At 45.2% G+C, this 72089-nt stretch overlaps 1 protein-coding gene across 3 annotated transcripts; it reads left to right on the top strand.

Annotated features, from left to right (window-relative positions):
• Window positions 1-25174: 25174 nt before the first annotated feature.
• LOC121837914 lies at window positions 25175-38331 on the top strand. Of its 3 annotated transcripts, XM_042293781.1 has the most exons (9): window positions 25197-25301; window positions 26476-26599; window positions 26666-27020; window positions 29869-29954; window positions 31183-31254; window positions 34272-34319; window positions 34700-34747; window positions 37459-37516; window positions 38160-38328. In XM_042293781.1, exons 4-9 carry the CDS (start codon window positions 29872-29874, stop codon window positions 38178-38180), a joined length of 330 nt encoding a protein of 109 aa, XP_042149715.1. In that variant the 5' UTR covers window positions 25197-25301; window positions 26476-26599; window positions 26666-27020; window positions 29869-29871; the 3' UTR covers window positions 38181-38328. The 3 variants fall into 3 exon arrangements, with proteins under 3 accessions (XP_042149716.1, XP_042149715.1, XP_042149717.1); XM_042293782.1 differs by lacking the exon at window positions 34700-34747 and having other exon boundaries at window positions 25175-25301; window positions 26476-27020; window positions 38160-38202; window positions 38278-38331; XM_042293783.1 differs by lacking the exons at window positions 25197-25301; window positions 34700-34747 and having other exon boundaries at window positions 25631-26599; window positions 38160-38202; window positions 38278-38331.
• Window positions 38332-72089: the final 33758 nt, after the last annotated feature.

The raw sequence follows: 72089 nt of genomic DNA, 5'->3' as shown, positions 1-72089 counted from the left end.
CGGGTTATATTCACAAGGTCAAAGTCAGAACCACGGTACCACCTGTCGCATCGAAGCTCCGGCGTCTTCCGCTGTCCCTCCGCCCTCAAGTGTCTGCAGAGCTCTGTCGCCTGGAAAACTTGGATGTGATAAAGCGCGTCAACGCCTCCGAGTGGGTGTCTCCCATTGTTATCGTGAAAAAGAAGGATGGCCACATTCGACTCTGCGTTAACCTTCGCCAGCCCAACAAAGCCGTCGTCACGGACAGTTTCTTTCTTCCACATGCAGAAGAGTTGCTGAACAGTTTAGCAGGCGCCACCCACTTCTCGATGTGGGACCTCGAGTCGGCCTACCACCAGGTGCTACTTCATTCCGACAGCCGTGACCTCACTGCTTTCGTCACGCACGATGGACTTTTTCGTTTCAAGCTTATATGCTTTGGCCTGGCATCGGCTCCAGCCGCTTTCCAACAGATGATGTCAAGGATCCTTCAGGGATGCCCCGGCGTTCTTTTCTACATCGACGACATCATAGTGTTCAGCAAAAGTGAGCAAGAGCACCTGGCCAACTTGACCACTGTTCTTCACCGCATCAAGGATGCGGGTCTCAAGCTCAACGCCAAGTGTGTGTTCACCGTCAAAAAACTCTCATTTTTAGGACATAAGGTGACTGCAGAAGGCATCTCGCCATTGCCACAGAAGGTAGATTCCATTCTGAACACACCTGCCCCAACCGACGCTGCGCAGTTACGCTCGTTCCTCGGCTTGGTCGAGTACTATGCCAAGTTCGTCCCCTGCCTTGCTGACGTGTTAGAGCCAATGCGAGTTCTGCTTCGCAAGAACCAGCTCTTCATTTGGAGCGACACCGTCGACGCCAGTTTTTGCAAGATCAAGTTCGTGTTGGCCTCCAGCAACGTGCTTCAGATGTTCGAGGCCAGTCTCCCCGTGGTCGTGTCCACGGATAGTTCAGACGTCGGACTTGGCGCTGTTCTTCAGCAGCTGGATGGTCACAGGCTGCGCACAATCGCTTTTGCGTCCCGCACGCTTTCGCCAGCAGAAAGGAAATACGCAGTCGGGGAACGTGAAGCACTCGCATGCGTCTGGGCTTGCGAGCATTGGCACACCTACCTCTGGGGTCGTCCTTTTACACTGCGTACAGACCATCAAGCACTGGTTTCCCTTCTGTCGTCTCAAGGCTCTGGGAAACGCCCCCTTCGCATCGAAAGGTGGTCTCAGCGACTTCTTCGCTACAACTACACTGTAGAGTATCGCAAGGGCTCAGAAAACCAAGGGCCGGACGCCCTCTCCCGCCTTCCATTCTCTGCTCTTCAGGAAGATGTCTCATTCGACAAAGAAGTCGTGGCTCTCGTTGCACCGCTCTGCTTGACCAAGGAGCAATTCGAGCAGTCGCTGTGCGAAGACGTTACCTTGGAGGAAGTCAGAGGTTACGTTACGTCATCCTGGCCTCCCCAGAAGTCTCTCTCGGGTGAACTCAAGCCGTTGTTCACTGTTCGCAAAGAACTGTCCGTTGTCGACAATTTGCTTCTGCGTGGGGAACGACTCGTTGTTCATCGGGCCCTCACTCCGCAGGTCATCGCCACTGCACACGAGGCCCACCCTGGGATAGTTCGGACCAAAGCGCGTCTCAGGGAACGTTTTTGGTGGCCAGGTATGGACAAGCAAGTAGAAGCAGCCATCCACAACTGCAGGATCTGCCAGTCTGCAGACAAGACGGCCAAGACTGCAGCTACTCCGTTGCAACCGGTTCCTCTGCCAGAGCGTCCATGGCAGAAAATCGACATCGACATCGTTGGCCCTATGGAAAGGGCCCCACAAGACTGCAAGTACGCCATCACTTTAGTCGACTATTTCTCCAAGTGCCCTGAAGTGCAGTTCTGCAGAGAAGTTTCCACAAGCACGGTTACCAGTTTCCTGCATTCTGTCTTCGCCCGCGAGGGTTACCCGGACGATGTTGTTTGCGACAACGGGCCCCAGTTTTCGTCACAAGAGTTCATCTAGTTCTTAAAGGACCGCGCCATTCGCCTTGCCCATTCTTGAGTCTACTACCCTCAAGCGAATGGGCTCGTAGAACGGTTCAACCGCGTCTTCAAGAATTTCGTCCAAGTAACGATGCTGGAGCATCGACCGCTTCGGCCAGCGGTGCTTGACTGTTTAGGCGTCTACCGCTGCACGCCGCACGCTACGACGGGAGTTGCCCCGGCTCTGTCGCTTCATGGAAGGTTACCCAGAATCCGCCTGGACGTTGTAGGGCACCCGTCACCATCCTTCTTCAAGGATCCGGCAGGGGAACTCCGCCGTCTGCGCCAGCGCGTGAAGCGCAAGCAAGACAGTAGCCGAAGCTATACAGACCATCGCCGTGCTGCCCGCAAGACCAAGGTCTCAGTCGGCGACTTCGTTCGTGTAAAGAAGACTTCCGTTGCCTGGAAAGGGGATCTCTCCTTCAGCCGTCCCCGGAAAGTGGTGGGGCAGCGAGGACCATCATCCTTCCGCCTAGATGACGGAAGAACGTGGAACGCTTCGAAGCTGGCCAAGGTTCCTGGGGATTCAAGCACTCTACCGCCAGGTGGAACCTGGGACCCGTCAGCAAGGAGCTATGGCTCCTCAACTGCTCATTGGGCGCCTGAACTCCTTCCAGCTTCGGCTGCTTCAGAGACCCCTCCCCCTGAGCACCCAGCTTCCGTCCACCCGGTGCCTGACGCCGAGCCTCCTTTTGGGGAGGATCTAGATGCCATCCGCCCAGACCCCGATTCCGAGCCTGCGCCATTGGTGGTTCCGACTGTCCCGGCAGCCGAGCAGCAGGGGGTTCCTTCTCGACGTGTTCAGCCACCAAGAGAGAGGCGGGCTCCAGATCGCTACGGCGATCACGTTTAAAACCTTTCGAAAATTAATTTTCCTACATACCAAACTGTTGACTTGAAATTTGTTCCTAAATGTGTAAAATATTGATTGTTTTCCATTTCAGTCGTTTTCATGTTGTACATAGCCAACTTACAGCACTAACATACTAACCATTTACTAACCTACTTACTATTTTTTTTCTAAGGAGGGGAATATGTTGTGTCGTAGTTTCGGTTTCTGTATTACGTCTGTAAACTTTGTATTGTGTGTGTCGCTAGTGTTGTAGTGTATATAAACATGTGTTCATATAATAAAATTATTATTCAACTTCTCGTCACTTCAGCCTCGGTCGCAACACTACAGTGACAACAGGCACTTTCAACGTTTTGTGGCACCAGTAACGGCATCTTGTCCGTCCACAACTTTCCACTTTTGGCTGTTTCACTAAGGTGCCAAATCTATCCTCGAAAAATCATGAGCCGGTCGAGCAATCAAGACATCAGTCAAATAAAGTGCAGTGATGCTGTTTGAAGAGCCCCTTTGCCTGAGCGCTACGGTTGCGCTTGCAGGCTGTAGGCCCGAGTTGAAGGTCGACAAAGCAGGAATAAAAACTGATCCAATTCTATTCCCACTCCATTTCGAGCAAAGGCAACTAAGTCCATTACCATTCAATTCCGGAGCCGAGGAAGTTTGCAATGATTCCTGAATCATTCTTGATACAAAATAACAACTCCGTTTTTTTTTTGTTATTTTTGTAATGGAAATGATTGGCTGAGACGACGACAGCCGTACATACTTGGTTCCAAGAAAAAAAAAAAAAACTTGCGCCTGAGCGTTAGATTGCTGCGGATCGGCAAATGGCAGAACAATTAAACGTCTCCGTTTCCCCAGTTATCCTTCGTTTCACCTTGTCATTCTTGACAATATAAATTTCATCTAAATTGCCTTTGAAATGTTGATTAAACACAGATTATGCTTGACTCGCCAGACCTGCGCGAGTATTTCTGATAAATACCTGCTGTCCTGAGCTAGGGTAAAATTATGCCTCAAGCGGCAATATTTAATATCGTAAACCAAAACACGAGTGCATACCACTCAATCTAATTTCTTAAATAAATATTAAAACTAAACACTGGGTGAGAGCAGGTTTGTTTTGTTTGTTTTGTTTGTTTTTGTTTTTCTCCCGCGTACTGTTGGTGCTCGCTTGGACATTAGTGATATTTTCGAATTCCCTTGATAACATTAGTTCGTTAGAATGTCAAAAATCTTTCAAAATTTGATTTGTGGCATCACAGCGTTTTTTGTGTGTGTGTGTTTGTAGTACGTATAGAGAATAACACATATACTGTATTTCTCATTATGGCTAGTAATGGCGATTTTACAAAGATCGCATGACTATTGCCATTTGAGCAACCTCGCCGCTGTCCACGATAGCAGCACATTGCACAAGCTCATGTGTACCGGCGAAGTCGATGTCTTAATGTGCTAAAATTGTCATCTCAATATTATCTAGGCAAAGTGTCTAGGAGCAGAATATTTCAGGCAACTTATGTCTTGTGCGAGCGAAAGTTCCAGAAGTCGAGACAGTTCAATAGGTTTAGATACCTATCTATGTATTTCATGGAAAAACCAAGCTGCGTTAGAGAAGTTGAAAAAAATCGTCTGTTAGGCCTGTAGTTGTTTCCTGGTTGTCGCTAAGAAGATTTAAATTCCACCTATACTGTGCCGTACTGTAAACCAAGCGGGGTTTTCATACTGGCCCCAGACACAAATGAATACAAGCATTCCATTTCGATTACCCGCGTGCTACTGACAGACGCTGTTGAGACCTTTATGACTGCCTCATGCAACCTAAATATTAACGAACGAACGATGCATCTTAGGAGCCTGCTTCGCGAGCGCAGTCGCCCGAGCGCAGATAGGAAGTGGGCTTTTATTATAGATGAGCATACGACTGCTCTAACGGCTCAGAAAAAACGCCGCCTTCGTCCTTTAAGCAGCGACGAAGGCCGCCGTTTTGCTCTTGGTGTGGCGTGAACGACCTGCATTAATCATTTTATCTATATCCCATGATGACTAATGGAGCTCGCCTAATCTGTTTTATGTGTTTCTTTGCAAATCTGCACGCTGGCTGTGTTTCCGTTGCGTTTCTATCCAACGTACTGGGTTAGGGCTTCTTAATTACCACGCATTCAAAAACTCTGTGACTATTCGTTTTTCGGTTGTGATTATACGCACACATGTAGTCTGAGGAAATTCTAGATAGACGTTTCAATTGGTTGACATGTGTGAGAACAAAATTTATTGGAGAATGCTTATCGTTCTTCTGATGCCCATGTGGACTTGATGTTCATGTGAACCAGACAAAATCACTTTTAGTTGATAAAAGATCATGCTTCGTCTTTTTTGTTAGAATCACATTGATCATCTTACTCTTATTACTCCAGACTCTGTTTTGATAAGTTGAACAAACAGTATGACTTTGTTTATCAGACGCCCGATCGCTCTAAACTAGAACATATACGCAAATGTATCTTGGCGACAGATATTTTGTATTTTTATTTCTAATATTTATCAACCCGTATACAACCGACAAATCCGCACGCTCTTACTTCCTGATGAATTTAGGCATGGCGCTCCAAAGTGCAACAGAAGACGTATTGCACAGCACACTCATAGTCACTGTAAGCTCAAACGATCAATGGCTTTGCCACGAAGTGAAAACTTGAACTATGGCTAGGAATGCGTAGAAAGAGTGTGCGGGGTACTCGATATAATGATTAAAGTCAGCGAGCTACGTGAGGAAATTGTACAAAAATACAGGAGACAGGTTAGGCGCTGAACTCAAAACTCCACATTTTATCCATGAGAGAACAAATACGACACAAAACCAACAGGCACGCGCTCATTGCACGAAAACTCTAGGGCACGGGGCGATGACTTCAGCGCTTCGAAGCGTTTAAGAACAAAACTTTTTTCTTTCAAATAAGGTGACAAAGATGGCTCACGTAGTGATATATTGAGTTGTGAGTTGAGTGTCTATACTGTCTCCCGTATTATTTTAAAGTTTCCTCACGTTGCTCGCTGACTTTAACTATGTATGATGCTTACCCACAAACCCAACTTACCACCCTTCTACGGGGTACTCGTTACACGAGTAAGCCCCTTCATGCCAACAACGCTTATGTTTACTCTGCTATTACGTGCACAGATGTAATCAAGCTAGCACCATAAACGAAAGTACGGCAGCGAAAAATTGAAGCGGCAGTTTGCATCGCTGTTTCCATGCACGCGAAAATAACGCATGCTGAGATGCAGTGTCGCTGCAGTCTTGCCCATAAACTACTCATCGTGCCAGTTCAACTTCCTGTCTCGGGTATACACCAACTCAACTCCGACGTCACACCACTGTGACGGTGCTGTTGTCAGCACTGCGCATGCAAGGACGCTTTCTCTCAGCCGAATATGGTTTCTGCGCAAGCGCACTGCACACATCTGGTGTGGGCGCAGGGGGGCCTTGTTTGTATACAGCATGCTGGTCTACACGGCCACCGGCATGTCTAGGTCGGTGCTCGATAGTTTCAATTCACATTCTTCATGACTGCAATCTGTAACAAGACAAGCAGTTCAGAATCTGAAATAGCGAATCACCCATTTTTTTCTTAACGTATATGCTTCTTTATCTTGCCATAACGCTGATCGACTTGAACAAGAAGGTTGGGGGTTGTTGAAGGTTCTTCGATTACTTAAATGTATTCAGTCTGCTATTTGTGAAATATGTTGATCTGCGTTTCGTAGTCGAGATCTTCTGTTATATTAACCGAGTGTATATCGTGTTTGAATCTTAAAATCGATTGCCTTCCCCATTAATATGTTTGTTTAAATATACAAGCAACGGCTTTACGAGTTGTTTGGTTTCAGGAAAAACGAAATCTAACACAGTGTGAATTGGTTGGATATTTCCGGTGTACATTATTTCACGGCACGTCTTCCTTTTGTCGTTAACGTCACGCAACCCCCATTCCACTAAAAATAAGGTCCACTAAAGTCGCGCAACAATAAACCCAAAAATATATTGTGAAAAACAAAAGAAGAAAAAAACATACACAACACGTTTGCCATGTGTGGAAAGCGGAATTTAGAAAAAAAATACTGGCGAGCTCATTTAACAAAAACGTTGTAACACTAGAAAGTGGAGAGGGTTTGGACAAACTCAAAGACGAAGCTGCAGAAATAAGCTTTGTGCTTGCTTTGATCTCGTTCCTACCGATGATCCGGGTTTCCATTGTTCGGGCAAAATATATCTGATATGAAATAGCTCCTTTTCAAAAGAACCCCACAATAGCGCTGAGTCCTCTCCGCTACACGATACTGATACTCCAATTGTATTTCTAGAAATGGCTTTGTGCAGAAGCTCACATGTTTTTATAAAGTAAACCGCCATCCTTGATGCTCTGAATTCGTATCAAAGACTTATTTTGAGTCAACATAAATGTACGAAACAATACCACACAAGTTTGAGATGGAGCCTACCTTTATGAAAACGAAATAAGAGCTGAATATGTTAGAATAACGCGAAAACGCTAAATTTAATTTATACACAATTTTTGTTGTTGTTTTTCTCTTGATTTTTGTTTGAGAGAGGGGAATGTTTTTCTTCTTTTTTGAGGGGGATTTTTATTTTACATTTTACATTTTCGACTGTAGAGCTCGGCTGGTGGCCATGGGAGCAACTAAAAATGGAAGAAAAAAAATGTTAATGACATTTTTGGGACATAATATGCTTTAGCAATGGACCCTGCTCATTGTAGTGAAATTTTGATCAAAATCTTTATAGTGGGAGCTACAAAGCGATAAATTTAATACCTCCACACGGCTTCAACAGGAAACTCGGCGTACGTGTTTTTATTTCAGTTTTCCGATGCTAAATTGCCGTTCTCGGAATTCCTTCTATACGTTTAGACCTGGCGTGATAACTGAAAATTTTATACGCTAACAACGAAAAATCAAACAGCATGGAACACACAAAGCTGTATCAGCATCAACATAACCTCCACAGCCCCAGTTCTTTGGACCTAATGACCGACACAAAGCACAACCTTTGTCAATCAATGGCATGCAAGTCCGTTCGGCGTCAATCACCTCAACCAGCACACGCGGCTGCTCTCCGTCAAGCCATAATTTTTCTTATGAATGTTGATAATATTCATAATTCAGATAGGCGTCAGTTTTTTTCTATCTTTCGTAGAACAAATAATAAGAACAAAGGATTGAGCAGTCCTGCGTTACTCTACAGCGCAGTCATAGCGATAGCTGCGACAAATCACGGTGAAGCCGTTAGGAATTGCACGCGACGCAAGCAGCCTGTAAAAAGTGATTTTCCGCACTGGTTCAGCGAGGGGACGTAGGATCCCTTGCGGCTTCTTTGGAGTTTGTGGACCGCGGGTTTAGGAAGAAAGAGAATTCGTGAGGCGGAACTGAGGAGAGCGAGAATAAAAGAAAAGAAAAGAAAATATGGGTGACAGGTTTTGAATTCCCTGTGGAATCGGAAGGTCGCAAAAATGTGCTACGTTACGGGGAAAAGCTTGGACCTGGCGTGTTCTGAGTGTATTTTATTTTTATTTCTTGATTTTCTGTGGTTAGTTCTCGCATATTGCGAAGCAGAGTTCTAAAAACAAAGATATGGAACATTATGCAGTCATGTTATTTTGTTTCCTTAACTGGTGGTCGTGAAATTCTTTCTGAGAAAAGTTTATTAGGTTAACCTCTTTTGCTTAAAGGAACTGTTAGCTTTAAGCAATCGGCTAGACAATGGCCAGAGTTCCAACATAACATTTGGCGCTCACTTGCCAAACGTTTGCTGCTGCAACTTTTCTATAGCCTAAAAGTTCACAGGATCTCTTAGGTTACCTCTAAGAGGAGTTGAAGGCGAGAGCCCAAGGGCTGATGATTTAAAGATAGACAAATAATCTAATTTGTTTTACGTTCCTTTTTTTTTTGCAAAGCCCCTTTAATTAGTCAGCTTTATTCACTGAGCCATTCCAGCTAATCTGCTAAGTCATCGTTCTTAATGTGCACAGCCATCCTTCTCAATGTGCTGAGTCATCATCTTAAATGGCATAGTCACCCACTTAATTTGCTTTAATTCCTCTCAATTTATTTGAATTCCTCGTAATTCACTTAAATTCTTCTTAATTAGCTTCGTCGTTCTTCTTAATTCCCACTGTCTACTCTTACTTCTCTTTAAATACTCTTAATTCCCTTTATTTCTCTCAATTCAATTTAATTTCTCTTTACTCGCTTTGTCATCCTTCTCGATTTCATTGCCTCTAATTCGCCTGAGTGTTCACGTCAACGTTTTAATACCTTTATTGTCGCCGACGTGTTTTTACCCAAGAACTTTGAAGGTCGACTAAACGAGGAGTCATATTGGGCTTTCGGCTTAATAAGTTGGATAATAAATGAATTGCTATTAGGTTGTTTTATGGAACCCAGCATTAGCTGGCGGATTTCTGCGGACACAAAAGACCGCATCGGGTGGAGAACATACATGGGTGAATTACTTTCAAAATGCAATTTAATTACAATTACAATTACTTAGCTCCCAAAGTAGTTTAACTACAATTACAATTACTACTGCGCGAAAGTAGTTCATTGCAATTACAAATTACTTTTCAAAAGTAATGCAATTACTTTACAATTACTTATTTCTGAGAGTTACCCACCTTGGGCCATATAACTGTATACGAGTTATATGGCCGTATGGTATAAATGGTGTATAAATGTCACGCATTGTACTTTCCTTTTATGAAATTTGTTAAATGGATTATAGAACTTAATAGTTTGGAGTAATGAACTCTTGCGTTCTTATATTCTCAAAAAACAAAAATAAATGGCGACAAAATTCACAGGTGCGAGGTGAATCTCCTTAGAACTTATGCAAATGGTATTCAAGTCAAAGCAACAAAAAAATAAGCTTAAAAATAATACAAGGAACAAATATGCGACAGTATTGGTACCATAAAACTCACGTAAAAATGACTAACAAGAGAAACTTGTAGATGACGTCAAACATTTAAAGAATACGACAACTTACGAAAACATTTCAGCCACGATGATTCGCTGCCTCTCCCTGTCTGTGGACTTGTAACAGGGTAACCGTAGCACGCGATTTGTGGTCGCTTCCACGAAACTAGTGTCACAATAGCAGCAACTCTATTGCCAGGGATTCTGGGTTAATTCAGTGCACGATAACACCCAAAAAGCTCCTGATATAGATAATAAATTTAGGATCGTCATGTAGCTAATCATTAGGATAGCAATGAGTGTATCGATTTTATGTGTCTCATAAAGAAGACCGATTTGAATTTAGCATGGCAAGAATAACCTCGAAAAATTCATGATACACTGCAAACGACTTTATTTTCGATTTCGCGAATCGCCTACAATTCGCGAAAAATAAGCCCCGCGAGTAATTCCGGTAAAATGTCAACACATTGGAATCTATATTGCGACCCCACCGCGTCGCGAAAATTAGAATCCGCGAATTATTGCAAAACTGCGGCCTCTTGGACGCCTCGATTTCATGATTTACTTAACCGTGTTTCAGCTGGAAGATTGATATATTCATCACGTTCTTTATTGCTACGGAACGGGCAGGACCGGTATGGCGCCCAGATCAGTTCCCAGTGGCTCGCTGCCTCGCGCATGCCCTTGCTCGAGAGCATGGCTCGCGCTGCCCGGTTTGTGTGGGCGACAGCTTGGTTGCTAGGTACGCAACACATCTTCCCCCTTAGATGGAGTGTCCATATCTTGAAGGTGGGCGCCTAGCCCGAGAGCTGGTGCGCCGATCAACTTGGACGGGAACATCCGGTGCAGCTCCTTCTGGAGACTGTACTGGTAGAAACGGAGACAGCTCTTCAGCAGCAACGGTTGGGTGCTGTGCCGGTAGTCTGGCAGGCGGCTCCTCAGCAGCAACAGTCGGAGTGGCAGGACTGGCCTCAGCTGCTGCTGCTGTGAACCAGGGTGCTGGCGGCATCGTTTCGCATAAGCCTCTTGCCAAGAGACTATGGGGCCCGGATGTTGGAGGCGTAACTCCAGATAGTCGTCTTCGAATGTGGTCGACGTGTCTGCGGATTGCTCCAAACGGCGTTTGGAGAAGCCAAGATCGAAGACCGAGCTGCTTGAGTAGTGTTCCTTCTAGCCACCTCGGTTTTCCGCGAAAATTGATAGCAAACACAGGTTGCCCTTCAACAAAGCGGCGTGAAGGGGTCGTCACCTCTCTCCCTTCCTCGCCGTCTCCTTTGTTGCATGTTTCTGGTTCTGGTGTAACTCGGCTTATGTTTGATGCCAGTTCACGGCCGAACATTAGCAACGCGGGTGTTTTCCCGGTGGAGGATGTGACAGTGGTGTGTTTCTTGTAGAGGAATCTTGCCAGTCTCACTAACAAGCTGCCGACTTTGTCTTTTTGAAGCGCTTGCTTCAATTCAAAGACCATCCGCTCCGCCTGGCCGTTGGTAGCCGGATGATATGGTGCGCTTGTCACAGGCTCCACACTGTTTCGTTGGTAGAAATCGAGTACCTCCCTTGACACAAACACGCTCCCATTGTCCGACACCACCTTCCGTGGCAATCCGAATGTCGCGAAGATAGCACGCAGTTCTCTAATAACAGCTGTGGACGGGGCTGAGGTCATCGCTCTCACCTCCAGCCATTTTGTGTATGAGTCCACAACTACGAGGAACATGTGTCCTTCCATCGGGCCGGCAAAATCAAGGTGTATGGTGTGCCATGGTTGAGATGCATGTTCCCAGTTTGGCAGAGCGGCTCTCATCGGAATACGCCTGGATTCATGGCAGATTCGGCATCCTTCGACTGCATGTTCAATGTCCCTATCGATAGCTGGCCACCATAAGTAGCTCCTGGCTGACGTCTTCATCGAAACGATGCCCTTGTGTCCAGCATGGAGCAAATCCATTGCTTCGGTACGTGCCTGTGTGGGAATGACCACCCTCGAGCCCCAAATAACGCATCCTCGTTGAGTGGACAGCTCTGTCACTTTCTTCTTGTAGGGTGCAAACTCTTCACCCCTGAGGCGGTCAAGCGTTCCTTGTTGCAACGCCTTGAAGATATGCGACAAGGTGGGGTCTTGAAGTGTCATTTTTGCGATTCTTTTCGCCGTGAGCGGCGAGACCGGCAGCGCCTCGATCATCAGCACGTCTCCGGGCGGGCAGTGTTCGTCCTCCCTATCATCTAAGGGAAGGCGACTTAACGCGTCGGCGTTCTGGTGTCTCCTTCCCGGCCGATACACTAGCTCATAGTCGTAGGCAGCCAGCTTGACACACCATCGCATCATGCGTGGAGACAGCACTTGAGGTACTGGCTTCTGTGGTCCCAGGATGCCGAGGAGTGGTTGATGATCCGTGGCGATGATTATGTGTCGTCCGGCAATGTACTGATGAAAATGGATTGCCCCGTATATAATGGCGAGGCCCTCCTTATCCAGCTGCGAGTAGTTCCTCTCAGCGTCTCCCAAAGTCCTTGAAGCAAACGCTATTGGAGCTTCTCGCCCTGCGCTATCAAGCTGTGCCAAAACGGCACCAACGCCGTACGGTGAGGCATCACAGGAGAGTAGAAGAGGTCTAGACTCATCATAATGGACCAAGGTGGTCCGCTGCAAGATGAGTTCCTTGAGCTTTCTGAATGCTGTCTTGTGAGGAACCTCCCAGCTCCATGGCCTGTTCTTCTCTAGAAGGGTATACAGGTCTTTCGCTACTGTTGCTCGGTTTTCCAGAAACCTGTCATAGAAGGCGAGCATCCCGAGAAAAGACTGGAGCGTCGTCTTTGAAGTCGGTTCTGGCAGATCACGAATCGCCTTCAACTTGTCATCCGTTGGATGGATGCCTGCTGAGTTGATCTTGAAACCGAGGAAGGTTACTTCCGGGACTCCAAAGAAACATTTTTTTCTGTTGGCACGAAGATCAATATTTTCAAGTCTTGAGAGCACGATGTCTAGTCGATGATTGTGCTCCTCCTGTGTGGACCCAGCGACGATGATATCATCCAGGTATGCACTGATACCTGATATCCCCGCAAGAGTCGTGTCCATGCACCTTTGGAATATTGCTGGAGCGGCGGAAACACCGAAGGGCAGTCGGTTGACACGGTAAAGCCCCTTGACTGTGTTAATAGTCAGAGTCTTGGCTGTATCGTCAGTGACCTTGAGCTGTTGATATGCTTGTGTCAGGTCTATTGTTGAAAAAATTCTTCCGCCGCGTAGTTTCGCCAAGACCTCCGTGACAGTCGGCAACGGGTAAGATGCTGCTTGGGCTACAGCGTTCACAGTGCTGCGGTAATCGCCACAGAGTCGAATACTACCGTCTTTTTTGCGCACGACGACGACCGGAGTGGCCCATTCCGAATGTTGAGCGGGCTCAATCACCCCCTGGTCCGTCAGACGTTGTAGTTCAGCTTCAACGGCTGGCCGGAGTGCGAATGGCACCGTTCGTGATTTTAGGGACTTAGGTGGTGCTCCTTCGTGCAACTCTAGTGTAACCGCTGGTCCCTTGAAGCCATTTAGGTTGCCATCAAACACTGCTGAGTGACGTTCAAGTATGACTACCAGGCTCTGTTCGTGAAGTACTTGGTGAATGCCGCTGAGGCTAATGCCTAGTGGGGCGAACCAATTACGACCAAGGAGGTTGCATCCTGGGCCGCTCATTATCAATAGAGGAAGTTTTTCACTGCGCTGCTTGAAGCGCACGCTGACATTAATTGTCCCCAGCGGCTGCAACCCTTCTCCTGACCATGTTCGCAGCGCGATGCCGGCGGGGTGAAGCGGTGGCAGATCACGGGGCCATGATTCCCGATACGTGTCTTCATTGATGATAGAATAGGCTGCCCCTGAATCCACCTCGAATAGCAGTGGCACGCCTTGTACGTCCAACGATACCATATGTTTCTGGGGTGCTCTCCTCACCCCTGTCATTGCATTTAGGTCATGCAAAATGCTCTCTTCCGTAATCGCGACATCGCGTGGCTCTTCTGAGGAGTCAAAAACGTGCAATCGTCTAGTTGCCTTCGATAAGCTGTTGCTGTTTTTCTTCTTGAAGCAGGCTTTTTCAACGTGACCGACTTTCTTGCAAAACCTGCACCTCGAGGTGCGTGACTCGCACGTTTCGGGATTGTGGAGTTCTTCGCAGCGGTAACAGGGTGTGCGCTGCTCTGGTGGAGCTGTTTGTGCGCGCGCGGTCTTGTTGACTTCGCTGATGTCAGCTTTGATTTTCTTTTGATAGTCTTTCGCGTTTTCCGCCCGCACAGCGATATCGAATGCCTTGATGAACGTGAGGTCTTGTTCGGCAAACAATCTTTGTTGCAGATTGTCGTCTTGCAGTCCGCAGACAAAACGATCACGTAGCATTACGTCGATGGGTAGCATCGTTGATCTCAGATCGGGCCGAACGGTAGGAGTTGCAGTCGCACTCACCCCTGTGGATTCCGACGTTGGAACCCTGGGAGGCTGGGCCGGTAACGTGCCGAAGTTGCAATCTACCGCGAGAGCTTTTAACGCTGCTACGTAGGCGGCTACTATTTTGTGCGGCAGTTGGTCCCGGCGCTGAAACTTGCAGCGACTGAACAGCTCCGACGGGCGGGGATCGTGGTGGGCACGCAGCAGACTCACGATTTCTTCGAATGAGTGGTCGCTCGGTGTCCCCGGTACCACTAATGCCTTGACGGTTTCGAATGTGTTCGGTCCACATAGCGTCAGCAAGATAGCGCGCTTCTTGCCGCCGTCGGCGATACCGTTGGCTTGGAAGTAGAAATCCAGTCGCTCTGCCCAGGACGACCATACCTTGCCGGAGAATTCCTCCACGGAGCCGTGAGTCGCCATGCTTCCCTGGCTTTACCGTCGTAGAGTTCGTGCCGTTTCCTCGTCGCCAATTGATATATTCATCACGTTCTTTATTGCTACGGAACGGGCAGGACCGGTATGGCGCCCAGATCAGTTCCCAGTGGCTCGCTGCCTCGCGCATGCCCTTGCTCGAGAGCATGGCTCGCGCTGCCCGGTTTGTGTGGGCGACAGCTTGGTTGCTAGGTACGCAACAAAGATATAGACGAGCCATTTTTTTTTTTTTTATAACTGTAAGTATTCTTGAAAGTGACAAAAAAGTTGCCTACCTGCAAATGTTTTTGCAAATTGGAGGTCGCGTTTCGGTTTGTTGAATTTGTTTTCAGAGACGGTGCGGAGAGTTTGCACCTCACGATTATATTTTTACATTGCTGCTAATCTGTTTAAAGAATTTTTTGGAACAAGGCCCCGGCAGCCTTTCCTTTTCCATTGTAGATAAGACTGTTGCAGGTTCTCAATGCAAAACAGCACTGCGCGCCTCGGGACGGTTCCACAGGCCAGGACGAGAGGAGAACGCGTGGAGGGTCACGATAGAGGTGTAAAAACAAAGTGCAAGCCAAGCCCTCTATAAAAAAAAAAAAAAAGAAAGAAGCCTTCACCGAACAACAAATGTAAAAACAAGCTCCCTACAGTCTAAAGCCGTGGTTTGTAAGTTTTGGAATCTCGTCCAATCGGGCTGACAAACGATTGAAAGGGTTAGGTAGAGCGAACACTAAATAATGAAGATTTATGCAAAAAGATAGACGAGGATTGGGAGAAGGAAGAGCAGTGTAGCAACAACAGTTGGAAGTAAGGCAGGATGAGTCGTGTTAATGAGACCTGCTGCTTCTTTGCTTCTTCACCTCGATGTTAGAGTAGCACGACTTACTGTTAGTGGTACCAACATACGAGATAGAGGAGAAGGACGTGAAAAAAGCTCATAAAGAAAAGAGAATAATTTCATGAACAGAAAAGTCCCCAAAGTTGACTGAAATATGTAAGCGAATATGCTAGCGGCGAAGACGAGTAAGGAGAACGTCGAACCTCCCCGCCTCGACCGGATGATGTGATCGGAGCCAGCTCGACTTTGACCCATGATCCCCCCGTGTGGGAATGAGAAATAAGAAAGACCCCTAGAAACAGGAGCAACAGGAAGCGAACGAGACGAAGAGTCAGATTCAACTACGACAGAAACGAAAACGGACGCGAATGTAGCCCTCATTTATTAAATTATTTTTCAAATTCTTCATTAAATCGTTTTACAGTCTACAAAATCCTTCATTCCGTTCTATCCCAGCCTCCCTTTCCCATCCCTCTTTTTTCTTTTTTGAGCAGGTTGGGAGACACTCTATCCCCTGTCGCTTTGGCTGTGCTGTCGTCTCCGTAGCCAGGGGGGAAAGCGCCGCCGACACAAAATCTTGCAAAAGTAATTGTAATTGTGCCTGAAATTTAGCAATTACTGAAGCTAGAAAGTAATTAAATTACAATTACAATTCCTTTTAGCCAAAAGTAATTATTACAATTACAAATTACCAGGATAAGTAATTAAATTACAGTAATTCAATTACTGTAATTGAATTACTACCCAAGTATGGTGGAGAATAAACACCCAGTACCACGTTGCGAAAATACATCTGCGTTATTTTTTCCGCTCAGTTACATATTGAGCCTTCATAGATCGGCCACGTTTTGGCATCATGTGGTGAAAACAATATAGAACACTAGAGACAACATCGTGAAGATGATATAAAATATAAACAGGCTCCTTTGTACTAAAGTGTCGAGAGGACAAACCCAGCTCTAAAAGAAGGCCGGCTCTCCGGTAAAATTGCCGGAGCGATGTAAATGGACGATGAACTGCCACGTGCCAGTATCTGCGGGCCGAACGCTCGCACAAGATTGACCTGATGCAATACGTGAAACCAGCTGCGCAATTCTCTATATGCAATAAGCGTATATCACTGTTAAATAGATTCTTCCGAAAAGCAAACAAATTGCTAGGAATATATATTAAGGATGAAACGCAAACTTGGCAACAAACACTCTATAGAAGGATGTAAAGGCTTCAACGCTTCTCTTCCAATGACGAAAGCCAGAATTTCGCAAAGAGATCAACAATAATAATCCCAGCTGCTCCTGAAAGAATGCATAATATTTCGACGCAGGTACTTTCAATATGCACGATACGCTCTTTGACGATGTATAGGAATACTTGCTTTACTTGTATTGCAATACTAGCTTTTCCCTTTCGAACTATGACTGCAAGAACACAGATTCTGGTCACATTGTCAATGTAAATTTCCACAGCTCCGAAGAGCAGTCATGCAGAACCCAGGGATCCTGGGTTCGAGCCCCACCCCTGCCCGTTTCGATCTGGATGAGCATCGTACCGGCGTGCGGTCGTGTATCACTACTGCGTGGTGCACGTTAAAGACCCCAGGCTAGCGGTTGTACTGCACTGGCTAAATTGCTCATCTACAGCGTGTGACTCGTCGCAACTTTAATGGCAGACCAACTACACGCTGTATAAATATCCCCACAACCCAATTATTAACAGCGCACAAAAAGACGAGGACAGAGAAAAGAAACATGCACGACACACAAGTGCTGACTCGCAACTAAATTTATACACAAAAAAAAAAGAAAAAGAGAACGTTCTGAAAGACACGCAGGACACGCAGCGCGTGTCACGCATGACACAACACCATTTAACTATGTTTTGCCCAATAGTCCGATCTAAAAACAAGGTTGGGGTTTGAAGCAGTGTCACTGATGGGGGCCTAATGCAGCAGTCCCCCAAGCTGTTGATGCAATGCGCTTCAAAGATTTCGCGAGTCGTCTTGTCTCGATTATGTCCAATTATTGTAGTGCCGCTATGAATCGGAGTACACAAGCAGGAATTGCAATGAACGGGAAGATGACCACCCACCGTAGATTTTAATGAACGATCATGGTCGAGAAGGCGATCGTTCAGGCACCGTCCATTTTGGCCCACACGTTAGTGAGATTTTGCACGCCACGCCAGTCGAACACGATACAGAAGGATGGCTGTGGCCTTTCTTGCACTGGCACAACATGATTTCAGCCGAACTTCCTTGCAGCGCGCAAAAAGCTGTCCTGGCGCGTTGCTGTCTCGGCTGATGGTCTTCCTGACACTTGCAAACACACGAAAGAAAAGTTAGGCTCCTCACTGAGGTCTTCAACAATGATAGATTTCTCACTCCTGGCATGCCGTTAAAACCATGCGCTCTAATTCTTTTCGTTAAAAAATATTAAATAAACTATTGCGTTTCAAAGCCACAATGTTTTTGAATGGTGTGAATGAAGTCCGCTCTTATTCCCATGACGATTGTAAAAATACGACATTGTAGTCCCACTAAGCCGCGTGCTTGCGATGACAAGTGCATATATTGACAGAGCTTCAGCCAAGATCCCCGACATCTTCGGTGATTCCGACATTTGTTTTTTGTCAACTCAGAAAACACATATTAATGTATTCTTTTATTCTGACGCGTAAAAGGCTTAATTTAAAGATATCTTAAATCATCAGTTGTGTTTTTGTTCCTTTTCTCAAGACAATCAACTAAATAAGGACCGCGCGAAATTAGGTTGCGTCGCGTATATACCTATAATAATTGTGCTCTAAAATGAATGCCACGTACCCATAAAAAACCACTGAGAAATACTACAAAACAAAGTAGAATAAAAAGACAATTGGGTGCCCTTCCACCAAACCACGAGCTCTCAAACCTAACGCGACCCTGCACCTTCATGAGAATAAAACTCGTCGTACACCGTACTGTAAAGAACAACATCATAGTTGCATTTGTATTGCACAAAGGCGACTACATGAATTACTGCAGCTGAAGCGTGAGACAGCGCTAACACGGAAAGTTGAAAAGGGAGAGAGGGAAAGAGAAACGCTCTGCAAAACTATTTGCCACGGTCTACAGAGGGACCGTGAATGCATCACGCCCAGCACAGACCACACGCCAAACAAAATCGTCAACATTCCGCGAGATTGAACAGAAGAGCGATACTCATTGAAAGGACAATCTCGCCCGGGGCTAAAAAAAGGAAGTGGGGGTGGGTGAAGCTGCGCGAACTGACCCGCCGCGGAAGCAGCGCAGAGAGCCGTATCAAATCCGCGTAATACCTTTATTGGGAACTACTCCCGGAACCACTTCCACGCGGCTGGTTATGACAGGAGTGCCAAATAAGAAAGTAAACAGTAAAAAAAAAAAAAGATGACGAAGATGACGGGGAGGGCAAGGCAAACAATGCCAATGCCTTTCCAGTCCGAAAAAAAAAATTGATTGAGTAGGACGTTAATGGTTCATGCCTTATTCATGAAATGGGCGGTGGGCTGCCAATGAGTAGAGTTTTTTTCCCTCTCGGTATGTGGACCTAGCGATCTCCCTCCCACGTGACAGGAAGTAGCTATCCCTTCCGCGTGAGTGTACGCCACTGTTGTCGCCATAAATTCAAAGGGAGTTGGGGCAAGCAGGCAGGCAGGAGGTGCAAGCGGGCGCGACCGTTTTGGGGGAACGAGGTGATCGCTTGAAGAAATTTCGGCAGGACAGCGTTGTCCACTCGGTCACCATATTTCGCTTCACTTTAAGTCCGACATTAGCTAAGACTGTGATCAGGCGGCACAAATCAAGCAGAGTCAAAAGTGCATCGTCCTTCGGTTTTCTGTGCGTGATTTGATTATCCGGTTACCTGAGACACACAAATACGACGAGGACCGTGACGATGCACTTTTAGCTCTTCCTGATTGGCTGAATCATGTCGTAGCGCCGCCTGCGTTCGTGCAGAGTATAGCCAGAAGGTGGACTGCCCTGTTTTACGAGAACTTCTTTTTTTTGTTTTAGTTGGGTTTTTATTGATGGTTCGGGTTAGAGATCAAGGCCATCAGGCTCTCTTCTTAGCCCGGGACGGGGCGTCCTTTTGACAAAAAACCTTGATACTCAAACACACCCAATTAGGGCTGCACACGTGCACACTTGGAGTGAGCTGGAGCAACCCTCGACACGGTTGGTAAGTTATGCAACCTGTACGTTATACTTTGTTTAAGCTTCGGTCCGAGCGCGGCCGATGTTTTGAGCCAGAGGGCAATCAAACAGCGCAAAAAGCGCAACGTCATGGCGCGCTCTCTGCGCTTAATAGAACTAGCTGGCGGAGGAGAACGCACAGAGAGACGAAGAATACCGGCTGGTCCTATGTACTGCAGAGAGAACGCCTTGCCGTTGTATCTCCTTCGCTGTTTGATTGGCCCTTCGGCTCATAACGTCGGCCGTGCTCGGACCGAAGGTGAAACGAAGTATAGGTAAGGATGGGTCACTGACGTTTTGGAGGCGATGGAGATTATAATATATTTGCTAATATACATGTGCACTTGTGCTCCTTAAAAAATTATCATATTAGACTATAAAAGAGATTTTGATGCTTGTTAATTGGAAATTTACATAACCAAAATAAGTTGAATGGATTCGGCCGTCACTATCTTTTTCAGGCAAGACGACTGCTAATAGCTACGCAGACACAAAAAATGTCCCAGAGAACATGTGAGCAGTCAATATGCGATTATATAAATTAATGACTGCATTCAAGAGCGAATAAGTATCAATATATCAAACGGTACATTAGGCCACAGTTAACAGCATGTACAACGATCTCTCGAAGCATTAGATATAAGCATACGATTGATCTGAATTTCAAGTTTTAAAGGTTTCAGCATTATTATATTTCACTGGTACAATGACACGACTCACTTGTCCAGCTTTCATATATGTATTCATATATGAACTGTTTTTGTTCCGCGCCGCCCCTCTATTAATTCCAACGATGACCCTCCCGCACGCTTCAGTGCCGGCCTTTAATTGTGCAACTGGACCGCGTTTCGGACTGGTGTTTACCGCGTGGTCAAAAATTATCTCTCAATTATCCGATGACGTCGTAAAAGTTTCACGCCCTTTCCTGTTGCGACCCTGGTGGTGGCACTGTAGCGGAGATGGATGCAGCAGACGCCTCCTCAGCTCTAGGTCTTTCCCCAGCATGGCAGGGTGTGGAAACTTCTGCAGCAAGAAGTTGGGACGCCGCGAAGACAGCGACCTTTCGGTTCGCTCGTGACTTCTACCGGAACTTTCACGACCAACCGCCAGGATCGCGACACTCAACTGCTTCACACTCCGGCTTCTATGACGTCACTTCTTTCCTCTTCGGGATCATGTTTCGACGCGTGGGTGGTGTGACGCTTAAACAAAGAAGTCGGAGATGCATTCCATCCAGACCCTGCATCGACTGTGGAGTGCCCACCTAGTGGCTGCGTATACTCGGTTACCTCCGCGCAGAAGATGTTGCTCAGAGATTATTAGTGTGCTGGCAACCTGGTGAAACGTTTGCTGCAACCAGTGTGTCCCCAGTTTTAAAAGAGAGGCAAGGAACCTCGTTTTATGTGTTACAGCGAGAGTAAAATATACCATGGCTGATTATAAATGAAAGTACGCTTCTAGTCTGCGAAATAATTCCCGTTTATTTCCAAATAGACATTATGGCAAAGCGAACGAATGGCACAGCCGGTTATACACGTTGAAAATAATTTTCCCAATAGAGCGACAGCTTCGCGCTCGTCCTTCAGCATCGACTTTGAATTAGCATAACCTCTAGAGGAACAAATCTGCCTTACCAGGATTTTAATACATCCGCCAATTTTTCGTGTGATAATCTACGTGCAGAATCTGCTCTGAACAATGACGTTGGAACAAACGGGTGCCAAAAAGGAGTACTGCAGTCAGAAATGATTCCAGCTAACTTATTTAAAAACACTAAGATCTTTAATTATTTTGCTCCGGAGTTTCGAGGCACATTTCTGATGTTCGAACAAGTTTGTTGTTGGAAGTACTCTGGAGAACAAAACAGCGCTGGAATGTTCGCGAAGTCGCTTCTTCGCTCTGCACTAGTGTGCGTCCTCATAGCTTCGACTAATTACGGCTGACAATGGGTTATTAAAAGTAACGCAATATTTTGTTTGAGTATGTGTGCTACGGGTCGTAGTAGGAAAGCTGGCGAAATACAGGTAAATTACAAATATATAGCTGACCTTGTCTCGTCAATTAAAGCAACCCCTTTGTGACGCCTTAGTTGTTTACACAGTATACTCTACAAAGAAATGCTCACGCTTCCAAACGATTGTCAGTATATTGTTGTTCACACTGAAAATGATATTATTCCTGCTATCTGCAGTGGTTGGCTAGCAAACGACGAATTTAGTAAAGACGTTCTCACATAATGCTTGACTGCTAAGGGAGACTTCATAAAATAAGGTTTTAAATTTTTGTGCTATAACAGATAAAATATATTTTTGGAACACCTAATTCGTTCTGAAAGGCTTAGGTCAAAAAGCGCAGCGATTGTTATGTTACAATCCGCAAAGTTTGGTATCGTACTGCGTTCAGCACTAACCAATCGTTTAGTTCGTTGAGTACCTTATAAGTCTGCACATTCTGTGTTGAAGACTACTTCGCTCTCTTTTCCCTGTTGAAGCTGTGTGTGCCTATCGGTGATAATCTCTGAATTTTCCCAGCCACTTCCACTTTTCATTTCTGTTTTGGCGTTTTTCCTGTCGATATCTAACAATCGATTGTCTTCTTAATGCAGTCATGTCGCGGTTTCCTTGAATCGAAGCTTTCTTTGTACTAAAAGAGTTCGTCCAACTTCCGATTCACTTACCATTCTTGCCCCATCTCTCTAGTAATTTTGCTACCATCCCCAACGTTCCCTTCTTTTCTACGTTGGGCCATAGTTCATCTCTCCAGCACGATACGGAACGCGGCGTGCACCAACACAGGCTGAGGCAGTTTTCTACTTAAGGCTTCATACAATATGTTCCTATAGTGCTACGGAAAGACGAGATCGAAATCTCTTTTGATAGCACATCACGTTTTGACAGAGGCGCGTCAGATAGAAGACACATTTCGCCAGTGATAGAGCCTAAATGCTGCTACGTATTTAGCTGGCCCTAATTAGTCTTATCGTTCGCTGAAACCTTCCAATTGTTTAAAAGCTCTGATTATTACGAGCTGTACGGATGATAAACAGGGCCATTTTAACTTCTATGAAAACGTACTTACGTCTAGGAGGAGTTTCGTGATCACGAATACGGCTTTTTTTTTTTTAATGCTATCGTTCTAGAGAACATTACATTCAGATTGGTGCTTTGCATATACTACAAGAAAATGTTCGTGCCCTGGGACCTTTCTTTTTTTTTTTTTTTGGGGGGGGGGGGGGGAGGGCGGTGTGCATTAGTGTGAGCGTCTTTTAAAATTAACATTCCAATGAGAGCTGCAGAACTCGATAATGCCCGTGGCAATACCATTAAAGAGGCGACATCATTGTTTTCTTCCGTTTAATTGGAGGCCAGACATACCCGAAGCAGCCCTTGCCAAAGAGTCTGCCAAGCGGCAGGAAACCCGATCGCGGGTGACTAATTTATTTCCATCGATTTCCAATTTCCTTCTCCATTAACTAACCAACTTTTTGTTTTATTTCTTTATTTTTTTACAGGAACAAATATAATTTTGCTTTTCCTCCCGTGAAATCGTCCACCGGGGACCGATTAGCACAACTCGCAATTAAAGTTGTCCCTCCATCGATTTGCAATGACATAAAAGCTGCAGTCTGGGGAGACTAGACTTAGGAGAAGAACAACTTAAACGTTGATGAGCGTCTTCAATTTAATGCGCTTATTGGTCAACACTGCACATGCGTTGCGTTGTCGCGTGAAGAGTAGGCAAGCGGGAGGAAAGGCAGAGACACTTGCAAACGACCAACGTTTTCCTGTCCTCCTCGCAGCTCGTTTCGCAAACGTGGCCCATAAACCACATGACCCCGATTGAGCAGTTGGAAAGACTCTGGAATCCAGGCGCCCTACATTTCTAATTATTCCCTTGCGCCTTCTTGCGGAGAAAAATAAGGGAAAGGGTGGAAGGGAGTGGAAGAGGACAGAAAAGGGAGAGATCCCTATTGAAAAAGGCCAATATGAACTCGGCTTATTGGAAATATTGTATTCCAATGAAGATGATGGAAACCAATAAAAACTTATTGTTATCCGATTAACCCAATACGCACGATGGGAATTCATATCGGAGCACAATATCCCGATATAGTATGCGGTTATTGGTATACAACAGGATATTGGAGCACAATATCCCGATATAACTTGCGGTTATTGGTATACAACACGATATCGGAGCACAATACCCCTATATACTACACGGTTATTGGAATAGAATACGACATCGCGTGCATATTGGTGACCGACATGGACATACTGTACGGCCTAACGATATACAAATATTGGTCGTCGATCATGGGACCAAAGGAGAATACAATATGATATCGCGTGCATATATCTCAGAACGCGGGTACCAAGTTACCAACATGCATTACGTTGGCATATCCACACGGCAATACGCGAAAAACATATTGGGTGTGGATACACACATAACATAAACGTTCTGCGTTGCGAACACATTAACATTGACCGACAGTGCAAGTATGTACAGCTGTTAGAACGGCACACAGTACACACAGCCTCGCGCGCTTGAAACTAGACAACCACCAAACCATTCAGAATAACTAGCCGGAACACCCGCCGCGACCTACCTTTTAATGAGAAAGCCCAATAACGACGTGCTCATTGGAGTGATCGCTTTCCAACAAATGTTTATTGCAGTTGTAATGCAACAAAAGTTGATCGCCAAACGATAAACCCAACGTACCGGGATACAATTCGATGTTGCAACACACCATCGCAATACAACAAGAAACTATCGGTGTTGGGACACGACCACCACATCGAATACGATATCAATACGAAGTTACCGGCGGTGAGAAATACATCATGACACGATATACTAGTTACCAGTGTTGGGACCGAAATCGAACGCGATACGTGACAATGTCGGTTCGCACGATAAAATAATGAGGGTGAATAGGTTTGACAGGTCACGTGCATGTAGTTGCTTCTTACGCGCACATTTATCGATATTGACCCACCTTTCTGGGTAATCCTACGTTGTACACAAAATCCACGACGACATGCGAGCACATTTCACCCACCACTTTTCGTCGCCTGTTTCGCGAGATTCACACACTGTCCAAAAAACGACGTGAAAAATACGTGCACTTGCGCCATCAAACGATACGTTACAGCCTCGTTTCTCGAGAAGACAATTTCCATCGCCAACAGGCGCGCGCGCGCGCGCGCAAGCAATTTGGACCACAGTTTGGACTTCGAACTGTTCGAACTTCGAAGGGAGCGAGCCCGGCTGGCCCGGCGCGATGCCGGCGTCGCCGGCGTGCTGGCGAGCCGCCAAGACGAGCACGACGAGCATGCGCAGTGCGCAGCGTGCAGCGGGCGGGCGTCGGTTGCGCCGCTGTCACCGCTGTGTCTGTGTCAACGACTGTGTGTTGCGCGACCCGGCCAGCCTGGCCAGCCGGCGTGATTGGCGTTCGTCGCACTCTGTACTCGTGGGCATCGAGCGAAACCTACACACTTTCAATTGCTTCGAAAGGTACGTATACACGACTCTATTACTTGCAGCATTGAGTGCTTTGGCGTACGCGGATCAAAGTAAACACCGAAGAACAGAAAGGAGACGTGAAGTTTTTAAATCGAGGCCTTTTTGAAGGCCTGTGTTCCCTGTTGAAAGCACCTAGCTGTGCTCTGTTGCAGGCGTCATTTCGACTGCGTGTGCTCCAATGTAACGTCAGTCACTGTTCACACTCGGCTAGCTTTGACAGTTTGTTATCTGATGTGCGAAATAGACGTAGAAACCAGCGCCGCGTCTCTTTCGGATGCTCAGCCTCCAGCCCCCTTCCTTCCGGCGTGCTTTCTGCCGCGCCCGTTCGGCGCATTGGATTCGCGGGCGCGTCAGGCTCGTTCGAAGAGGCGTCTGAAGCTGACGAGTCGCCGAAGTGTACCGGAGCTTCTCTTTGGGAAAGTCGCAATCGACGCTCGGCGGCTCGGCTCTGAGCTCGTACTTTTCTCCTCCCGGGTATACCGTGCCGATGAACGAATTTGAAAAAGCGCTAGCGAGTGACTTTGTGACGCCGCCCAACTGTCCTTCTATCAACGGCGCAGAGCAAATGATGTACAGAAAAAAAAAAAAAAAACGCGTTTTTTATATTTTGTTGGCTATGTTTCACCTCAACACAAAGTGAATCGCGGCTGTACGTCGGTTGACTCATTATTGTGCCTAGATTGTAACGGAACCTTTTTGGTGTGATCTTATTCTGATATCGTTATATCTCGCCTTTTCATCTTGGCTGCACACCTCTAGACGACATTCTACACATTGCACTCCTTGTCGAAATGTCGCTGGTGCTTGAGACTAATTGGAAGTCACTGTTTGCTCACTCCTTGGTGCACACATTTTATGTTCAACATCAGTTATCTGAAGGAGGCTCCATGAAACCCTGGAATTTGTTTAGAGGTACCTCTACATACTGTGTTAGAGTGCTGTTTTGTGCGTTGTAGGTTCGCACAAAACCAAATTGCACCTTGTAATATACCCTTTGACTGTTTACTACAATTAAAGTTGCAATGAAACATTGGCCACGAGAGGTGACTCGGCCAAAGTGGCCAACAAATTCCTCACATAGTTTTCTCCATGGGTCATTTTGGATGTTGACAAATTTTCTTGTGAATAATGAGTGTTATGCACATATGTTTCTTCTACTTTTCAGACAGGTACTTCAGTTAGATAAACCCCAGCAAAAGCAGCAAGAGAGTCTCGTAGGGTCACACCAAGGATAATGGCATTCCTGCTCGAGTCCCGGGTCTTCTCACCGAACTTCACTGAGCATAATGGTACATTCCCTTTCCTTAACTTTGTGGGAGCCAAGGGTGAAAGACGACGCAGAGGGCACGTGACAGGCGGTCGGCGGAGAAAGAAGTCACGAGCTGGCGCGAGACAGTGCGTGCTGAGCGAGGCTGGAGCTGGGCAGGAACATCGGAGCCGGGCTGCCTGGCTTGGAGCGGTCCACCAGCGAGGTTCAAACCGGACCGGTAGAAGCGGCGAGTCCTGGCCATCTAGCCTAGGCCACGACGATCCCGGGGTGGTTCCGCAGCGAGACTCGGGCAGTGATAGCCCGGGACAGCCAGCCTACGCAGCGCTGGCATGGGAAGGACGATCCGCAGGCCTGGACACTGACTGTGAGCTCTGATCGACGGACGACAACAAGGGTCGGCATGCCTGGACTGCTGGCTCTGAACGACGGGCAACCGTGAGGTAGTAAACTTATTCGCTGTCTTCTCGGTGCTGTATGTCACTCCCTGGGTGACGGGCGGAGCGCATACCGATTGGGCGGTGATTATTAGTAGCTAAGCGAACTCCATAAAGAAACCAGTATTAAAATGGCACATCCAACGTGAGGCTCATTCGGTATGCCTCTGCTTCTAGTTTTCCCCAGGGAGTCATACGGATTCGTTGAGCGGGTTGTTCACTAACGCTAATAATGCCCGTTGAGACAAATATGTTGGAATTTTGGCGACTTGTCTCACGGCAGACCTCAGCAGGTGTCTCCTCGAATCAAGTACCTAAAGGGCTCGAAGAACGAGGTTGAATACACGCTTTCTCGGGTACCCTAGAATAGTGGTTGGCAGGAGACGGGGAGCGCGGTTAAGATGTAAGAAAGTCGTCTCGAGAGGCAGAGGAGAGTCACGGCATGTTCGCTGGAAGGCAGGATAACGGGTGGCAGGAGGGGAAACAGCCAGGACTCATTGCAGATTTAGGATTTAGGCTTGGGGTGATGCGGTAGGCAAGTAAGCGCTTGTCGAGGCCTGGAGTGCAGATGGGTTTTTGACAGTGGGTGTTGGAAAGATTGCGGAAATGGCAGTTGACACCGGGAACACTGGCAGACGAGATTGTCAGCGGGTGTCGGGTAAACTGGCGGAAATTGCGGTTGGCACCTGGAACGCTGGCAGGCGAGTTAATGAGCACTATGATTTGTAACTGCTGGGCCAAGACGGCTAGTTTCTTCGCGTCAGTCCAACAGTCGACAAAAGGCGGAGGGACGACTCTCCCTTGAGGGGGGTCGTTCCAAGAAAGCTATGAATTGATTTAGATGATTCTTTCTCGACTTCACTCTGGCCGGTCGTGGCACTGACAGCAAGACTTTTAATAAGTTATGTCGCGTCACGGCCTGGCCGGGGATGCACCGGTAGACCTTTAGGTGGCTTGTAGCTGTCCAGCTTGCCTTGAGGTGTGAACGGTTGAAGCGGGCTTGCTCGCTGAGCGTGAACGGTGGAAGCAAGCCTAAGGCCCACTTCAGACGGGGCAATTTCCCCCAGCAACTTAATGTCGCAACACCAGCAACACAGGCCGCCTGCGTTCAGACGCTGCAACCAAATTGCTACGACTTGCCATCATCATCATGAAATTTGATTTTTCTTGCACTATATAGACGCACAACTACGTGCTAAAAACATGTTTTTATATCTTTGACTGGCATTAATACTCACTCATGTTTCTGAAAAAGTTTATTTCCAAAAACGATCCATTTGAAACCAGGACCAAGTCTTCAGCTGTCATCCTCACCACCACAGGGGTGTCACGTGAAAATATTGCGTCCCTGATTGGCTGCTGCCGCTTCAAACTTTTCCAGTTTGTTCGAGTTGCGTGTCTGTTTTAAGCCGAACCTGATCTCAGAAATTTGTGCTGATCTGGGAAAACCTAGGGAATTACCCGCCAGCAACCTCAAAATTGCTAGAAAAGTAGCCCCATCTGAAGCGGGTTTTAGGGAACTGAAATCAAGGGCAGTGGAGCTCTGGGTTCAAACCCACCTGGAGACGTTTCTTTTCTTTTTGCCTTTTTTTTAGTATACAGTATATATATATTTATATTTATAAATAATACTTTTTTTAAGTTTTAACGTATAGACGCATAATTTACACACTAATTCACATTAAGAAGTGCTTTTATTCACACACTGTGGCTCCCTAGTGCTTGCAATAGCTTCTTGCTAAGCTATTGCAAGCTCTGCAAAGGGAGGGGCATCTTCCCACCCTTTGCAGGCTGTAAAGCTGTGGCTTGCACAGCTCTAGCAGGTCGCACCTCGCACACTGGCTCCATCATCAAGCATAGGGGCTGCATGAGTCGCGCCACACCGTAAGGCTATATACGGTCGGGTCACAGCACCTGGGACCATTCGTCGCTGCATTCAGCTGTGGTATGGTGGCATGGCCAGGCCATGAAGCAGGGGTACAACTTGGAAATGCTCATCTTCATCACATTTGAAGCACATTTTTTTATTACTTTTGTGTCGAGTTGTCAGCATTTTAAGGGTGAGGAAGCAAGCAGCAGCGAGAGCAAGAAAAAAAATTGAAAGCCGCTCTTATTGAGAATTTATTACAAGCACTAGGAAGCCGTGGAGTATTCTTAAAACGCTTCTAAAGCTGAATTAGCATATAAATTATGTGCTAGTGCCTCAAAAATAAAAAAAACAAACAATTTAAGTATAATTAATAAGGATAAACATATACACCTGGAGGACTTCAACCAGAACAACACAGTCTGTAAATTTGAAATTTGACACCATAAACCGCTTGGCCACCACCCAATTTTATTTTTAGGTCGTTTATCGAGGTATATGAATTTCATTTGCAGCTGTGGGCTGCAAGAGAGATAGCCTTATTTTCATTTACTTTACTATTCCCACCAAATATGGCAAGTGACCAAGAATAGAACGTCATTTGTCGGCCGAGGCACTGTGCTTGCATCAAGGCAAACTAGCCTGGCTTGGTAGGCTTATATTTTGTTTCATCACCCGTTTAGGGTTCTGTTGTCGCTCATCAAAAGAAAAAAAAACTAAGTCTGACTTATTCTGGTGTGCAGGTACCCTTGGCAGTAAACTCTGCTAAATGGGGCAAAATATATATTATACATTTTTTAGCAAATATGCATTGTTTTAGCAAAATGAGCTACACTATTTGACTAAGGTGAAACAGAACGAGCCTTTCCACCTGGGTCTGTTTCCATCTTTCGCAGACACTATTTCCTGGTTTTTGTGGTTTGTATCAGACTTTTGTGTCTCTGACCGGCCAAAGCATCTGTGTTAGACTCAGACTGGTTTCTTTAGGATATGTGCAGGTATTCTTCGCAACAAATGGCTGCCAATCATGAACACGAGTTTGTTCTCGGCCACCAAGAGCAAGTATTTTCAAGGTGAGCTATTGGCTGCCTATATTTTATTTATTTATTTATTTGGTGATACTGCCAGCATTCTGTGGAACTCCCAGGCAGGAGGTGTACAAAAACAATATTCAAAGACAAGCGGAAGTAGTACAAACAAGCAGACAGCGCCACTACTCAACAAAGTGCGAGAGTAGTGCTTCAATAAAAGCATCTAATGATCTCAAATCAAAACACTTTCAAGAAGCTTATTCCACTCACACGTGGTTCTAGGAAAAAAGGATGCTTTGAACAAAGTGGTTCCACACAATGGTTCGACAAGTGTTAATTGGTGTTTGCCTCTCATGGGCCTTGTTTCGTTAAATAAAGTGTAATCACAGAGACGCAGTCGCAAATTACCCTGTATCATATTATAAAGAAACTTCAGCCGTCCTGTTTTTCTCTGGGTTGCCAAATCACTCAATCCCGATCTTGGGTACAAATCTGAAACTGATGACATAAAACCATAATGGTTGTACACAAACTGCAATTTTTTTTTTTTTTTGCACAGTCTGTAACATATTGATTGACAGCTTTGTATGAGGGTCCCATACAATACATGCATATTCTAGCATTGGTCTTATGATGGTTTTATAAGCAGTCAGTTTAGTTTCAGGTGAACACAGGTTAATATTTCGTCTTAAAAACCAGAGCTTCCGCATTGCTTTACGAGCTATAAACTCAATGTGTGCACTCCATGACAAATCAGAGGTAATTAAAGCTCCGAGGTATTGATATTGGTTAACAGTATCGAGTGGTACTCATTTGATAGAATATGTAAAAAAACAAAGGGTTGTTCTTCCGCGTCAAGGCCATTTCAACACACTTTTTACAGTTTAAAACCATATTCCATTTTATGCACAATGCATGAACCAAAGATAGACATTAATTTAATTCTTCTTGATCAGACGGGTTGTTTACCTTAGCAAATAAAACACAATCGTCAGCAAAAAATCGGCTTTGCACATTGGGGTGGTGTATCTTTAAATCGTTAATAAAAATTAAAAACAAAAGTGGCCCAAGGACCGAGCCCAGGGGCTCGCCCGAGAAAACGGGTGACTCGGGGGGGAAAAAACGGTCAACACTAACACACTGCGTTTAGTGTTTCATTCCCCTTGGATGCCATTTCCTATGTGTAGTGGTCTTGCATTAGTATTTTTTGTCTCCCTTCTGCAAAAACACCCAAGTTTAATTAAGACCGGGTTCTTTCTTATACATGCAGGTCTTGGTGGCAAGCACCAGCCAATCAAGGCCAGAAGTTTGCTCTTTGCCGCTCATCGCAAGTGTTTTCAAGGTGAGTGATTGATGCCTATCTGAGTTGTGTGTTTTATTCCTCACAGACACTCTATTTCCGGTCTTTATAGTGGTCTTGTGTCAGGCTTTTGTGTCTCTGTGTGGCCAAAGCATCTGTATTAGACTAAGACTGGGTTCTTTAGAATATGTGCAGGTATCCTTCGCAGCAAATGGCTGCCAATCAGAAACACGAGTTTGTTCTCGGCCACCAAGAGCAAGTATTTTCAAGGCGAGCTATTGCCCGCCTATATCAGTGATGTGATGGCTGCGCCAATTGTGCCAAACTGCACCAAGGGGCTAACCCTGCTACATTTTGTCAAAATATGGGTAATCTGCGCCGAGCCTGCGCCAAAGGGCCAATTTTGGTCGCCTTTCAAAACCGAAACTAAACTAAGTACCGTAACTGAGCATGCATGAGCTAGGCGGCACAAACGGCCGCCCGACACAAAATATCCTGCATCAATCGTCCATGGTTTTTTTTAATGGTCTTTTCCCGCCATGCCGTCTCTTCTTTCACGCTCTCGTCGTCTCGTAAGCAATAATCTCGTCTCGCGATTTTTTTTTTTTTAAACGATAGATGTTGGCGTGTGTGTGTGCTGCAACGCTAGCGTGCTGGGTACCAGCCATGACGTGGTGCTGTGAAACGAAATTATATTTTGGCGCGGCGGGAGTTGCTGTTTGAGCTGAAGCTCTCGCTCCTGAAATCAACGGCCACACGACATTGCAGATATGGAGCTGCCTAAACTGAAACATAAGGACCGCCGCATGTTCATCAACATTCATGTTCTTGTTTAAAACATACGGTGCTACAAAAATCCCTCTCTAACTCAAAAGACTGCTGTGTCGAAGTGTTGATTACCTAGGTTTCTCTTGGTGGGCTTTCTTTCGAGAGGGACCCCGGTACGTGCAAAATGTGTTCTGAAGAAAAGTTGAAGTGAGCTAAAGCAAAGAAGGGAATGTCCGCACGCTGAACCCGCAGAGAACGCTTGTTTGTCTCGAGTTCAGTCGTTGCACAAAGCGACCCTGGCTCGCGTTGTCTTGCATCAATGCGCTCAGGTTCTTTTTTTCTGTGTTTAGCTCGTACCTCGCCTGCCGGCCTTGCAAGCACGCGGCGCTGGACTCTTTTTTGTCGCATGCTGGGCAGTTACATTTCGCATAGATTTTTGGCAACCAGTTGGGACGGAACGGAGAGGCATGCTTTCGGTTTCGATTAAACAGCCGTTTCGCTAGCGCGACAAAGCACATGCACCTGCAAGCCTGCCGGAGTTGCCCTCACGTGCATGCGAACCAACGATGCGAACATAATTGCACGACAGAGGCACCAGTCGGGACGCTTGCAATTTAGTGTTTTACATTTAATTACTTTGACGAAAATCTGGCACGTCGGCAATCAGTAAAACGGTGGCAAGCGGTTTTTCGGAATTGCTTGGCAATGCCTACAGCACTGTACACTTGTGGGATGTCGCAATGTCTCTTTGGAGACATTAAAATTGGACATTCAATACTACCCTAAGCTAAAGCAAAGCTTGCTCCAGCTTTGCAGAATGTTTCAAAAACCAAAAAGAAATGTGTCATGTCATTGGCATTTCAGTTACATCTTGAAAGACTCCCAGGTGGCCAAACTTGACCATAATTGGTTTATTTCGACGAGCAAGATTCCCTTCGCGTGTCCAGCATTTAAAACAAATATTTTAATTTTTATTAGAATATCTGCTTTAAAAGCTACTTTTGCTGCTCCAAAACACTGTTTTGGCTGCTCCGAAAGGTGCTCCAAAACGGCTTAGGCCAATCACATCACTGCTATATGAGTTTCAGCATTTGTCAAGGAGCGCAAAAATCAAAGCCCGGGGGTTGGCCATTGCAAAAATGTTGACTCGGAAGCGCATAGGGAGGAAGCTTTACAAAAGTATCCACCTGCCTCTACAAGTGAAACCGAAACTAAGAATGTGGGTTCCATTTGAAAAAAAAATTGTCAGCCCGAATTAACTCAAGGCGCCACGGAGCAAACAAGCCACGGTACGAGTAGGCTTGGTTCAGGCTTTTGTAGGGGTGGTCGATGACTCGGTGTTTTCTAAAAAGTTATCTTTTTCTAAAAGTGTGGTGGTCAAATATTCGGGGATGGGCATTGAGTCAGGATCTTAAGGTAAAAACTTCATCCACATGCCGGGATTCATGTGCCTTGTCCCCCTAGCGAGGGGGACAAGGCCTTCAAAATTTTAGGTTCGCAAAATTGGTGCGTCGGTATTGACGTCTCATTTTACATCAGGCCTCTCATTTTAAAACTCACTATAAATGACATGTCTAAAATTCGTTTGGGTGTACTTCCTTCCAGCAAGTATATGGTTCTGTCTCAAAAGGTCTAATCTGATGTTGACTGCACCTCAGGTCTCCACCGACAATTCATCAGGACGAGACCCAACCGGGACATTAGGGATGAGTGGCTTAAGCAAGGAAGGCTACATATACGACAGCTTCTTGCGGACAAGAACCGAAAATAGATAGACGGTGGATGTTTCATTTGCTATGCCTTTTGGCATGCACATTCTGTTTGTTATGATTGAAAATTCCTGCAGAGTTCAATTTCAACTATTGTAAAAAACCGAGCATGCGCTCAGATCGCAGAAGCGCCTACCCTCTGATTCGAAACGATCCGCAAATAAGCAAAGGGCATACCAGACACCCATACACCTGTTTTGAGCCATGCTCAAAATATTAAAAGAGCACATAAGCGTCAGGTGCTTTGGCGTCTTTGCCACAATGGCGCCGGTTGCAGAGCTGACAGACCTGTGACTGGCACAAGCCATGGCATGGCCTTTGGGAACCAGGGAATCGAGATTTAAAAAGAAACACAGAAATTGGAGGCGGGTGGTGAAGGTGGGCAGAGTTAACAGAAAACAAGGATGAAGGAAGTTCGTCGCATGAGGCATCTATGTCCCGTGCATATAATTTTGAGTGTGCTGTAGTTGGCTACTCAAAAAAATTGTTACTTAAACGTAACTAATCGCAAATCTCTTGCAGTTTCCACGGCCCACAAGCCAGCAGGCGCCAGTTCATTCTTGTTCAAAGGTGAGGATTCTAGATTTTCTAGATTGCTCTGAAGCAGCAATACTGAAGCCAGACAAGCGGTACGGCATATTTAATTGACGGAGCCCAGAACGACTGGGGACGCTTTCACTGAAGCTTGTTTTGCTGCTTGTATTGCAGCAAAACAAGCTTCAGTGAAAGCGTCCCCAGTCGTTCTGGGCTCCGTCAATTAAATATGCCGTACCGCTTGTCTGTCTGGCTTCAGTGTTGCTGTAGGCGACAAAGCATGTGCCAAGTTTTGTCACAAGAGGCATATTATGTCACGCACATGTAATTTTGATTTTATCCGGCTTAGTGTGCTGTAGGTGGCTGGTCAAAGAAATTGGTACTTGGACGCAACTAATCGCAAATCTTTCTGGCAGTTTCCAAGGCCTAAGAGCCAGCAGGTCCCAGTTTGCTTTTCCTCAGAGGTGAGAATCCCAGATTCCCGAAGCACGAATACTGAAGCCAGACGACCGGTACAGCATTTTTAATTGACGAAGCTCAGAACGACTGGGGGCTCCTTCATTGAAGCTTATTTTTCTGTAATACACGCGAGCGCAATTGACGTATGCCTAGTTACGTCGCAAGAGGTTATCTATGTCCCGTGCATGTAATTTTTTTAATCTTTCCGACTTAGTGTACTTGAAGGTGACAGCGCAGGAAAAATCGAACTCACACCAGACACTCAGGAAGACAAGCACACGTGCTGAACTTACAACTCTTGTGTATTCGACTGCTTCATTTTTCTCTTCAGCGTCTGGGTTGACTTTTCAGAACGTGATAAGTAGAAGAAGTAGCACGAAATACAAAGGAAAATTCTAAAGAGAAGGCAAAAGAACAGTAAAAGAGAAGACAAATAAAGAAACGGAAAAAATATCAATACGAAACACATTTACAAATTGTCCCTCTCCCTCATCGCTATCATTTAGATAGAAATTGCAGCTCTTTGGTCGACAGCGCTATAGAAGGACTACTTACAGACTTGTCCTTCAGCTGTGCTATCCTTTCCGCTTCCATTATTTCTCTAGTCAATGCGTCTCTACTCCTACCTATTACAGAACAATTTTCAAAATGTGCTATACAGCCACAATCGCGACAATGGATTCCCAAGTGTCCAGCTACGACTCGGTGGGTGTTATAAAAATGCTCTCTTAAACAATCAGTCAAACACGTTCCAGTCTGGCCTACATACTCTCTAACACATGAGAGTGGGACAAAATATACAACTCCTTCAGTACAATTTACAAAGCTCTTTTGGTGCTTTTTCGAACTACCAACTTCCCGGTGTGCCGATCCGTTTACCTTCCGGCACAGGCTTAGAAGCTTATTTGGTGCTGAAAAAGCAACATTAATGTTAATGCAGTTACCTATCTTTTTTGGACCGTGCGAAACTTTATGTATATATGGAACAACGGCCGTCCTTTTCTTTTCTGTATTGCGTTTAGGTCGTTCACCCCATCTTATTCTCTTGAATAAATCCCCTGTCACGGCTGTAAGTAATGCACTAGGATATCCTGTTGACTTTAACCTGGCGATTTGAGCATCAAAGCTAACCTTAATTGAATGAATACATGACTTATTGCTTTTCAGACCGCGTCAGGATTTTTGCAAGGTGGTTTCCTTGAACTGCTCACCGTATATTTTAAATCTATGTTTGCATGTTGGGAGGGTAACACCTTTCTCCATAAAGCAGGGGTATGCATTGGTTCATGCATAGTACCAGTTTTGAGTAACCTTTACCTCGCGCATCGGGGCCGGATCCTTTCACGTAGCTTAGGTGCTTCTTCTGTTGTGAAGGTGTTTCGCTTTGTAGATGATTTTTTGATTGTGCTAGATTGTGCAGCTAAGGACTTTCAAATATTAGTCTCTAATGTTCTTTCCTGTTGTAAATCCTGTATAGATCCACCAGAAATCACTCATGAGCTCTCCACAGAAGGTTCCTTACGGTTCTTGGACCTCAGATTAATTTTTTCGGAGCATCATGTATGTTGGTCATACAAACCGAGAGGGAAGAAACCTCTTAATTTTCAGCCAGCACACTCCAAGCTTGTTAAGCAAGGCATTGTTAAATTATGTCTCACCAGTGTGCTTAATAAGTCTTGTATTCATTCACTTAAGGTTAGCTTTGATGCTCAAATCGCCAGGTTAAAGTCAACAGGATATCCTAGTGCATTACTTACAGCCGTTGCAGAGGATTTATTAAAGATAATAAGATGGGGTGAACGACCTAAGCGCAATACAGAAAAGAAAAGGATGGCCATTGTTCCATATATACATAAAGTTTCGCACGGTCTAAAAAAGATAGGTAACTGCATTAACATTAATGTTGCTTTTTCAGCACCAAATAAGCTTCTAAGCCTGTGCAGGAAGGTAAATGACGGCACACCGGGAAGTTGGTTGTTTGAAAAAGCACCAAAAGAGCTTTGTAAATTGTACTGAAGGAGTCGTATATTCTGTCCCACTCTCATGTGGTAGAGAGTATGTACGCTAGACTGGAAGGTGTTTGAATGATCGTTTAAGTAAGCATTTTTATAACACCCACCAAGTCGTAGCTGGACACTTGGGAATCCATTGTCGCGATTGTGGCTGTATAGCACATTTTGAAAATTGTTCTGTAATAGGTAGGAGTAGAGACGCATTGGCTAGAGAAATAATGGAAGCGGAAAGGATAGCACAGCTGAAGGACAAGTCTGTAAGTAGTCCTTCTATAGCGCTGTCGACCAAAGAGCTCCAATTTCTATCTAAATGATAGCGATGAGGGAGAGGGACAATTTGGAAAAGTGTTTCGTTTAGATATTTTTTCCGTTTCTTCATTTGTCTTCTCTTTTACTGTTCTTTTGCCTTCTCTTTAGAATTTTCCTTTGTATTTCGTGCTACTTCTTCTACTTATCACGTTCTGAAAAGTCAACCCAGACGTTGGAAGAGAAAAATGAAGCAGTCGAATACACAAGAGTTGTAAGTTCAGCGCGTGTGCTTGTCTTCCTGAGTGTCTGGTGTGAGATTAATTTTGCTGCGCTGTCACCGCCAAGTATGGTTCACCAACTCGCCCAAGCTTCCATCCTATCGACTTAGTGTACTTTACGGGGCTACTCAATGTAATTGCTACTTGAACGCAACTAATCGCAAATCTCTCTCCCAGTTTGTCCCAGTTTCCACGGCCTACAAGCAAGCAAGCACCAGTTCGTTTTTCCTCAAAGGTGAGCATTCCAGATACTTTAATTAGGTGCACGGTGTAAGATAATACTCCTCAGGTGAGGACAGCGCGCTCTTGGCCACAACCCGATGAAGTTCGCTCTTCACACTCTCTCTCTTTGGTTTCAAGCAACGTTAGCAGGTGACTCGTCGACCCGTGGGCACGTTCAAGACGGCTCGTGCCGCCTAATGTACCACACGCGCAGAGCTCCAGCGAGGTTCTCACACAAGCAGAAAGACCATGGTGTACCCGGGTGTCATGACAACGAGACAATGTTTTTCTGCTGTCACACAGTTCCGCCGTTTGGCCGCCGGTGACACTGTCAGTCGCGGGCACGGTGGCAGCCGAATGATGCAGTCTTTCGGATGCCCGTCGAACGAACACTATTTGATTCCTCGCGCCGCGCGTTCAGCCCCGGCGTGTCCTCACCTAAAGAGTGTATCTTTCACCGTGGTTAGGTGCAAAGCAGGAACTGTAAAGCCAGACGAGCCGATAGGTTTATTTAATTGACGGAGCTCAGAATGATCCGTGGCAGTGGAATGGAAGCTTATTTTTCCACAATCAAACGCAGACATAATTTTGAATCTATCCGGCTTAGTGAAGGATTGCTACTTGTTGCGAACTAATCACAAATTTTTATTTTGCAGTTTCTACATGGCTACAGCTAGCAGGTGCTGCTTTCATTAAAAGGTGAGGATTTCACATTCTGTTTCCAAACAGCAAGTTTTTGAATGAGGGTCCTAAACAATTAACTTTCTTTTGCAGTAAATGCCAGATCCTCCAGTTCAGGAATATGTTAAATATATTTGGTATGGATAAGCCCAGTGTTTTGCTTCTTTATTCATAATTTGACAACAACACTTTTTATTTGATCACTCAGAAATACACACAAGAAGAGACTGCGTTGCAAAGAAATGTCGTGCTGAACGTGATATTCCAACTCTCATATAGTTTTATCGGTAGCCGATATAATATATTGGATTCCAATATCCATAATACGCTGAGTATATTGGAATCGTAAACCCTTATTGGATCCCCATACGACATATGGGGATCCAATAAGGGTTTATACGGTATTGGATTCCAATATTTTCAGCGTATTATGGATATTGGAATCCCATAACAAATCCTTATTGTAATACAATACAATAAATGTAATGTTTTCCAATACACTGTCTATATTGTATTGCAATACAATAAGAAGATATTGTTTACCAATATCCATAATACGCTGTTTATATTGGGGTTTTCCAATAGGGATGTAGAGCAAGAGAAGGAAGAATAAAGAGCTGAAGAAATATTTGCGCAAAGAAGATTCCAGGAATAAAGTGAAGGGCGATTTCAGAGTAAAGCAGTGATTTGAGAAATTGCTTTAATTGGAAGCAGCCGAGAATAATTATACGGAAGATGGAACATTGATTCTAGCTCAGTTGAAGAGATGGAGCTGTCGATTTCTATGGGCACTTACCGACTACCGGTCTCTTTTATGCAGTCAGTGCCAGTGGTGCAACATGAAACTAGGATTGACCGGCGCAACTGGCTTTTCCGCCAAAGCTTTTTTGCTTCTTTTCGAAGCAGTTATTTCTTTGTTAAAACTTATAACACTGGTCCATTGTTATATAGCGAAGATGTCTCGCCCTAGTTTTTTTTTTATATGATGAAAACAAAATTATACAAACGGCTATCACTTTTTAAAGCAAGAGAAGAAAAACACTTGGTTTTCAAAGACACACACAGATTTAGTTTACTGCGTTAAATGATTGCCTTAGTTTTAGCCTCTACTATATTAAATTGAGAAGAGTGCCTCAGTGCCTAATCATTTTTGTTTCGATGCAAAAAATTCTATATCTATTCCTCTGCGTTCTTTTCGTTTTCCAGCAACTTCACGAATGGCTATCTTAATCTTTCTGAAATGGTTGTCCAGCTAAACAAGATACTCCTACAACCGTTTACAGTGATTCTCCGTTGGATCTGAGCATATTGTCACATAAGACAAGAGATAAAACACTGCAAACGAGAAATCTAAAACTAGCATTAGATGAAGTCTCATCAAAGATAAAAGCGGTGCACCGTGGGTATCGATGTCAGCGCGAGCAGCAAGATAGTGTAAGGCAGACTCGATGTAGGTGTTTACAGCTATCTTTATACAAGATCTAGGTTTAGAAAGAGCTAAAGGCGCATTTATAGTCCGTCGTAGCGCGGGCGCGTGCGGCATGGCGACATTAGGTCAGCAATGAATGGGTATTTTAAAGTTCACAAAAGGAAAGCAAAACTGAATACGCGGAGACTGCAATTTGTGTACTTTCTTGTAAAATTATAAAGTTTTTAATGTGTTCTTTTTTTTTTTTTCAAGGCATACAACTGTTCGTTCTACCCGAACACCGAACAACCCTGAAACAATTTTGTAAGCAATTTGACCCTAAGCATTATTAAAGTGTATAATTTGCAGCAGTATCTTAAACACATATACAAACATTTTATAAAGAAGCGCGAGCCCAATCCTGTAACGGGTTTTGGGTCTCCTTTTGAAACTACCGGAAGAAAGTACATCGCCTCAATGGTTCATTGCATGCAACGTGGTGTCGAGTACTTTTTATAAAGTATAATTATACTGGAGCAAAAACCTTCCGAAAAACTACTTGAAGGCAGAAAAAAAAGTAACGAATCAAACTGTATGTTTGTCTCATTAAACAATAGACGGCTAAGGGCTTTTTCTTTAGCTCGTTCATCAGTTTCTAATGAAATATACAACGTCTAACATTTTATAACCTGTACTTAAAGCAGGGCTCGTGGTAGTTTTAGTTAGAGCTGACGTTGCAATATTTAGTAAAAGTTTGCTTGTTTCAGTATTTTGATGATTCCGTGTGGCACACTGCATCAACAATTTACGAAGCTGTAGGCAGGCATCAACTTGGAAAGGGCATTGATGTTGCAGTTAAAACTTTGTGTTAGATCTTAGAGCCAGGAAGGCACATTTAAACAAGTCGTATTTAATATTGACTAAATGAAACTAGCACTACAGTAATAGCTTCAAATAAAGTCTATGTAAATTGGAACATTAAGAAAATGTAAAAATGAGAATATTGGAATACGAACATAAATTCGTAGCTTTGTGGTATAATAAAAAAAAAAAGAAACACTTTTTAGAGCGCAGCTTTTAGGCGGCCGTTCTAGGGTTGAGCGGCGTTGGCATCGGCGTAACCACCCTTTGCTTTATGGGACGTTTCCCCGCTAAATATAGTGGGAAAATGTTCCCGCTAAACTTAGTGGGACAATATTTTTGCGAAATTTAGCGGGGAACTTTCCCTGTTACATTTAGCGGAAAACTTTTCACCCTAAATTTAACGGGAAGGTTTCCCGCTAACTTTAGCGTGCTAGGTTTCCCAGCTAAATTTAGCGAGGAAATGGACGTCACGTGACCGCAATACCAATTCAGTTTCCCCGCTAAATTTCGCGGGGGAAATGACGCCACGACATCGTGTCACGTCAATTATAAAAAAAATAGCGGCAGGAGGAGAGGAGGTGGAAAGGTGGAGGAGGAGGAGGGGAGGAGGATGAGGAGGAGCGGAGGAGGGGAGGGTACAGAGGAGGAGGACGGCATACCCTCCCCTCCGTACCTTTACCGCCTTCTCCTCAAGAGCCGCGCTCTAGTTTGGCATTACAGATAATAGTAAACGTCTTTCATTCTTTGCTTGAAGTAACAGAGAAGGTGCAGGCGAGTTGGTGAACTTTCTTCATCTTGAACGCCGGACACTAGGACCAAAAAAAGTGGACAACACACACACCCAGGCAATGTCTGTAATACATTAATTTCCAACGTCTTTTTTTTTACTGACAAGCAAGGGAAAACAAGAAAAAAAAAAGATCGCTACAATGTTCAGGCAGCGCAAACAACATATTCATGTAGGTTTAGAAAGAGTTATATACGTAAAAACAGGGGACGGGACAACACATCTTTCAACTTTCATATGCCCTGAAGTATATATACTACCTGATTCTGAGAAGTTGCCATAATCAATGCATAATGACTGATCAGGTGTGTTTATAACATGTGAACCCTGTGGGTTTGAACTTGTAGTCGGTTTATTTTGAATATTGACTAATTTGGGCCTCTCCAAGCTGGAAAAAGCCGCAAATCAATGTTTTTCTTCTGTCCAATTTTCCCGCAATTCGAAAAAAAAAGAAAAAAAAACTTTTACGAATTTTACATAACATTTATTTCTATTTATTGTTTTCACATCATCGTCGGCTTCTTTGTATTGAACGTTCAGTGTACATTTATACTTTGTATTAAGTTCGGCGTCTATGCCAGTAAGATTGGCGCCGCACTTAAGGATGTTCTGGCCTGCAACCTAGGTATCAACTGCACAAACATTTAATTCTTCGCTAATTGACGAATTTCGGACGCCCCAGTAGGGATTCGAAACCAACTAAAACTAAGATGACTGCGGCGGCCAAGTGGTTATCATCATTTAGTTACAACCAGCGCATCAAGCTTTAGATCTCACGTCAGTCTACACTCTAAGAACCTGGCACGTTGACCTTCCTGAAAATAACTCGGGGAAACCAATCAGTTCAATCCACAGAGGGAGCATGGCGCAACACGAAGCTGTAAATTTCTTGATATCAAAGAGAGGCAGTCTGCCCTAGAAAACTGAACGTTGCGTTGGACGTGCTTATGTTACGATCAGAGCTATCTCACAGACTGCATTTCGTTGAAGTCCTAAACATATACTTTCAGCTTCGCGATTCGCCAGTCTGTAGACTGCAGAAATGGGTTCTCCCGAGCGGTTTTCAGAAAAGTAAACGCATCACATTAGGGTGCTTTAAGCATTCAGTTAAGTACCATCTTTTTGACTCGCTATACACTTGGAAAAAGCGACCATTAATGCATTAATACAATTCGTTCGCCGTTCCTGGTAACTCTTCTCTCTGTCCCGAACCCTATGACAACTAAGGTTCTTCTTCCGTACCTTTACATTTACAACAACAACAAAAAAGTGTGTCATACGTTCATAGTTTACAGTTCTCTCGAACCATCACACTTTATAAACAGCGCTGTCCCGTTTCATCACACCAAATTTGTCCGCAGAAACCGCAGCACAGTTGTCCCCAAGTAACAATTTCGTAACCTGAGGCAGAGCTTGAAAAATCCTACTTTACAAAGAACACTTCTGTCCTAATGCGTTCCTTCAGGCGAAAATCGACGTGAGGTGTCTATTAACTACAAATATGACTCGGCGACTGGATGAACCTACAGCATCCTCAGCACGGACAAAAAAAAAAAAAAAAAACCGTATAACTAAATAAAATGCAAACGAAAAGCTTTAGGAGGATATGACGTTGCTCTTGAGTCTTTCCAAAGTGTGAAAATAAAACCAACAGCATCAAAAAGAAAGTAATTCTGCTCCGAACACGATCTAAGAAAAGAATCAAATATACGATAATACGAAGAAAGACCAAGACGGGAGGCACTTCGGATGGACACTGGCGCTAAAACTAAGTAAACCTGAACGCTGTCTTCTCTGTGAACACTTTTTGCGAGAGCTATTTTATTTTTGAAAAATATCCTTTGAAATTCCACCTAGGCAGAGTGCGCTGGACAAGAGCTATGTGAAACGATCCATATACAATATCCGCACACAAGAAAGAAAGAAACAAAGCTGGATCGATGGACTTAGACTTCGTCTCGCAATAAATGCCGGAACTGCAACATGAACGGCATGGAGTGTTCGAGAAACATACTTTGATCAATCATTGATCATCGCAGCTTTTAAAACTATTTCACCATCGGATGAAACAACACTTAAGTTAGTTGTTTTTGTGATCATACGAAAGTTTGTATAATCTACCAGTAACTTGAGCTCTATATGTACTGGTGATAATTTTCATTTGCAATGCAGATTTCGGCAATAATGGCGAAGCAATCTGTCACGTTACCAGCAGCAGTTGGCAGCGTTTTTTCGCCAATCGTAGTGTGCAGTAAATATAGTTTTTTTTCTTCTGCCATTCTAATTAAGTTGCGAACAAAAAAATGCAGTTACCTCTACGAGTGGCATTCTTAAAGTTCGTATTATCGGCACCAAGATTGAAAAAAATAACAACAATAGACGCATCATCACGTGAACGCGTCTTTCTGGTTCCGGCTCAGTATGACCATCGCGTGCTTTAGTAGGGCAGAACGCCGCAAGGGCGTCGAAACAAACATGGCATCCGTCGGGAACGTCGAAGCACGTGCACAGCTCCGTTTTCTCTCTTTAAAGGAAAACAATGCCAGGGGCAGTCGTTCTTTGCATCCTTTTTCTTCTTCCTCTTCTCTCGCACGAAGACTCAACAGCGTGCAAAGCATTCTAAGAACGACGACCAAGCGCGAGCTGAAGAAGAGCGTTTTCTGAAAACTCAAAGTAAGTTCTATACTCATGTCCTCCGGAAGGTTGCCAACGCTGGCAAAAGTAAATGAACTTGGGGTGGCTAATATGTAAAGAAAGACTGAACTACTACCCGAGTTTCATTACTGATCATTTCTTCCTGACAATAATATGAACTCTATGGACGCCCCTCGTACACAGGAATTATTTTCTTCCCCATCGCAGACACGAAAGGCCTGACGCTCAGCATCGCAGAATTAAAGCCCCTCCTACGCGGGAAAGCGTAAGCCATGCATGACTAGAGCAATTCTTAGCACATGGCCTCTCGATCCCCTATCGACGCCGGACACCTCAGTTGGCAGTTGCCCGTGTTTCTGCAGAGCTTTACGTGGGAGCCTATAGCGCGTTGCTTATCGGTTCACGTGGACTGAGCCAGCTGGGAACCGACGTTAAGCCTTTTATAAATTTTAAAGCAGCCAAAAGTTTTCCGCACTTTATTTTTTACTTTGGGGTATTTTTTAAGTGTGAATCATGCAGTAGCCTCTGAGTTGGGCAATACTCGCAGATTTTCGATGACTTATCAAGCAGCGTAGTTGTATAAACTCGTGAGCACTTAAATATCTTGTTTTGTTTTATCATCGGAGTCTTGAAATAGCTGCAAATGAAGTGTTAGTGTGGGTGTCAATAGAATTATGCCGCTGCGTATGTCATTTGTTCTTTTCTTAAGACTTATGATTTGTTTGAAAATTTTGTCTATGAAGATACGTCTGAGCACTTCAAGAAAGAGTAAACAGAATTTAATACATAATGGCGGTTCTTTAACGCAAAATGTTTTGAGGAAAGAAGTCCTTACCTTGTTTTTATGTGACATAAGCTGAACAAGTGAAAATTAACACAACCCTAAATTTCACGAACTAAGGAATATTTGTTTGCGTCTAAAACTGTTTATTAATTAGGATTCTGCTGGCCAATGCACATAGACATTAAGCTTCCATTCAAATAAGACGTACAAAGAAACTTCTTGAAACAAAAAACGTACATGGATGCACAATGCTATCGAAATATTTGAAAGGTAACCTTTGTCCGATTTTGCGAACAAAGAGCTGCCCAAAATATGTTGAAGTGATTTCTACCGAGTTTCACCTTTCTTTTATTTCCTTTTTTCAATGCGGCATGCATTTATTTCATTATTTTTAAATTAGTTATATCTAAAATCAATTAAAATCTCTATATATTTTCTAACATGTAGAGATACGCTCCAATAAAATATATGAAACCATGCTGGCGTATCGTGGATTGGCATGCGACAACAAGTAGCCCTGTTGTTCTTTCATAACCCTCGTTCGCAAGGCTCGTTCTTGTGCTTTATGACTCACAAGTAAAACTACATGCAAATAAAAATTTGAACTTTCTTTGTCGTACCTACATTCAAAACGTGACTTGAATCAAAATGGAACTTCTGCTTTCTTTAAAGGCATTAAAGTGTTAATGCTCCAAACCTACTTACTTAGCTTACGGTAATGTTCTTAGGAAGCGTTCGTCGAAAAACCGAGTTTGCTCCCAATAATCCGCATAAGTGCGGTATATTTATTTATTTGTGTAATTTATTATTCATTAACCTTATTATTTTTGTTGATTTATTTATTTAAGAATAAATAAATAAATAAATAAACAAAATCGATAAATAACACCGAAAATACCGCAGGTTAACAACACTGAATACATAGTTCGCCACAAAGTAAGAACAAAATGAACAATGGATGTAAATTATACATAATTACTTACAGCGCGACTGGGACAAGGACAGACAGAGGAGAAACACAGAAACACAGGACAAGCGCTGAACTAGCAACTGATTCTATTGAAAAGAAAAGACATGTGATGCTGCTGCTGCTCGTGCAGGCATGCCCCTCCGTGGCCCTGGCGCTTCTTCTTTCACTCAATGCGAAACCGGCCAAGTTATCCGAGATCCAAAAAGCCGATCTCGCTCTTCATCAAAGTCACTGTGGGCTGGCTCACACACAAGGATCCGGTTTTTGTTATGTGGTACGTCTCCATCATTTCTCGAGTTAGTTTGTGGTTGTGTCGGAACATCACTGTAGTCTTGTTGAACAGGGGTTGGCATCCGCAATCCCGGCAATGCATCGCGAGATGCGTGTGAGCTGTTCCTTTCATAGAACTGTGGTGTTCTCGTAGTCTTATGTTGAGGCAACGCCCAGTTTGTCCTATGTAGGCACGCCCGCAGGAAAACGGAATGTTGTAGACCACACCTTCTATGCAGCCGACAAACTGCATTCCGTGTTTGATGCTGCAGCCGCTGTGAGACTTGGATCGTTATTTCTCGCGCGTTTGTTGACTGCGGAGCACACAGAGCTGAGCTTGTGACGAGCGGAAAAGACAACATTCACGTTGTACCTTGAGGCGACTTTCTTGAGTCCGTGGGAAAGGTGATGGATGTACGGTATGACTGAGGTTTTCTTTTTCTCTCTCTGCTCGAGGTCACATTGCTCGATCGCGGGATCTGTTTTAAGGTGTTTCACAATTTTTTCGCAAGCTGAAGAAATGACCGAATTAGGATATCCCGAATCCTTGAGCCGTTGAGCCGAATCCTTGAGCCGTTGAATTCGGGATATCCTAATTCGGTCATTTCTTCAGCTTGCGAAAAAATTGTGAAACACCTTAAAACAGATCCCGCGATCGAGCAATGTGACCTCGAGCAGAGAGAGAAAAAGAAAACCTCAGTCATACCGTACATCCATCGCCTTTCCCACGGACTCAAGAAAGTCGCCTCAAGGTACAACGTGAATGTTGTCTTTTCCGCTCGTCACAAGCTCAGCTCTGTGTGCTCCGCAGTCAACAAACGCGCGAGAAATAACGATCCCAAGTCTCACAGCGGCTGCAGCATCAAACACGGAATGCAGTTTGTCGCCTGCATAGAAGGTGTGGTCTACAACATTCCGTTTTCCTGCGGGCGTGCCTACATAGGACAAACTGGGCGTTGCCTCAACATAAGACTACGAGAACACCACAGTTCTATGAAAGGAACAGCTCACACGCAACTCGCGATGCATTGCCGGGATTGCGGATGCCAACCCCTGTTCAACAAGACTACAGTGATGTTCCGACACAACCACAAACTAACTCGAGAAATGATGGAGACGTACCACATAACAAAAACCGGATCTTGTGCGTGAGCCAGCCCACAGTGACTTTGATGAAGAGCGAGATCGGCTTTTTGGATCTCGGATAACTTGGCCGGTTTCGCATTGAGTGAAAGAAGAAGCGCCAGGGCCACGGAGGGGCATGCCTGCACGAGCAGCAGCAGCATCACATGTCTTTTCTTTTCAATAGAATCAGTTGCTAGTTCAGCGCTTGTCCTGTGTTTCTGTGTTTCTCCTCTGTCTGTCCTTGTCCCAGTCGCGCTGTAAGTAATTATGAACTCTTACCAACTCGCCCAATTGTCCATTTTGCTAAATTATACAGTTGAATGCTTCAGTTAATTCGACACTAGGAATAAGTGATACAAACACGATTATGTATCATGTTAAGAAAATGACACGTCTACGCCGGTGAACCAGAGGTGCGGAAAGAATTGATAATGCGTTTATCAGCAGATTTCTAAGTATAGTGTCGAGATGGGAAATTTTGAGCAAAACGCCGATATACTAGGAATTCTGCGGCGATGTAATGAAGTGAATAGGAGTGGAGACATTTTTTTTATATATTTTGATGTTACGCTAGCGGTGCAATTGTAATTATTCTAAACCAAAACTCGAGGATATGACCCGAAATAATCATAGTGAGTTAATAATTCTGGACGGTCTCGAGATCCCAAATTGAGGTCGCGAACTCGACGTTTAATCCAACTAATGTTTCATAAAAAAAGGAGAAAAAAGTAGCTTTAACAATAAAGGGACTGTACTATGTTTTCCATCAATTCCGACCGCAATAAAGGCTATGTTCCGATGGAGCCAATCAAGCAGCCCGAAAAGTGCATCGTGACGGAGCTCGTAGTTTTTGCACATTTTCTATTATCGGCTAACCCAATCACGTACATGCAAAAGCCCTGGATCACGACTCAGTCGCTGTGGCAGATTGGTTAAGTCGGCCATAGCAAAACACTTACAAAGACAACGAGCGCATTGACGGTGCAGCTTTTTTTTTCTTTTTTTTTTAGCGTCTCGATTGGCTTCATCGGTTCGTAGCGTTGTCTGGGTACGGATCGTGAAATGAAGTGCACTCTAAAAAAAGTCTGTGCGTCTACTTTCACGCACACGACTCGGAGAGCCAATCACCTCAACTTATGGAGGCAGCTCAGCGGATGACGATGCCGGAACATATGTTTAGACCAAAAAACGCGGTCTGAGTTGTGACATTAAGCAATGCAAGCGTGACGTTTTGCATTGCTTAATATCACAACTCAGACTGCGTTGTTTGGTCTAAACATATGTTTCCGCATCGTCATTCGCTGAGCTGCCTCCGTAAGTGGCGGTGATTGACTCTCCGAGTGTTTTGCGTGAAAGTAGACTTACAGACGTTTTTTAGAGGGCATAGAAAAAAGGTTACGTTTAGGATACAACCAAAGCTTGCGGTTAGCGTTAATTTTCCGAAGAGTTCCAGATTAAGGCATACGCATGCATTGGGGATGGGGACCCGGAAAGCGCACTCGCCCGAATGCCCGTCGATCCAGACATGGGATGGAAATCCTGGAAATAAGAAAGCGCATCCACCTTATGGAGGAAGGAGCCACGTGGGCAAAAAGATAAAGCAAACAATGGTCCCAATGTGGATGCGGAAAAATTGGTTCGGCCGCGTTCGCATTGAAGCGATGGTTTTGCGTGAATTACATTAGGCTCCGAGGAAATATCCGGAAATTTATGACGCATATTAGGTTGCGCGCGAATCTCGTTCAGATGTCAGTGGGAATGGTGACGTAGCGTGCCCGGGGCGTTTTCTTTTTTTGAATGTTAAGTCTACTTCCACTTCGTTCAGAAAGTAAAGTACTTTTTTTTTTAGATTTGAGATTTGCATGTTATAAAGTATATAAGCACCAATTTATGTGAACTTAAATTCCAGAAATGGTATGCACCGTAAAAAAAAAAATGAAAAAAAAAAAATCTACTTTTTTTTTTGGTGACGTTTAGAGTCTAGGGCTCGAGAAGCCCCGAACTCTGAACATGCAATGAAGTTACTCACCAAGTTTGAGAGGAATGTTTAAACCGTAGAAATAAAAAAGTACCTACAGCGCATTACAAAAAAAAAAAAAAAAAGAAGAAAAACTTTATGTTACTGGTGAAACACAACAACAAATTACGAGGCAGGAAGTCATTTTCCTTGGAGTTTTTCTTCTTTTTTTTTTTTTTTTTGTAATGCGCTGTAGGTACTTTTCGATGTGACTGAAAGCCTTTCACTTTGCACTCTATATACTCGTGCCTTTATTGATCTGCCTTCATGTACTTTCTTCCCATCTGCGTCACCTTCACCGCACCTTCAGTGCTTTTTCTCGAGCTCCGAATTTATTTTAGCTCCTATTTATTTTCCAGCAGTGTCTCGCGAAAACCTGAATCTCTCTTAATCCCCCGCAAGCTTAGTCTGCCTCTCATTAAACACTCCCTCTGATCCAATTGCCGTCCTAGCTTTTCATTCTCCTGTTTGTGCTTTTTTTTATACCCCGAAAAGTTCAACACAAGTAAAAAGAGGTAAGCGGGGTAACACCCGGAAAAGGTGAGCAAGACTTGCGGCTGCGCAAGTGCAGCACTTAAAATTTAGCGACTACCTAAATTATGCGTATATCGCGACCTAAGGATATCGATAATAGAATAGGCCAGCTGAACGTAACAGCCCATGGTAAGGAACACGTAGCGTAGGACCTAACATTGCTACGTCTTTCCCAAATGGGTAGTATGACCTAATAGAAAAGATTAATCATGCTTTCACCTGCCGATCAATACTGTAATGGCAGTCATTTGAGGGTTTGCCGGTGTTTGTGTAGGAATGTGTTAACTCCGCGCTTCCAGCGTGTTTTGTTACACACACCATCAAAGTGGTCGTCGAAAGTAGCCAGTAACGCAGATACTGTGACGACAAGGAAAGGCATCCTGGGAGTGACATCACGTAGTGTAACCGTAGGAGGGCGCCACCAAAACATATTTGAACGCTATAACCCCCCCCCCCCCCCCTTAAATCCCGTCTTTCTAATTAAGATTTCAGCGGTAAGACCACAAACGAGGGCCCCAGTTCTGCAAAATATGGCGCAGAGTTCAATGGCTTATCGTTAATTTCCTCTATATTTAGAAAGAATTTAACTGCCAAATTAAAAAAAAAAAAAACACGCTAAGTGGTGCAAGCAGTCGCCCTATTGAAACGGATTGCCGTTTGCATGCAGGCACTCATCCGTACACTCCCGAACACGTCCGCAGATGTCCGGAACAATATTCTAAATGTTGTGGTAAGACAGCTAGACCTTCGTATCAACCCCTCTAAAACCGGGATACACTTTCGTCCGGTGAGTCAATCACGCTGCCATGCGTGGCTGCGAGCGTAGTCGTGTCACCCCCGCATTACACGGCGTAACTAGAGCGAGATCAAAGAATGTATTTTGCTCCCATAGCAACGCAGCTGAAAACAAAACAAAAGCTAAGAGCGAAGGGTTCGCGAAGCTCTCCATTGGCTGTGAGTGGGCTCTATCATTTTTTTGTTTTGTTTTTAGCCTGAATGAGAACAGATTGGACGAGTGCCAGTGACGGCATGATTGTGCTCACGAAGACTAAAATGATACTCTGAACGTCAACGAGAAACAGTTTTAGTCGTCGTGCTTCAATAAATGTCGAATTGGGCGGTTAGGCGCCGCCTTGAGCGCACGTCCGCTTATTCAAAGTAAGCTTAGTCGTCCACCCAGACTTGTTGTTGGCTAGTTGGTGCTTGATGCAAACGAAACACGCGTACGCTTAAATAAGGGATGGGAAACGGAGGGAAAGCAGGAGATTAGAACGTGCGCAGGAACGACGGAATGCCGAGCGGTGATTGGAATGACTAGTTGATATAGACGAAAAGCTAAATTTTTTTGTTTTCTACTCACTGCTTGGATGCGTTGGGGTAGAGACACCTTCGCTTCTATCCACTAATCATTTGAATCAAAGCGTGGCTTTCTGACGTCAAGGCGCGCGTCGTTCTTATCTCCTCCTCTCCCATTGTTTCTCACCGTATATTTGACACTTCTAAGACGAAAGATCTCCGAGTTGAGAAATGCGCGACTGAATCTAGTGGCTGGACTATGATTTTCGTAAACACTGGAATTGTATGAACAAAAAATGCTGATTCCAGTTTTTATGAACGGACATACGTCCAGAAATGTCCTTAAAGAAGTGTCCGCGTGCCCTCTAGTGCGCGTAGCAATAAATAAATAAAATAGTCGAAACAAAAGTCAAAATATTCCGCTTTTTATTATTTTTTTTTATAAATGTGAATAATTCGTTTAGTTATTTATTTATTTTTTCAACAGTATCTGTTTTGAATGTATCAAAATAAAACTCTATCTGCAATGCTGCATTCCTACGTGAGAAAGTACGTTTAAAAATCTGCAAATATTCCAGAATAAAAAAGTTCCAGAATAAAAAGAAATGAATATTTCACAAGAACCCCATATTTGTCGCTTGAAACATACTTTGATCACACTCCACTAAACGTAAAGTTAGATGAGTCATTCACCGATACGCCACGAACAGCACCAACTACTTTGTCAGTCAAAAAGATATCAACTACAGCAGAAAGCTTAGTCTTATTGCAGCTAAAGTGCATCATAAAAAAAAACTCCATTGTATAAGACGCTCCTGCATTACGCAAAATACTGAGAAGGGAACAGTAAGTCCCGGATATATATTGATACCCAGCGCCAAGCGCAGCAGCTGAGCCACTTAGGACAGAACGTAAGAACGAAACTCAGAACAGCAATCAAACGAATCGTAGCCCGCCCGCAGTTGACTGGCTGGCGCAACGACAAATATAGCCCACGCAAATTGACGTGATTGAGAAACCCATTCGAACGTTTCTCCAAACGCCGCCCCCTTTGTGATATCCAACCTACTCTACGCCGTACGCCTACGTAGGAAAAATTAAAAAAAAAAATCTCACGTGGCGCGTGCTGATTCCCGGAGCATGAAACTGGCCTTCAACGTAAGAACGCAAGAAAACTGACCTTCAAACCTTTCTCGACTCTTTTGGTGCAGCCCGAGTCGCAGCATGTTGACAAGAAGGCAGGTTTTTGTCTGGTTCCTTTCAAAACAACGCAGGAATACACGTCTCACATGGGCACTTCCGCCCACAGGCCCGGACCGGAAGTGCGTCCGACGCGCCACCACCGCGCCGTGACGTAACAGAGATGAGTTCGTGTATAGCTGCCCAGTACCTCCACCATCCGTCCGATATATGTATATATATATTATTTGTATTCACTATAGTCTGAAAGAATAAAAACTGCTCCTGTAAAATCTTTTAAGTTCGCGAGCCCTTAATTTTCTCGAACTCCGCGGATTAAAAAATTCGCTAAATTTCGTGGCAGTGATAATAACCCCTGTGTCCGATTCGCGAAATATGGGTCCGCGAAAATAAAAAGTTTTGCAGTGTTCCGATAAAAGCACGGTCGCGTTCCTCTTTTTGATTATTAAAGGGACATGAAATATATTGTATGTCTGTCGAACTCTCCACACACTTTATATATCGTTTGCCTTTACATTAACCCATCGAACTCCTGTTCAATTCAAATCCAACGGCATCCGACGCAACTCTCTTAAAAATGCCTGCGCGTCAACTTACCCGCAAGACATTCAAAGGGCCAATTTCTGCAGTCTACGAAACCAGCTCAGTGAATGATAAGACGAAACATCTGTTTATACCCGAAAATTAAGTCTGCGCTGCGGCATCACGCTATGCAAGCATGACGATTTGCACTGCGTAATGCCACAGCGCAAAATTAATTTTTAGGTCTAAACGGACGTTCAGCCTCGTCATTCGCTGAGCTGATTTCGTTGATAGCAGTGATCTGCTCTTTTGCTCTTTAGGGGTCTGGGGGTAATTAAACGCCCAAGCATTTCTTAGAGTGCATGTTCTTGCAAGCCTGGCTCCTGATGGCAGCCATATCTCTGCTCGGGGGGGGGGGGGGGGGGGGGGGGCGGCAAGCACGTGCATTTGCAAGCCTGTCAAAGCTACGTTCACGGCTGCAGGTGCTTGCGCCAGTGACAAGCCGTGCTTGTAATTCTCTGTGCACCTAGAAACCGAGGAAGAGGAGGAGACGAGATAAAGCCGAGGCATCAGAACGCCGCGCTGTGATTGGAAGAGTTAGTTGGTAGACGTAAAGCTTGCTGCCCTTGTCTCCACTCCACTCGTCGAAAGCTTTAGAACGCGGAACGCCGGCGTCTGCCGTTTGGCGCCCGCATTCGAACGCTCTAGACGAGTGCAGTAGAGACAAAGGTAGCTAGCTTTAGGCCTACTCACTAATCCTTCCAATCAGAGCTCGGCATTCTGACGTCCCCGCGCGCTCTGGTTTCCTCCTCTCACTCACTTTCTTGGCGTATAGGCCGCTTTCCGTTGACGATCCGAGTGACGCAGTTCTCGTGTCCACTGCGTGAGCTGGGCTCTGCTGACGTCAGTTTGGCGCCGGCGACGCGCTCTTGGAATCGCGGATGTATCATAGTGAAAAGGCGGAGAGCTTTTGAAGGCAAGAAGGTACAAAATAGTTCGCTTTATTTTCAAATGTTCGTACCAAAAAGCTGGCTTCTGACTTTCTAGCCTCTTTCTTTTGGCAGACTAAACGATATGCGATTAGTAAAGTTCCGATTTAAAATCATTCATCCCAACCCGAAATTCGTTTCATGGCCTCTTTAAAGAAGATTGGCCAGGCTCAACGGAGTGACAACAGTCAAAATACGAATAGGCCTACGCTCTTCTAGCGTCACAGTGGGCAGCAGTTATGTTAGGAATAGAGCAAATACAACACCGTAATTTTATCAGACCTCAGTCGACTTCGAAATTAGCTAAATTAACCATACTGCTCAAGAGAGTCTAAATTATAAGTACTAGTCATGGCGAATAATTTCTTTAGAGTCATTTCTTTGCCTATTTGTTCTACTCTCAACACATTTTTTAAAGGTATGTTTAGCACGCCCTGGATTTTGAAGACTAGATTGGTTACCCGTGTTTCACCCTCGCCGCTAGACCAATCTCATTAGCCAGTTCGGCTACGTCATAGCTGCCGCAGTTCATCGAGGGAACTTTACACGGTTTTAGGAAAGGGGGCTGTGTTAGCAACGTTATATCTGACAAAATAGGGACTAGATATCTTTAGATTATTGTAAACCTATCGGATAGCTTACATTATTGACTTAAATAGCAAATTCATTCCTTTGCCACTTTGTTCCAAAGGGTTCAATTTACAATGCTTTATCATTTCGCCGCTGATATATGATGAATGATTTATGTATGACTTATGACAAAACAAGGGTCGCTCTCTAGGAGTAATAAACGGCACTGGACGTATCTGTCGGAGCGGCAGATCCGAACTCAATTTCGGGACACTTTTTCCAGGTTGACCCCATTTTATCTTAAGTTTATGTGGGTATGACGTATCGGAAAAGGCATAAGACCGAAAAGAAATGCATTTTGTTTTGTTAGCCTCAATTGTAGTGACAGGTTATTCGGTGCCCTGCGTGGAGGTACGTGCTTTTTGGTTAGAACACCGGAAAATGTAAATTCTACTCTTTAATCGCAAGTCGCGATCTTTTAAAGCATGAAATGCTGTTAAATGCTACCCCCAATCCCAAATTTTTTTCCGTTCTTCCGTCCATCCGTCCGTGCAGTTTTAGCTAAAGTTATCGGGGAAAGTGGCGTCAAGTGACGTAACTCGGCGTCACCGGACCTATACACCCTGTGGAAAGTGACGCACGTGACCTTTACGTCAACTCAGTTTCCCTGCTAAGTTTAGCGGGAAATTGACGTCACGTGACCTGTACATCATTTCAGTTATTTGCTAAATTTAGAGGAAATATGCACGTCTTGTGACCTAGACACCAACCCAGTTTCCCAGCTAAGTTTAGCGGGCGAATGGTACATTTACAACTAGTACATTTACAACTTTGTAAATGGCACATTTACAACGACAGCCGCAATACCCTATAAAACCCCAATGCATCCTTATATGTTGCATTTTACGTGAAGGGATCGTCGCCGACGTCTTCTCTGAGTGTTACAGATTCATTTAATTCACGCACACAGAAGCCCTCTAACGGATGCGGCATGAGACTCAGTAAAGTGGTGTGACGTCACCGCAACCGTGCCTCCTATGCGGCGCTGGCGAGGCTCATGTGTGCAGCTGTCCTCAACAGATGCAATTTATTAGGCGGCGCATTGAAGCAGCTGGCCTGGCTCTGTGACAGCACGCTCGCATGTAAATCATGCGGACCCTGTATCGCACTTTGAGGTTACCACGGAAGATTTTGGGGATTTACTTTTACAATCGTTTGGAGATATCGGCGACGGATGCCCTTTAACGCCCTTCATCAACATTATATTGATTGGGAAAAAAAGTCCATAACAGTTGTCGCTGTACAAAAGTTAATTGGAAGAGAAGCCTCTAGAAGCATTAACAAACGGCGATAAATTTGATGAAAAAAGGCCACTACGTTGTCTTGAACCCCGAGTTGCGTAGCTTCAGGAAATGAAGGGTGGCGTAGCTCGCCGAGTCTGCACAAAGCTTTTGCCCTGATATATAGACCTTTTCATTTCAGTAGTTGCCTGACCGGCGGGTAGAGGGCGCTGGCGCACTCGCCGCCATTAGGTTGCTTCATTTGGTCGGTTTCGGTTTCAACGTGCACGCGATTGTGATGCTGTTTCATGCCACTTTAGATTAATTTTGCGATATAAATTTCTTTCTTATAGCACACAGCGAATGAAACAATAGTATGGAGCCCCTTGTCAAACCACGAAGTGATTTCGAGCATAAGTTGCGATTTTTTTTTTACGAACACTATATGCGTGTGATTCCGTCCATCGTTAATTTCGGCCAAGTTCGGCGGTAAAACAACTGAGCTGATGCCCAGGGAGGAGTACCATTGTCCACGGCCGTACCCGCGGACACTAATTTCCAGAAGAAAAAAAAATAATAAAGAGCAGGACAAGCTCCGCCTGCAGTGTCCGCTGGTGGCCTGCAGCCGTGCCTTGGCTGTGCGTGCACCGAGCGGTACGGAAGGTAGATAGCTCGCGCTCAAGTCAAAGCTGCTACTGCTAACCTTATATTCCAACAGACTATATTGCATGAGTGCTTAGTGAAAAAGAAGGTCGACAACATGATTAACAATCTGCTCAATCACCAAGAACAGATGAATTGACAAGTTTACTGTTCGATGTTTGGTTTCCGTACACCAACCTTTTCTGACTTCGAGACTGGAAACGTCTTTTAATGACTAGAAAAGTTTCATACAATCAGGTAGATAATATGAAAAAAGTGATATTGACCCTGCCTGTCTTATTTAAAGAAATTAAGCGCTCCAGAAATATTTTGATAGACCAGCGTAGGCTGACTAGAAAATTTCTTTAACTAAAGTACTCATTAACAGCATTTAAAAATATTGGCCTTATGAAATAATATTTTTGTTATATGGACATTTGCTTACGACGTTCTCAAGGTATGAGAATAGTGAGATAAGTGAACGCCAGACTTCAAATAAAGTCTGATATTCATTTTCCATAAAATTTGCCGAATGAAATTGAAGAGCGCAAAAGAAATGATCTCCGATAAGTTTGGCTGAAGTCGAACGCCAGGCGCCACCCAATGAACTTGTGTAAAAAGCTGTTCACTGATTTGAAACGATGCGCTTTGCACATTTTGACGTCGCGAGCTACTGAAAGTAACTCCCTATTCGCCGTCGACAACCGGCTGCACTCAGGTGATTTTCATGCAGAAGGATTCTGTTCAGCGTTACATTTTGTGAATCATAGGCACTATCAAGTTGTCTGTGACAGTTTCTTACGCAGGGAGTCCAAATATTTGTGGTGAAATAAATTAATTCAAACTGCATGGCTATATTAAAAAATGACTTAAGCAACTGAAATACTATGGATATGGGACCAAGCACGATATACTATTCCGTGGAATTCGTAGATATACTGATAAAGCGAATGCGTATATCACACACGCGGTTAAGAACGTAAAACAGATATAGGTGTGATATCGCGAACAAACAAGTTGCCTAATGTTAAGGTACCATTATTTATACCATAAAAATAATTCAAACTAAACGTTTGTTCCCGCGTCTTGTCCACAAGTTCCCTAGTGTGATCAAAAGAAACTGTTTTCAATCTGTTGTAACTACAAAACACCATGCTTTCAGGAAAAACACATGGCTAATTACGCTGAGTGTTTTTGCTTCCTCCCTTGACACCAATGCGCCCTCATATATATAATAAGATTGGGCTTCCTATTGCAAATGTTCCGCCCTTATTAATAGCCAAACCTCAGTTCTCGTAAGTTATTGGTATATGAACCCTCGAGGCTCTCTTCAAGTCATATAGTCAATGTGCGCAAGTGCTAACGCTGATTCCTGCTCCTATGAAGCCTTTTCACACGTATCCGGCACGCCGACGGTAAAAAAATATTCAAAACGTGTTAGAAAATTAACTACAGTAGTTGCGCGCACAATTATGTAATGCAATTGCATGGTAAGTATAAGTATCGGACGTCACTTTACGGAATAAGGCAAGAGACGCGGTGAAGCGCGACGAAAAACACGAATTCAACGCATCCGCCAAAGCGCGGACGGGAGAGCGGAGCAACAAGTTGAAGCAACCTAATGGCGGCCGCATCACGTTATTCCAAGATGGCAGCGCCCATGCGGCGGAGGGTGAAAAGGTCTATAGCGTGCTAGGCAAGCACAAAAACGTACCGCGAGACGGTGCCATGCATATTTGTTCCGGGAGCAAAGAGCCCCAGGGAATTCCTTTTTTTGTTTTTTATTGTGGAAATCTTGCTCGCGCTTGATAATTTTAGCAAATCTGGTTAACTGCAAAATATTGTCGGCTTAGAGTCCCCTTTTTAAATGTGTTTCTGCAGAGTGAGCTTAATTCCAGTTATGTTCAATCCAAGTGCGCAATGTCCTGCTCTTTCTAAAAGTGCACATTAAAGGCTGCAGTCAGTGAAGGTTTTATGCTACTTTACCCTAGTCCCATTCACAAGAGCAAAAAGGAATGTCTTTACGAAATTGTTTTAATCTTAGTACCAGACATTGTCCCGTTGAAAAACACGCCATATATAAAATTGATATTAATGCACGGCCGTAATGAGGTTAGTTTTCATCCGCAATATGATCATGTATGGCAGTAGATCACTTGATTCCTTGGGTTTAGCTAAGTACGTTCTTGTTGGATGAACCAACAAATAAGAAGTTTCACATTTCAATCGCACGATTATGGCAAATCGCATGTAAGTGTAGATTACGCTTTCGGAGGTGGGACTTAGTCAGATATTGAGAACTAAATCGCTAAGCGGACGGAGTGCATATTGCTTTACCAGTCATGTTTATATATCCTGACCCTCGAGTCGCTTTTGTGCGTGCCGTGATTCCAATTAAGGCCCACTCTTCTAGATGTAGCAATTTATGCCTGACCTCGAGAGGATATTAGGTATGTGCGACACATTTTACACTGTCATTAAACATAGCTTAGCTTTGCGTGAACGCCCAGGGTTTCCTTACCTTATTTTTATTCTTTGGGCGGCTTCGGAAAAGGAATGAATAGAGAAAGTGCTGTTCGGTCGATTTGCCTTGGGGAGTCAATTAAACAACGCCGGCGAATTGGGACACCCAGGCTGTACCCGCAGGGCGGGCACCCATTCCGCGTGGCGTGCATTCGAGGTTCGCTTGCGTGGCGGATTTCTTGTTTCGTTTGCATGGTAGTACCCTCATTATTATTCCGGTCACAGTGGATGTCTTTGCATTGCCCTGAGAGAAGTTAAACTTTCCACTTACGGTTGTTTAATTTGGCCGTCTGGCTTCGTTCCCGGATTGCTTGGTTTATGGGAAGCAATTTTTGGAGAACTGTGGACGGTATTTATTTGGGTACACTGCAGTCAAAAGCCCCCAAACGTTCTCGAACACAAATCTGCGTAGTGGCCTTAAGACGTTTTTGACTTCTTGGTATTGTGAATGTCCCGTTGTTTTCTATATAGGACTACTCTAAACGGTTATTATAAGACGGATGTCTAGTATTTCAATAAACCAATTTATTAAAGAAACCGAGAAAAACAGATCTTTAGGAACGTGTAACCGGTAACCGAATCCGTAAAAAATAAAACCTTAAAAAACGGAAACTATACCGATGTCAACAGGACACAGTAACCGCAACTGTAACCGAAACGTTATTTTTTTCAGTTTGAGTGCCTGGTAGTTTTACTTCATTCTAGGAACAAATATCGAGTGTACTCGTGGCGCGCGTAAAACTCTCTGATGAAGAGCGCCGTGAACTTGGGTGTCTAGCTTCTAGAAACTCAGAGGATCCCTAAAGGTTTCTAATGCCAGAACGTTTCACGTATTCAACACAATTGCGCAAGTCGCCATAGTTTGTATGGGATTGTGCTTTGTTCAATCAGTCGAATAATGCCTAATGAAACATTTACCTTCTTACAGAGAAATCATGCCGTCTCAAAATAATTACAATAATACCTTAACATTCACCGGTAATTATGCGCTCACCTTCTCGTTCGCACTATTGTATTCCATTTTAGCGGTAGGGGACGAAAGCTATGGCCCCTCCGAGTCAATTAGAGCGCCCACGCGAATCATGTGACAACCCTTCGTTGATGTACCCTAATGCGTATGCTTTCACGTGTCTTGCTCCGGCAAATAAATGGGCTTAAGGAGGCTCGAGCTTTTGCCACAGAACGGTGAAGAGGAGTACAGAAACTAGGCTCTCAAGAAGAGAGGACTTGCGGTGACTCTTGTTTTGCCAATGAGTTTTACAACTTCTGGGCAGTCCGTTCTCTGAGAACACTGCTGCGCACCCAATTGAAGCCTACCCCGGCAGAAGCTTTAATATTGAAAGTGGCCAGGACCCATCGGAACCACGAATGAATCTGCGTTCTTTCTGCTCCTATCAGCCTTTAGTCCGCGCGGACTAGCATTGCGGGAGCTGAACCCGTGAACTTGGAAGGGGTTGGTTTCTATGGGTTTGTGTTCGGGTCTCCGTTCTCATCTCTCCCGAAAGAAAGCAGTTCGGGACACCATGAGAGAAAAGAAAGAAGAGGGTCACCGTGAAAGCGATGTTCGGCTCGCAGACCGGCTCTGAAGCCAATAAGGCAATTATGGGTTGTGTGATAGACGATGCCGACGGACCTTCACATGGCTTCGTCGCAGATAACGTGATTACGTGGTTTACACCGTCATCAGCGCCGGTTCATTCCCTTTTCATTGAAGGTACCTCATCATTCCAGTGGCGAAAATGATGTACCAAGAAGAGAAATATATATATAGAACTATGTTCTTTATGCTTGGAGGGTTTTTATGTGCCTTTATGGGCTCTTGGTTCAAGAGTAGTTATTTTGGGCACCCTTTACAACGCTCTCTCCTCCTCCCATTGGGTCTTCATGCGATAATGTGTATAACAGATGAGAACTATATGCGTAGGAAGAAAAACTTAATCTGAAGCACACAACAAGATGAGTTCATTGGCACGCCTATGCAAGTTTTGTGGCAGCTTTGTCTTTGAAGAGTTATGCATAAATAAATTATTCCTTCCTTGGTTTCCGCTGATAGAAATATCTTGAGATTGAGAATAGTAATATACAACGTCAACCAGTCCCTCTGATTGTTTGAAGTAGTGAAGTATTGTACTAGACATTAGTGCGGGGAACAGAAAGTTACATTTGTAGTAAAACGTTTGTGGACATGAAGCAGAATTTACGGGTGTCTGTGCGCACCTTCATATTGAGCAAGGATGAACAAATTTAGCTGCAGACACAAGCAATATCTTGGAACTTCTGGCTGAAATGTAGACTACTTTTGATCGGACAGTAGAATATACCAGACCCTGTAAGGAACCTTTCAGCATTAAGAATATATTGACAATGACATATAGTGCCAATGACGTAACATAATTAAATATTGGGATGCAATTTTCTATTTACAACGAGAGTAAGACTCATGACGAAATGCGCTAGTGTGCTTTCATCTTATATCGTGCTGGAAGAAGCGATAGGTCATAAGAAAATTGAGAACGAAATTATATGTTCGTGAAAACGTGTGACTAGACCAAAACTTTAAATTAAAACTATGTATTGAATGATATGATTTGTTCTAGGTTTTCTCTTGGGCTTCGAAAGGGCGAAACGTAGCGCTTGTGAATTTTTCAGCGTTCACGACTGAGACATTTTGCAGTCACACAACGTTAAGATTTTATTAGAACAATAATGTTTGCTGCTTTAAATCTTTATACAAAAGGTGTAAAGTTCTATATAAGTATTTTTTATTATTTATCTTATGAAGTTAAAATTGTTGACTCGTTTACTTTTTACAATATTGTGCAAATGTGTCATCAAGTTAGCCTTGATATACCATTATTTAAGGTATAAGGAACGCGCCATCTAAAAGCTTGAATATAAGCCCGTTAAATATTTTAGCCTGTAATCTTGAGACAAAAAATGAGTTCTAAATTTATCGTAATTCAATAAACATATTGTTATTATTTTTAAAAATATTTATTCTATGAAGGGCGTCCTGTACGTTTTCAAATATGCAATACAATCTCAGTGACACATTTGATTTCGCCATATTACGTAGTGCTTATGTAAAGAAAGCGTCTTTGTTCTTCACTTCAAAGAAAGAAGATACATGCTGTGTCCAAGTCTTTTGCACTGATATATATATATATATATATATATATATATATATATATATATATATATATGTATATATATATATATATATATATATATATATATATTGTAACGGGCGTAAGTAAAGAAGACCAGCGGGGACATTCGGAAAAAGAGGACGGAGTACGGACAGTAGGAATAGAACAACAGCTGGAATGCTCGTAACATTTCGGTGGCAGCGATGGGATGTTCAGCATGAACGCCCGCTCCCAGCCTGCAAATCCGGAACCCAATTGGGAGCAACTCACCGAACAGCTTTACAATCGATCGGTGGAGAAGAGCTCGACTGACGCTGCAAATATACTTGAACAGTTCGACGATCGCCTCGCCCCTCGCATCGCAAACGTGGAGCAGACTTTACATCAACAAGTCACCGATGTACATCAACACCTCTCGTCTGTACATACTCGACTGGAGCACCTGGAACAGGCCCTACAAGCTGGTACGCGACCCGAAGGTGCGGGTGACCCTTTTCCCAGCCAGGAAGCAGCTGCGGTCCGCCATTGCAGAAACGATGAGCCCGAGAGACAGGCAGAGATAGCTCCGTCGGATTCCGGTGCTAGGCGGCTCAAACTTCCGACGTTCGATGGTCTTGGCTCCTGGAGGGCGTTCATCGTGCAATTCGAAACGGTGGCTGTACACAATGGCTGGGACTCGCCTGGCAAGGCTGCTGCCTTAGTCGCCCAATTACGTGGAAAAGCAGCAGAGTACCTCGAGTGTATTCCGGATTCAAGTCGAACTACATATGAACATCTGTTACAAGCTCTGGACTCTCGATTTAGTGATGTGCATCTACAACAGCTACACCTAACGGCGCTCAAAACCTATCGCCAGGCCACAGAGTCGCTACAAGAGCTAGCCGACGCCGTCGAGAGATTGGTGAGGAAGCCTTTGGTAAGGTGCTCTGAAGATACACTCCGCCTGATGAGCACTTCTGCTTTCATCGATGCCATCAAGAATCCCGAAGTAAAACGATATGTGCGGCTCGCGCGACCCTCCACCCTCCGCTCTGCCCTGGGTCACGCGTTCGAAATGCACGCGGCGATAAGAGCAACAGCGTCCACGGTGAGCCCAGCAAACCATATTGCTACTACTGGTGGCACGCAAGACGGCCTCCGCAGGCCTGACTGGCGTCAATGCTTTAACCGTGGACGACGAGGCCACGTTGCTCGATCTTGCCGGAATCCGTGCCCTCCAAGTCAGGAACACCTTCCGCGCCTGCCCGACAGGGCGGGGTCCCATGTGGTCCACGAAGTTCCCTTGGCTACAACATCGATGTGCCCATCGCTGACCCCACACTTCACTGTCTACCGTCCTGGAATCGGACAATATACCGATGCTATTAGAGACACCGGAGCTGGGGTGTCCCAGCTCCGGTGTCTATAATGCTACGATCGGCCGACCGTATCGTATCAACAAAAGACTGTAAAGAACTACGACTTCTCTCGCCAAACGGAAGCCACATTCCTCACACCGGACGCATCGAACTGACCGTGGAAACACTTGGGGAGAGCGTGACACTTCCATTCTTCGTTGTGCAGAATTTAAACCCTCCAGTTATTCTCGGATGTGACTGGTGTGCGGCAGTCAATCTGCTCGTCTCCTTTGAACACGGTCATGCACAGTTATCAACACAACGAGAATGCAAGTCCCATTGCACGGCTACCGACGCATCAACGTTCGGACTTTGTGAAGAACTAAGGCCGAACATTAAGGAAACATCTGTGTACAAAGGTTTTTTCTGCTGCGCACTGTTTTTCCTGATCAGCTTCGTACAAACATGTTTGAACGCCATGCGCCTACTTGCTGAAAGGTTCAAGATTGTTTTACGCTCTTTGCTACCCCTCAAGTTCGTTTGCGAACCGTTTATGGGCTCAGTTGTTGCCACGAAAGACATTATGGTTTGAAAGTCTTCGGCGGTCTGGGTCCCAGCAACACTTTAAAGAGATAAGCGATCGGGGGACTTCATTATCGAATATGTCCTGCACTCGCGCCCTGCGGCGGAATTCCTCACGCCCCGCTGTCTCACCTCCTCTCGCCAAGGCGTCTTGTACATTCTTGTTACTAACTTGGCCAGCGACGACCTTCACCTAAAGCGAGGCGACAGCTTAGGAGTTGCTTTTGAGGTTGAGTCACAAACGGTGGTTGCCACTCTTGTAAGTTCGCCTTCGTTTCCCGCTTCAGAAGAACAGTTGGGCAGAACCGGACCCCTGGCGTGGTCTGAATTTAACTTTGGACCCAATCTAACCGCGGCAGAGAAAGAATCTATTCAGTCCCTACTCATGAATTTCCGAAGCTGCATCGCCGTTACAAAAGAAGAGCTGAGTTATACGCCCCTCGTGTGCCATGCCATCAACACCGATGACCACGCGTTAGTACATCAACACCCACGACGAGTCTATATGCCCGAGAGACGGGAAATCAACGCTCAAGTTGACGATATGCTCCGAAGAGGCATAGTAACACCTTCTAACAGCCCGTGGTCGTCGCCTGTGGTGATCGTCAAGAAAAAAGATGGCTCGACAAGGTTTTGCGTCGACTATAGAAGGCTGAACAGCATCACAAAGCCCGATGTGTACCCCCTACCTCGACTTGATGACGCCCTGGACTGTCTCCATGGTTCCCACTATTTCTCGACTTTGAACCTCATCTCGGGATACTGGCAAGTTGAACTTGATCCAGATGACGCTGAAAAACAGCCTTTGTAACGCCTGACGGTCTGTTTCAGTTCAGACGTTTGCCGTTTGGATTGTGCAATGCACCGGCGACCTTCCAGCGTCTTATGGATAAAGTCCTCGGCCACTTGAAATGGACCATGGCCTTGGTCTACCTCGATGACGTAATCGTGTATGCCGAAAGCTTTGACGAGCATCAACATCGTCTTAGTCTTGTTTTAGATGCCCTTTTGAAAGCTGGACTTCGTGCAAAACCATCAAAATGTTTCTTCGGATATGACGAAGTAATCTACCTCGGCCATGTAGTCAACAAATATGGTATTCGTCCAGACCCTGCAAAGCTGTCAGCTTTTGCTAATACACCCGTACCCACAACGGTAAAGGAACTAAAGAGCTTTCTAGGTTTCACGTCCTACTTTCGTCGCTTTGTGGAGAACCTTTCAGTGAGGGCTTCTCCCTTGAACCGGCTCCCAAAAAAAGACGCCAAATTTGGATGGGGAGCGGAAGAAGCCGCAGCCTTCGCGGACCTCAAGAGAGCTCTTCTAGAACCGCCTACGCTGGCCCATTTTGTGGATGACGCACGCACCGTCATCTACATTGACGCCAGTGGAGAAGGCTTGGGTGCTGTCCTTCTTCAACAGGACAAAGATGGTCGAGAACACCCCGTTGCCTACGCAAGCAGGAGGCTCAGTGAACCAGAAAGCCGGTGCCACTCTTCGGAACTGGAGTGTCTTGCAGTAGTGTGGGCTGTGGAAAAGTTTCGCCCTTACCTCTACGGCAAGACATTTACAGTGGTCACCGACAACTCTGCATTGCAGTGGCTCCAATCGAAGAGCGATCTTACGCCAAAGCTTGCTCGCTGGGCAATGAAACTTCAAGAGTACAATTTTGAAATTGTTCACCGAAGCGGAAGACATCATCAAGACGCCGACTTCCTCTCCCGCAATCCCGAGGAGGATGGTTCATCAGTTTCTGTTTTAGCTCTACTTGATTTGCAGGCAGCGCTGTCAAACGACACAGAGACGTCAACTATCATCAGTGATCTCGAAAACACAAACAGTGACTCTTCTCGTCTTCACGGAAGACGCCTGCAACATTTGCGAGCACACTACCAGCTCCGTGACAGGCTTCTCTGCCATCGATCACGGCAGTCAGATTCGTGGCTGCCTGTTGTTCCCACGAGTCTGCGCCGCAACGTTATGGTCATGTGTCACGACGCTTCAACTGCTGGTCACCTTGGACAACGCCGGACATTAGAAAAAATCGCTCAAAGGTTTTGGTGGGCGGGTTCGAGAGGTGACGTTCGGCGGTACGTTGCTTCATGCACCACTTGCCAAATGCGCAAAACACCGCCGAACCAAGAAAAGGCAGCACTTCACCAGATACCTCCCCCAAGAAGTCTGTTTGAAGTAATCGGTATAGACCATCTGGGACCATTCCCAAAATCAGAAGATGGCAACAGGCACATAATTGTGGCCATAGACCACTTAACGAAGTGGGTTGAGGTACACGCTGTTCCCGACACGTCAGCGACACACCTCGTCAGTTTTGTGAACAACCATCTGGTGTTGCGGTATGGGACTCCACGAATGATCATTTCTGACCGGGGAACATCGTTCGTGTCTCGTGATTTCAAGGATGTCCTCAGGAACTACAGGATTGAGCATGCAGCGGCTTCACCCTACCACACCCAAACAAACGGATTGGTAGAGCGCACTAACCGTACTTTGAGCGATATATTAGCTGCATTCGTTAATTCATCCCACAAGAACTGGGACTAATATTTTGACACTGCTGCGTTTGCACTAAATACATTCCGTCAAGAAACAACGAGACAATCGCCTTTCCAGCTGGTGTATGGAAGGCTTCCCACGCTTCAAGAGGAGACAGCGATGAACACAACGTGGACCCGCCGCGCGCGGGACTATGAATGCGACTTCTCTGGGCGACTACACGAAGCAAGAGAAAGAGCTCGACTCGCCATCCTTCACAAGCAGTCACATCTCACCCAGCGCCTGCGCACTGGAAGTTCTGGACCACCGTTTCATTCAGGAGATTTAGTGCTTCTTCAAAGTCACCTCAGACGGCCGCAGCGATCCGAGAAATTGCTCCCAAGGCACTGTGGACCTTTCAAAATAAGCAGGCAACTCGGTCCTGTGACATATCGCCTCGAGGAATTGCGAGCGCTGCCTCAACGAGGAGGACACCGGACTCTGAGAGCTCATGTCAGTCAACTCAAACTTTATATGGCCCGCGGTGACTACGTTGGTTCTGTCCGGGACGGACAGTTCCTTGGTGGGGGGCGATTGTAACGGGCGAAAGTAAAGAAGACAAACGGGGACATTCGGAAAAAGAGGACGAAGTACGGACAGTAGGAAAAGAACAACGGCTGGAACGTTCGTAAAAATATACATATATATATTGTTGCGGTGAAAGATGCTTTATTTACAGAAGATTAAGGAGGGTTGCAGGAGAAGGATGAGGCGGGTGCTTCGAACTTGAGGGATCCGGCGATCGGGCACTTCTTCCTTTTCTCCTGCCTGATTGCCCGTCTTTGTTTCCTTCCTCTTTGTAAGATTACCCCCCTCGGTAGGAAAACGACGTCTCGTCGTTAAGCTACGGGGCCGACGGTGCGATGTATGCTTTAGACGGAGCACGTGCACTGTGTCTCGTTGTTTGCGGCGTCCGTCGGTTTGTTCATGGAGGGGTTCTATGACATAGGTGACGTCGCTAGATTTGTGGCAGATCCGGTAGGGTCCAATGTAACGATGTTGTAGCTTGTCGGCCAATCCGACATGGCGCTGCGGTGTCCAAAGAAGGACAAGATCTCCGGGAAAAAAACTAACATGCTGGTGGGAAGGGAACTGTCATACCGAGTGCACTGGCGTTCTTGAGAATCAAGTGTGCGTAAACGAGCTAATTGGCGGGCGTCTTCGGCTCGACTTACTGCATCGGACGCGAATGCTGTTAGCGAAGCGTCTGGTTGAAGTGGAAGGAGAGAATCAATCATTAAGGGGGGTTCACGGCCAAAGAGTAGCTAAAATGGGGTAAAACCCATTGTATCGTGGCGTGAAGAATTATATGGAAAAGTGATATAGGGTAGGGCGGCGTACATAGACAGCATGTCGGATAATGTCCTGTTCAATCGCTCGGTCAATCCATTTGTTTGTGGATGATAAGCGGTAGTGACTTGGTGGCGTACGGAGCAGGATTCCAAGATTTCTGAGACCACACGCGAGAGGAAAGAACGTCCACGATCGCTGAGAAGTTCTCGGGGAGCTCCGTACTTGAATATGACGTCCTCCAAGATGAAATTGGCTAGGTCAACAGCAGTACTGGTCGGAAAGGCGCGGGTGATCGCATAACAAGTGGTGTGGTCTATTGCAACTGCGATCCAGCGGTTGTCAGTGCGTGACAAAAGAAATGGTCCTAGAAAATCAACTCCGAGTCGCTGGAATGGGCTGAGCGGAGGGTGCAGTGGTTGAAGGAGTCCTGATGGTTGAGTATGCGGTTTCTTTCGACGTTGACAAGGGTCGCATGAGGAGACATATTTCTTAACAGTTTTATACATGCCAGGCCAATAAAAACGTTCCTTAACCTTTGTGTAGGTGCGAAGCAGACCGATATGACCTGATGAAGGGACGTCGTGTAGTTCGTTGAGAATAGTTGTCCTTAGGTGTTTAGGAACAACTACAAGCCACGGTAATCCATCTGGTCTGAAATGTTGCCGCTATAGGATGTCGTTTTGAATGCGAAAAAGTCCTGACTGTGGCTGGTTTAGGTTTGACGTTAGATGTTCAATGTGAGGTCGAAGAGCTGGGTCTCGGCGTTGTTCCTGGGCAAGGTTGAGGAGGTCTGAGATTGGAAGGAGAGGAAGTTCAGTGTCATCTGAGGAATCGACTGGGCTCACTGGGTAGCGGGACAAACAGTCAGCATCTTGGTGCATTTTTCCAGATTTGTATACGATGGTAAAGTCGTATTCTTGAAGTCGAAGCGACCAGCGGCCGAGGCGGCCAATGGGATTTTTCAAGGACGACAGCCAGCAGAGCGCGTGGTGATCAGTTATGACACGAAAGTGACGCCGAAAGAGGTATGGCCGAAATTTACAAATTGACCATACCACAGCCAAGCATTCCCTTTCAGAGATGGTGTAATTACGTTCAGCTGGCGAAAGGAGGCGGCTGGCGTAGGCAATTACTCGTTCTGTACCAAGTTGATGTTGCGCAAGAACAGCTCCGATGCCGTGACCACTGGCATCGGCTCGAATTTCGGTGGGTGCCGTGTCGTCGAAATGTCCAAGAATGGGGCTTGACGTCAAAGCAGCCTTGAGATATCCGAACGACGAGTGGTGTTGATGGTGCCATTCGAAAGGTTGATTCTTCTTGAGGAGAGAGGACAGTGGTAGCACGATGTGTGCAAAGTCTCGAATGAAGCGGCGAAAGTAGGAGCAAAGCCCCAAAAAAACTCCTAACGTCTTTCGTTCATTGAGGTTTGGGGAAATGTTTGACTGCCTGAATGTTTTCTGGGTCTGGGAGGATACCATTTTGTCGACGAGGTGTCCCAGGACTTTAATTTGCTGACTTCCGAACTGACATTTTGATGAGTTGAGTTGTAGTCCAGATTGTTGAAAAACTTCAAGAACTTGCTGCACACGTTCGAGGTGCTTGGAGAATGAGTCAGAGAAAATGATTACATCATCGAGGTAGCATAAGCAGTTTACTCATTTTAGGCCTTTGAGGAGACGATCCATCATTCTATCGAACGTGGCTGGCGCATTGCAAAGGCCAAAGGGCATCACCTTAAATTCGAAGAGTCCATCAGGTGTGATGAACGCAGTTTTCTCGCGGTCCGATTCGTCGACGCTGATCTGCCAATACCCCGAGAGTAGGTCAATGCAGGAAAAATATTCAGCGCCATATAAGCAATCGAGAGTATCGTCGATACGGGGCAGAGGGTACACATCTTTTTTTTGTTATCTTGTTTAATTTGCGGTAATCGACGCAGAAGCGCCATGATCCGTCCTTCTTTTTTACTAAGACGACAAGAGAGGACCAATGACTTGACGAGGACTGGACAACGTTTTGTGACAGCATCTTATTAACTTCATGTTGGATAGCGCGGCGTTCGCTCGGTGATACTCGGTAAGGACGGTGGTGGATTGGAGGTTCAGTACCGGTGTCGATTCGGTGAGTAACTGCATTTGTGTGGCCAAGGGGACGACTTGGAAAGTCAAAGATGGTGTGGTACTTGGAAAGTAGGTCATGAAGTTGATGGATCTTATCCTCGTCCAAAGTCGGATCAATCATGGTTGTGATGCTGGCCAAGGCAGGGCTGGATAGTTGCGTTGCGACGGTGCTTTGTGATTGTTCCTTGGAAATGGCTGCGACGACACAATTGATTGTAGGGAAACTTCGCGCAATAGTCATACCTTTCGGTAATATTTGATGACTCTGACCAATATTGACTACCCATAAATCTGTGGCACTACTTTGGATAGTTGCGACGCAGTGTGGTAATGCAAGTTGCCTTTCAAGCAAGATGCTCATATTCGGTGTGATAATGTAGTCACCGTCTTGGATCGAGTGGGTCGTTGTGACATTTATGGCGGCAGCAGACAAGGGAGGAATGCGTGATGTCTCAAGACAACATAATCTGGACACAACCGAGTCAGAAACGTCGCAGTTCTCACTGGCATCGAGCTCAATCTCGCCTTTGGCACAGTCGATGAGGGCCGAATGTGAGGAAAGAAAGTCCCAGCCGAGGATGATCTCGTGGGGACAGGTTATAAGGACTGTAAAAAGGATGAAGGTAGTCTTGTTGTTAACAATTATGCGAGCGCCGCACATGCCATGAGGTGAAATAATGCAACCATCTGCACCGCGGAGCGTTTTCGTGTCAGGTGGCGTCAGTACTTTTCGTAAGCGTCGTCGGAGGTCTTCGCGCATTATGGAAATTGCGGCTCCAGTGTCGACAAGGGCTAATGCGCTAATACCGTCAATATGAACCATGAGTCGATTATGAGATGTAGCGACAATATTCTGTAGAGGATTTGCGGCTATAAACTGTGATGCAGCCTCACCTCGTGAAGCTGCATGGTTCAGTTTTCTGAGGGTCGAAGATCATGGGACGGCGAAACGGGGCGGCGAACGACTGGGGACAATGATTGGCGGCGACGCGCGGACTGAGGGCGAGGGTTCCGCGATGAGCGATAGAATGTTGCATCTTCGCTTGGGTCAGAGGGTGAACCGAAGTTTCTATTGTAATAACGACCGTCATTGGTGGGTAGAAACGTCCGGTTGTTTGGTTGTCGGTTGTTTCAGCGATTTCGACAGTAGCGGGCGACGTGACCAGCCATACCGCAAGCAAAACAAATGGGTCGGTTGTCGGGGGTCCTACACGTGGCGGGATCACGTCGGTGGTACGATCTGAAGGATGGCGTCGCAGTTGAAGATTCACAGGCGCAGCATTGGGGTGTGTGCGGCTGTTGATCAAGTGATGGTCGAAGACTTGGGCGCGGCGAGCCGCCGAACTTCTCTATTTCTTGCCTAACGACAGTTTTAACGGCGGCGATGGATAACTCGCTAGTCGATGAGCGGGGAGACGGGGAAGCACCGTCAGTGGGCATCATCGCCTCCAGTTCTCGGCGGACGATTTTCGTGATGCGCTCTGTGTTAGTATCAGAGTATTCACAAGATGATGTTGCCGGGGTGTTTGGCAAGCGGTTGAATTTGTGCGCTATCCTGCGAGTCTTTGCAGCTTCGAACCTGCGGCACTCTTTTAGGACGTCGTCGACAGTCGAGCAATCCTTAATGACAAGTAGCTGGAAGGCATAATCTGCGATGCCTTTGAGGATGTGTTCCATCCGTTCGATTTCTGGCATTTCGGGGTTAGCTTTCCTGCACAGAGATAGGACGTCTTGGATGTAGGTCACATATGACTCAGTCGATGTTTGAACTCTGGATGCCAGCTTTCGCTTGGCCAAGAGCTTGCGACCGGTTGGACGTCCGAAGAGGTCCTGAAGCTTGGCTTTGCAGAGGTCCCACGACGTTAGTTCCTTTTCATATGTTTCAAACCATGTTCGGGCGGTATCACGCAAGTAGAATATGACATTCGTCAGCATGATGGTGCCATCCCAGCGGTTGTGGACACTTACTCTTTCATAGAGGTCTATCCAGTCTTCAACCTCCTGGTCTCCTGTGCCGGTGAAAAGGCCAGGGTCTCGGGGTTTGGCGATAACCAGTGAAGGCTGCGGCGGAGCGTGAGCGCCTTCGGGTGGTGTTTCGGAACTGGAAGTCATGTCGGTGGGAGGTTGGCGACGTCTGCTTCGTGTGTCCAGGTCGGGGCTGATCCGCACCTCCACCAAAGAATGTTACGGTGAAAGATGCTTTATTTACAGAAGATTAAGGAGGGTTGTAGGAGAAGGATGAGGTGGGTGCTTCGAACTTGAGGGATCCGGCGATCGGGCACTTCTTCCTTTTCTCCTGCCTCATTGCCCGTCTTCGTTTCCTTCCTCTTCGTAAGAATATATATACATATATATCGTAAAAAGGAGGTAAATGCTTTAAAACGTATTTATTGGACGACGTTCCGAGCGGGGACCGCTCTTAATCAGGTCCTAATGTT

Source organism: Ixodes scapularis, unplaced genomic scaffold, assembly GCF_016920785.2.
Source record: "Ixodes scapularis isolate PalLabHiFi unplaced genomic scaffold, ASM1692078v2 PGA_scaffold5__190_contigs__length_132052651, whole genome shotgun sequence".
NCBI lineage: Eukaryota > Metazoa > Arthropoda > Arachnida > Ixodida > Ixodidae > Ixodes > Ixodes scapularis.
Note: the sequence above shows the minus strand (reverse complement) of the source record. Positions and strands in the feature narration are given on the sequence as shown.

Bases quoted from the DNA above. Each gene is read 5' to 3' on its own strand.
- LOC121837914 (XM_042293781.1), top strand. From the start codon at position 29,872: ATGTGCAGGTATTCTTCGCAACAAATGGCTGCCAATCATGAACACGAG. The intron at 31,255-34,271 runs GTGAGTGATTGA...AATCTCTTGCAG, and splicing joins TCATCGCAAGTGTTTTCAAG to TTTCCACGGCCCACAAGCCA. The intron at 34,320-34,699 runs GTGAGGATTCTA...TCTTTCTGGCAG, and splicing joins CAGTTCATTCTTGTTCAAAG to TTTCCAAGGCCTAAGAGCCA.